General features: G+C 47.2%; 1 protein-coding gene across 1 annotated transcript; it reads left to right on the top strand.

Moving 5' to 3' along the window:
* Positions 1 to 16,974: 16,974 nt before the first annotated feature.
* Positions 16,975 to 46,867, top strand: LOC116969185 (NACHT, LRR and PYD domains-containing protein 3-like). The gene is made up of 5 exons (XM_033016101.1): positions 16,975 to 17,009; positions 37,887 to 37,952; positions 45,223 to 45,791; positions 46,647 to 46,763; positions 46,859 to 46,867. Exons 2-5 carry the CDS (start codon positions 37,907 to 37,909, stop codon positions 46,865 to 46,867), a joined length of 741 nt encoding a protein of 246 aa, XP_032871992.1. The 5' UTR covers positions 16,975 to 17,009; positions 37,887 to 37,906.
* The last annotated feature ends 25,222 nt before the right edge of the window (positions 46,868 to 72,089 follow it).

Raw genomic sequence — 72,089 nt, 5'->3', positions numbered from 1 at the left:
TCTGTGTCTCTCCCTCTGCATCTCCCTCTCTGCATTTCTGTCTCTTTGTCTCTCGCTCTCTCCGTCTCTCTCTCTGTAGGTATGTTGCAAAGCCTACCTGAAGCGTCGCTGAAAATATGTCGCAGCGGGTGTGCGCGATTTTGGCGCCCTTTAGAGGGGGCGGGTTTAAAACGCGATTTTCTCTAGGCTGTTCAAATCGAAGATGTTCAGCCTAGTTAATTATTAACGAAAAATCGCTGGAAGACCCCGTCGCAAAAGCTATTATTAGTTTTAAAGGCGTATAATAGTTATAGTAGTTTAAAAATCAATCTCTAAACCCGCGAACAACGGCAGCTGTCAGGGTCTGAAGGTACTGAAACCACTGAAGGTAGGCTGCATATTTTTACATTAAAAAGGGCTTCTTAAGATCCCTTTATACAAAGTTTAATATTGCGAGTAGCTCATTTTGGGCCCACTATATCCCGCAGTATTTTTCTGGGCATTTGGGGGCACAAATCTACCGCAATGTGAACGTTCTAAACCAGCGCGTTCCACAGGGACCCACTGGAAAGCTGATTTAAATGGGCATTTATTTACAGCAATTAAACACTAAATTCCTTCCATTTGGTCTATAAATTAATGTAAATGAGATTTAAAAATCATGTTTTATTGTGAATTATTTGTGAATATTATTTGGACATTTAGGCTATTTAAAAATGTTAATCATTTATTAAGAAATGGATAGATGTTTAGATCTAGTAATTGAAGTTTGAAATTAGCTACACTTGGGTAACTAACTAATTATATGCTTTAATTTCAGGTCATCCAAGTAAGATTATTTTATATTTGTTTCAGAATGCTTCAATCTACGATAACTGAAAATTTCATTCAGTTCTCTTAATTGTTAAGAAAGTTATGGGCTTTTGACTGTCCATGATCACAGCTTTTTTGTTATGTCCATAGAAAATCAATAGGGAACAAGATGCTCATTTCCCAGTATGAAAATGGCCATAACTTTTTAAATACTTGAGATATGAAAGCGAATTAGGTGTCAAATTAAACTTAATTTTATGCTTTATCTGATGGGATAAATTGCAGACTTGATTTTTAAAATCTCAAAATGTTGTAACATTTGTCTCTCTCTTTCCCTGCATCTCTCCCTCTCTGCATCTCTCTGTCTCTCTATTTCTCTGTCTCTCTCTCTTTTTCTGTCTCTGTCTCCCTCTTTATCTCTCTGTCTTTCCCTCCCTCTCTGTGTCTGTCACGCTCAGTCTCTTTCTCTCTCTATATATCCCTCTGTCTCTCTCTCTCTCCATCTTTCTCTCACCAGGGTCCGGGGTCTCAGCGCCGGGTCATCTCCATCTTGTTCCCGCTCCAACCGCCAACCCCGCGCGCGCACGCGCTCCAACCGCCAACCCCGCTCTCTCTCTCTCTCTCGCGCTCAGGCCCCGCCTCGCTCGGCCTCACCGACCCCCCCCCCCCCCCCCCCGCCTGGAGGACCGGCCTGGAGGACCGGCCCGGCGCTCGGCTCACCCCGCCTGGCCTGGAGGACCATCTGTGATCCGCTCGCCCACCTGGAGGACCGCTGGCTTCCACCTGGGTCTGATATCGCTCAGTATCGTCCTTCACTCTCCCTCTTCCCCCCCCCCCCCCTCCTCCTTCTCTCTCCCAGCTCTGTCCCCTCCTCTCTCTATCTCAAACCTCCCTCTCTCCATCCCAAACCTGTCTCCTCAAACCCTCTCATCCTTCCCCCCACCTGTCCCCTCATGTCCCCTCATTCTCACTCCCTCCCCATCACTCCCCCCTCCCCCTCACTCCCCCCCTCATTTCCCCTCCCCCTCACTCCCCTGATTAAAAGAGGGGGAAGGGGAAGACCTATCACTACTGTAGGAGGGGAGCGGTTTCAGGGTCCAGGCCTGGGTTTGGCCGGGAAGGCAGTGAGGGTGGGAGATGTCCTGGATGTTGTTCTTGCTATTCCAAGTTGTGGCCATTCCAAGTGGGACAGGGGCATAAGGCTCACAAACAACTTATTTGTTTCTTCCACTGACGGCCACGCTGAGTCAGAGCAGTTATCCCCCTTTTAAAAACCTCCAATGATCACATGTTCGTTCCCCGCTTGTAGCTGCTCCTAGGCAGTCTTTATACCCATCAAATGTCCATAATACAGACAGACCTGCCCAATCATTCCTGTACTCCCTCCGGCTCAGGTCTCTCGGCCTTCCGTTGATCCCCTATTCCCTCTCCCCGTGTGTGCTGCAGGTCAGGCAATCTGATCCAGTCACATTGTTGGGACATTTATATCTGACGTAATTCTGCAACACACCATCGTCTGCCCTCATTGTCAAGGCCACTGGATCTCCTCCCTGGTCCGCCCCATCAGCCTTCTGGGTGGTGACTGCCGTTCATGCGTCCCTCTGCTCTGTAATATACAGATTAAAAGCTGGTATTAGACAACAATTCAAAGGAACAGGCCAACACCTTCGGCTGTGACATCACACGCTGTCAACCATGTGGGAAAGAACTGCAGAAGTTGGTTTAAATTACAGGTAGACACAAAATGCCGGAGTAACTCAGCGAGACAGGCAGCATCTCTGGGGAGAAGTTTTTTTTTTAATGGGTGACGTTTCAGGTCAAGACCCTTCTTCAGACTGATTCAGTCCCTCAAATACATGCTTGTCTTATCAATCAATCAATCAAACCCCCAAAATGGCGGAACAAATATACGTTAGAGACAGCGCTAATGGCAAAGTGTGTATCCAGGAAATAAGATGGGATAAAACATAGCCTGGGAAGCTCTGGAAATTAGGTTTATTTGGAACAATGAATGAACATATTAGGAGCAGGAATATGACACTTGGCTTCTTGAGTTTGATTTGCCTTTTTTATAAGGTTGTAAGGGGGGGTGGGAGGAGAGGGGCAGCCTGTGGGGGTTGGGGATTTAACTGGAGTCACTCCCCAAGATCAGACCCGTCCACTCTGGACCGGTGGAAACCTACTCATCAATGGGAATCTGCTGTCGTGGGGCGCACTCTCCCTGGTCCCCCGCCCGGGCCAGCGAGGTCCCACTCCACAGTTCTCCGCCCCATTTCTCCAGTCCTCCGCCCTGGGCGGCGTGGCCCCTCTCAACGGTCCTCCGCCCCTAACAGCGTGGTCTTCACGTTTTAATTTTGTACGTAAAAACCCACTTGAGAACCATGGGTGATTTAAAAAAAATTACAGCCAGATTTATCACTTCTGAAACGTTTTAGATGCCAAAGAAATCAAGAAAAAACACAAATAATGCCTTAGTTGATGAAATGCAGTGAGCAAACGGCCAATGTTCGCTAAGCACTCTGTCTGTTGTTGTCCCTTCAGCTCTCACTTCTATCTACCGTAATTTCTCCTCACTTTTGGATATCTGAAGTAGGCTAAATGTCTCACACGCTCATCCCGATTTCCATAATTATTTGCAGCGCAAAAATTGAAATTTTCGGCGGGTTTTAATGGGCCCGCTACATTGGAAACAATGGTAAGTACCTACCTGCAGTACATCGCGTGTAATCCATTTGGTGTAGCATAGCAACAGTACGGGTCGTGACCCGACTGCCGTGAACCCTCCCTATATGTGTGTGTATATGTGTGCGTGTGTGAATATATGTGTGTGTATGTGTGTGTGAATATATGTGTGTGTGTGTGTGAATATGTATGTGTGTGTGAGTATGTGTGTGTGTGCGTGTGAATATGTATGTGTGTGTGTGTGAATATGTGTGTGTGTGTGTGTGTGTGTATGTGTGTGAATATGTGTGCGTGTGTGTGAAGATGTGTGTGTGTGTGAATATGTATGTGTGTGTGTGAATAGAAACATAGAAAATAGGTGCAGGAGTAGGCCATTCGGCCCCTCGAGCCTGCACCGCCATTCGATATGATCATAGCTGATCATCCAACTCGGTATCCCATCCCTGCCTTCTCTTCATACCCCCTTATCCCTTTAGCCACAAGGGCCACATCCAACTCCCTCTTAAATATAGCAAATGAACTTGCCTCAACTACCTTCTGTGGCAGAGAATATGTGTGTGTGTGTGTGTGTGAATTTGTGTGTGTGAATTTGTATGTGTGAATGTGTGCGTGTGTGTGAATATGAGTGTGTGTGTGTGTGCATATGTGTGTTAATATATGTGTGTGTGAAATAATATAGTCTTTCGTAGTTCAGAGCTTATTTGTTATGTTTAATAGCGTGATGGCTGTCAGGAAGAAGCTGTTCCTCAAAGTAGATGTTACAGTTTTCAGTTTACAAAAGTCGGATGTGACTCCAGAAGTCGGGCATCACAGTCCACAAGCTGTGAGAATCAGTCAGTCCAATGGCCATGAGTTAATCCCAAGGCAGTGAGTGAGTCCAGGTCATCAGTAAGTCACTCACCATCTTCCCCCCCCCCCCCCCCCCCCCTCCACTGCACCCCCCACCTCAAGATGCTTCCCTCCGCCTGGCTATAGGATGCACCTCCTACTGAAGCCGCCCACATCCCCTGCATGAGGCCACTCCCTTTCTCATCAGCTCACGAGAGGCCCCACCTGAAGTTGTGCCCATCCCTTGGCTGCATGACGTTTACCATCCAGAGGGCAGCGTCTTGAGGTGGGGGATGAGTCTTTGTGTGTGTGTGTGAATGAGTCTGTGTGTGAATGAGTCTGTGTGTGAGTGTGTGTCATTGAATTTGTGTGTGCGTGAATGAGTCTCTGTGTGTGTGTGTTAATGTGATGTGTGTGTGTGAATGTGTGTGTGTATGACTCTGTGAATGTGTGTGTGTGTGAATCAGTCTGTATGTGTGTGAATTAGTGTATGTGTGAGAATGTGTGTGCCAATGAGTGAATGTGTGCAAATGAGTGTGAATGTGTGTAAATGAGTATGTGTGTGCGAATGAGTGTGTATGTGTGTGAATGAGTCTGTGTGTGTGTGTGAAAGTCTGTGTGTGTGTGTGTGTGTATGAGTCTGTGTGTGTGTATGCGTGTATGAGTGAGTCTGTGTGGGGTGGAGTGTGTGTGTGATCAACAAATAGTACAAAAAATATAGTCTTTCATAGTTCGGAGCTTATTTGTTATGTTTAATAGCATGATGGCTGTCAGGAAGAAGCTGTTCCTCAATGTAGATGTTACAATTTTCAGTTTACAAAAGTCGGACATGTCGGCATCAGTCAGTCCACAAACCGTGAGAGTCAGTCAGTCCAAAGGCCATTAGTTAATCCCAAGGCAGTGAGTGAGTCCAGAGGTCATGAGTAAATCGCTCACCACCCCCACCTCCCCTCCTCCACTGACATCCCTCACCTCAAGACGCTGTCCTCCACCTGGCTATAGGATGCACCCCCTACTGAAGCCGCCCACATCCCCTGCATGAGGCCACCCCCCCCCCCTTCTCATCAGCTCACGAGAGCCCCCGCCTGAAGCTGTGCCCCTCCCTTGGCAGCATGACATTTGCCACCCCCCACCCCACCCTGATAGCCCCCACCTCAAAAAAATGTTTTACACACATTCCTCACTGTTCATTAACAACTGAAATTGTCTTTAGGCTGTTTTTTCGACATCATGTCAGGAAACGTTAGAGGTCAAGGTGATGTGACTATTGCTGTCGCATCCGCTGGGATAGCAGCTACATTAATGCCTGGTGGAAGAACTACACATTCTCGATACAAGATACCCATCCAAGTGGCCGAGGATACATTGTGCAACATCGAGAAGGACTGAAAGATGGTACGTTTCATGAGGCAAGCGAGTCATTGTTTGGGATGAATGTCCAATGATTAGGAGAGAAAGCTTTGAAGCGGTGGACACAACTCTTCAAGATGTCTTCAGCAACACTAAGCCTTTTGGTGGAAAGATGATGGGGAATGTCAACGTTTTCCTGAAGGATGGAACATCGACCATAGAATGTTATCATTAAAAGCGTGCTTCGTTGAATGATGACTTCTGAGATAAATTCTCAGATTTTCTTAAAATTTGACCGCTGACTTTCTCTATATTAAAATTGTCTCTTTTTCTCAACAGGAAATAGTCATCAAGAGGCAGTGAGCAGCAGAACACAACAAGAGACACAACAAGAGACACAACAAGTAAGAACTTAATAAATCTCATCTTTAAAATTTAAATTGTTCTTATATTTTAAGAGTCACTCACATTTTTAACTTTAATAAAACCTTTTTGCACTTTTAATGCTGTGTGTTCTTCATCACAATGGGAACCTAATAGGCAGGAATGGCTGCTCTGTGGGAGAGCCTCTAAGAGTGCATGGGGGGGGGGAGGTTGTGGGGAGATGCACTGAATGTGTGGGGGAGGGAGGGGAATGACAAGGAGCAGTGTGTGGGGGGGGGGGGGTGAAGGTAGGTGGGGTGATTGAGTGAACTGCCAACATACCAGGCGTGAGTGACTGCACTTCCAGCCCACGACCCGTGAGTTAGTGAACTGCCAGCCCACCAGCCGTAAGTGACTGAAATGCCAGCCCAATAATCCATTCATTCCACCCTCTCCCCCTTCTCTCGCTCACAGTCTGTCACCTGTTTTGGGCAGGATTTCTGGCAGTTTCTCAGCCGCCAGCCTGCCAGGTCCGAGTGATTGTACTGCCAGGCCTCAGTGACTGAGCTGCCAGCCCCAAAATCCATTTGGCCCACAAACTCCATACTAGGCCTCTGGAAACCAGTACCTTCGGCACACAACACTCATACTAGTGCAACAGAACCCCCCCCCCCCCCCCCCCCCCCCCCCCACTGGCCAGCAATATTGGAATTGGTGGAGAGGTGGAATAATGTGTTAGGCGTCCAGCCCTCCCGTGTGATGCTGGGACCCAACGGGTCCCACTTAGTCTAGTAGATACATATAAAGTTCTTGCGGGATTGGACAGTCTAGATGCAGGAAAAAAAATCCCAACTTTGGAGGAATCCAGAACCAGAGGTCACAGTATAAGAACAAGGGGTCGGCCATTTAGGACTGAGATGAGGAAAACCTTTTTCACCCAAAGATTTGTGAATCTGTGGAATTCTCTGCCACAGAAGGCAGGGGGAGACCAATTCAATGGAAGTTTTCTATAGAGTGTTAGATATAGCTCTTTGGACTAACGGAATCAAGGGAGATGGGGGAAAAAGCAGGAACATGGTACTGATTTTGAATGATTTTGATGAACATGCTGGTTCAAAGGGCCGAATGGCCTATTTGCCTATTTTCTATGTTTGTATGTTCCTATTTTGAAAGGGGGAGGTGGGCAACCAGAGCTTATAGTTCATACCCCTGCCTTAAAAATATCCAGTGACAGCCTCCAGAGCCTTCCATGGCAAATAATGTCACAGATTCACCACCCTCTGACTAAATAAATGTATCTTCATTTCATTCCTAAAAGAACATCCATTAATTCTGAGGCTATGACCTCTAGTCCAAGACTCTCCCACTAATGGAAACATCCTCTCCACATCCACCCTATCCAGGTCTTTCAGTATTATGAATGTTTCAACGAGGTCCCCACTTATTCATCTAAACACCAGCGAGTACAGGCCCAGCGCTGGCAAACACCCATTATAGTTTAACCCACTCATTCCTGGGATCATTCTTGTAAACCTCCTCTAGATCCTCTCCAGAGCCAGCACATCCTTCCTTAGATATGGTGCCCAAAATAGGTCACAATATTCCAAATGCGGCCTGACCAGCACCTTATAGACCCTCAACATTATATTCCAGTTTTTTAATACATGCCCTCTTGAAAAAGCATTTAGGTTGGTTGTGTTTACGTATAATGTAACCTAACCTGATTATATAGCATGCAAAGCAAAGCTTTTAACTGCGCAGAGCATTCAATAAGAAAGGTGCATTCATTCTGACCAGATTCTGTAGGTTTCCCAATAGCTAGCTGAGGAACAGAGGAGGGACTGTGACAAGTCTCAGGTGATGCTTTGGTATGTCATGAGCTCAGTAAATGATAAAGTCTAAATGATAGACTCGTTTACATCGGCGAGACCAAACGTAGACTGGGTGATCATTTGGCTGAACACCTTCGCTCAGTCTGCCTGGACCTACCTGATCTCCCGGTTGCTACACAATTTAATTATCCTTCCAATTCCCACAATGACCTTTCTGTCCCTTGTCAGAGTGAGGCTAAACGCAAATTTGAGAAACTAGGTGGCATGAATATTGATTTCCCTAACTTCAAGTAACCCTTGCTTTCCCTCTTTCTCTATCCCTCCCCCACCCAATTCACACCAGCTGCATCCAACATGCAGCTAACAATGACCTGTTTCCTTTATCATTGTTACTTCTTTGCATAACTTTAATTCATTGTTCTTTATCTCTCTACATCATCGTCTATATCTCTCTCTTTTCTCATCCCTAACCAGTCTGAAGAAGGGTCTCGACGCGAAACATCACCCATTCCATCCCTCCCAACATCCGGAACATTTTTCCTGCATCTACAATCCTCAAAGAATTTTATATGTTTCTGTAAGATACCCTCTCATCCTTATAAATTCCAGCGACTACAAGCCCAGTCGACACATTCTTTCATTATATGTCTGTCCCGGCATCCTGGGAATAAACCTGGTGAATCTGCGCTGCACTCCCCCAACAGCAAGAATGTCCTTCCTCAAATTAGGAGACCAAAATTGCACACCATACTCCTGGTGTGGTCTCACCAGGGTCCTATTCAGCCAATCCCTATAGGACCTTCTTGCTCCTAAAGTCAAATCGTCAGTCAGAGTATTGTGTCAAAGTTGGGAGGTCATCTTACAGTTGATGAAAGTACATTTATTGTATTGTGTTCAGTTTTGGTCACAGTGCAAATATGTTGTCAAACTGGAAAGGGTGCAGAGAAGTTTAACGAGGTTGTTGCTAGGATACAAGAGTCTGAGCTATAGAGGGAGATTGTGCAGGCTGGGACATTATTGCTTGGATCGCAGGAGGGTGAGGAGTGAACATGTAGAGACGTACAAAATCATGAGAGGAATAGATCAAGTTAATTCACAGACGAGGGAAATAAATTACGAGTTAGATGAGGGAACTAAGTAAATGGCAATTTAGAAGAGGGAATTTAATGTAACTTATCTAAGTTTGCGGATGATACACACTATAGCTATGAGGCAGTGTGAGCTGCGAGGAGGATGCTATGAGGCTGCAGGGTGACTTGGATATGTTGGGTGATTGGGCTGAAGCATGGTTATATGGTTGAGCTGAAGTATAGGTTATATGGTTATATGGCAGTTGCAGTATAATGTGGATAAATGTGAGGTTATCCACTTTGGTGACAGGATCAGGAAGGCAGATTATTATCTGAATGGTGTCAGATTAGGAGACGGGAGGTGCAAAAAGCCTTGGGTGTGTTTGTACATCAGTCACTGAAACTGCATGCAGGTATCAGCAGACAATAAAGAAAGCTAATGGCATGTTCACCTTCATTGCGAGAGGATTTGAGTTTTGGAACCAGGAGGTCCTACTGCAGTTGTACAGGGCCCTGTTGTAGAAACATAGAAAATAGGTGCAGGAGGAGGCCATTCGGCCCTTCGAGCCAGCACCGCCATTCATTGTGATCATGGCTGATCGTCCCCTATCAATAACCCGTGCCTGCCTTCTCCCCATATCCCTTGACTCCACTAGCCCCTAGAGCTCTATCTAACTCTCTCTTAAATCCATCCAGTGATTTGGCCTCCATGGTGGCAGGGAATTCCATAAATTCACAACTCTCTGGGTGAAAAAGTTTTTTCTCACCTCAATCTTAAATGTCCTCCCCTTTATTCTAAGACTGGCCCCTGGTTCTGGACGCGCCCAACATTGGGAACATTTTTCCTGCATCTAGGTTAATTCCCGGGATGGCGGGACTTGCATGATGAAAGAATGGGTCGACTAGGCTTGTATTCGCTGGAATTTTGAAGGATGAGAGGGTACCTTAAATAAACATATAAAATTCTTGGACGATTTTACAGGGGAGATGCTGGAAATATGTTCCCGATGTTGGGGGAGTCCAGAACCAGGGGTCACAGTTTAAGAATTAAGACTGAGATGAGGAAAAACATTTTTAACCCGGAGCGTTATGAATCTGTGGAATTCTCAGCCACAGAAGGCAGTGGATGTTTTCACAATAGAGTTAGATTTAGCTCTTGGGGCTAAGGGAATCAAGGGATATGGGGAAAAAGCCGGAGCGGGCACTGATTTTGGATGGTCAGCCATGATCATATTGAATGGTCGTGCTGGCTCAAAGGGCCGAATGGTCTACTCCTGCACCTATTTTCTATGATTCTTTGGTTCTACGTTTTTAGTCAGGAAAACTGTTAGGTAAACTGTTGAAACTGAAGGCTGTTAAATCTCCAGCGCCTAATGGCCTGCATCCCACAGTACTCAAGGAGGTAGTCCTAGAAATCGTGGATGCATTGGTGATCATTTTCCAATGTTCTATAGACTCTGGATCAGTTCCCGTGGACTGGAGGCTAGCTAATGTAACGCCACAGTTTATGAAAGGAGGGAAAGAGAAAACAGGGCATCATAGACCGGTTCGGCTGACATCGGTAGTGGGGAAAATGTTTGAGTCTCCCCTCTCCTCTCCCCTCCCTCTTCCCTCTTCCCGTCCCTATCGCCCTCCCTCTCCCACCTCCCTCTCCACTAACTCTGTCCCACATCCACCCCCTTCATCTACCCATCTCCCTCCTTCTCCCAGCTCCCACTCCCCCTTCATCTCCCCCTCCCCTCCCTCTACCCCCTTCTCCTCCCTCTCCCCCTCCATCTCGCCCCTACCCTCTTCCCTCTCCTCCTCCCTCTCCTCCTCCCTCTCCTCCTCCCTCTCCTCCTCCCTCTCCTCCTCCCTCTCCATCTCCCTCTTCATCTCCCTCTCCCCACTCTCTGTCACGCACCCTCCCCCTCTCTCTCTCTCTCTCTCTCCCACTCCTTCCCCTTCTCTCCCGTGCCCCTTCCCCTTCCTCTCCACCCGACCCTCCTCCACCTTCACCTCCTTCCACCTCCCTCCCTGTCTCCCTCCCTCCCTGTCTCCGTACATCCCTGCTCCAACTCCTCTCCCTCTGTCCCCCACTTCCAAACTCTCAACTCCGCCTCGCCCCTTTCCATGGCCCTCCCTGTGACTGTCCCCTCCCACTCAATTCCTCTCCCCTGCTCTCCCACATCCTCTACTCCTCCCTCTCCCTGTTGCCCCCTTCTTCTCCCCCTCCCTCCACCATCTTCTATTAAACTTTCTCCCTCTCCCTCCCTTTTCCCCTCCATTTTCCTCTCCCTCCATCTGCCCCCTCCCCATTCTCTCCCCCTCTTCTCCCCCTCCTGCTCCCCCTCCCCTCCTCCTCTCCCCTCCGCCTGCCTCTCCATTCCGCCTGCCTCTCCCTCAACCCTTCTCCCCCCTCCTGCTACCCCTCCCCTCCCCCATCCCTCACTCTCCCCCTCCCTCTCTCCCCCTGTCCCTCCCCCTCCCCTTCCTCCCTCTCCACCCTACCTTTCTCCACCTTCACCTCCTCCCCCTCTCTCCCACCCAACCTCCCTCCTCCAACTCCTCTCCCTCTGATGCTGCCCCTTCTCCGCTCTCCCCGCCACTTCCGCTCACCCACTGCCGCCCCTCAGGCCCAACATCTGCCCCCCCTGACCCACACTCTGACCACCTCTCTGCCTGTCCGTCTCCCTCTCCCTCTATCCATCCCCTCCCCTTCCCATCTCATCCCACTGTCTCACTCTCCTTCTCGCCTCCCCTGAGTCTACCCCATCCCTCTCACACTCCCTCAACTCTCCCCCTTCCTCTTCCCTCACGCTTCCTGTCCCTCTCCCCGTCCCCATCCGCTCCCCCTCCGTATCCCTACACCTCCCTCTGCCCCTTCACTCTCCCTCTGCCTCCACCAACCCCCCCCCCCCTCCTCTCCCTCCCCCTCTCTATCCCCTCCCCCTCCCTCTCCCTCTTCCCCTCATCCCTCCACCCATTCCTTACTCCATCCCTGTCCCCTCCCTCTCACCTGCCTCCTCCCCCACACCCACTCCCTCCCTCCTCTGCCACCCTCTCCCTTCCTCTCCCCCCCCTCTCCCTGCCTTCTGCACACTATTGGGATGACGGCCCCTCGGAGGAACATTGCAGCAGCAGTCGGGACAGTGAGCCCAATTCTGGCTCTGTTGAACAGCAGAGTGTGGGGATAGAGAGGGGGAGTGGGGAGAGAGAGTGGGGGAGGAGTGAGTGTGGGGATAGAGAGGGGGAGTGGGGAGAGAGAGTGGGAGTGTGGTGGAGTAGTGGGGAAGGTGTGAGGGGGAGTATGGAGATAGAGAGGGGGAGGATTGAGGGGGGAGTGTGGGGAGAGAGAATGTAAGGAGTGTGGGGTGAGAGAGTGGGAGGAGTGTGGGGAGAGAGAATGTGAGGAGCGTGGGGCGAGAGATTGGGAGTTGTGTGGGGAGAAAAGTAGTTTGTGGATAAAGGGTAGGAGCGCCTGGAGAGAGGGGGTGTGTGGGGAAAGAGGGAGTGCAGAGAGAGGGCGGGAGGAGCGTAGGGAGAGGGAGAGGACAAGAAACACAGAAACATAGACAATAGGTGCAGGAGGAGGCCAATCGGACCTTCAAGCCAGCACCGCCATTCACTGTGATGGCTGATCATCCACAATCAGTAAACCCGTGCCTGCCTTCTCCCCATATCCCTTGATTCCACTAGCCCCAAGAGCTCTATCTAACTCTCCATTAAATTCATCCTGTGAAATGGTCTCTACTGCCTGTGGCTGAGAATTCCACAAATTCACAACTCTCTGGGTGAAATTTTTTTTTTTTTCTCATCTCAGTTTTAAATGGCCTCCCCTTTATTCCTGTAGCTCCTGCTTCTGGATTCCCCAAACAGTGGGGACCTTTTTCCAGCTTGACCATCTAGCTTATCCAGTCCTTTTATAAAATGTTATATGTTTCTATAAGATATCCTCTCATCCTTCTAAATTCCAGTGAATGCAAGCCCAGTCTTTCCTCATATGACAGTCCCACCAACCCTGGGATTAACCGTGTGAATCTACGCTACACTGCGTCAATAGCAAGGATGTCCTTCCTTGAATTCGGAGACTAAAACTGCACACAATACTCCAGATGTGGTCTCACCAGGGCCCTGTACAACTGCAGAAGGACATATTTACTCCTCTACTCAAATCCTCTTGTTATGAAGGCCAACTTGTTAGCTTTCTTTACTGCCTGCTTTTACTTTCAGTGACTGTTGTACAAGGACACCCAGGTCTCGTTGCACTATCCTTTTTCCTAATCTGACATAATTGAGATAATAATCTGCCTCCTTGTTCTTGCCGTTAATGTGGATAACCTCACATGTATCTGCATTATTCTGCATCCGCCCACTCACACAGCCTGTCCAAGTCACCCTGCAACCTCCTAGCATCCTCTTCGCAGTTCACACTGCCACACAGCTTTGTGTCATCTGCAATGTTAGTGTTACTTTTAATCCCATCATCTAAACCATTAATATATAATGTAAATAGGTACGGCCCCAGCTCCGAGCCTTGCGGCACTCATCTTGCCACTACCTGCCATTCTGACAGGGACCCGTTTATGCCTACCCTTTGTATCCTGTCTGCCAACTAATTCTCTATCCACATCAATATCCTACCCTCAATACCATGTGCTCTAATTTTTCCCACTAATCTCCTGTGTGGGTCCTTATCAAAGTATTTCTTAAAGTCCAGATACACTGCATCCACTGGCTCTCCGTCATTCATTTTACATGTCACATCGACAAAAAATTCCAAAAGATTAGTCAAGCAGGATTTCCCATTCATGTGTCCATGCTGACTTGGATCCTTTTCTGCTATCCACATTCGCCATTATTACTTCTTTAATAATTGACTCCAGCATCTTCCCCACCACCGAAGTCAGGCTAACTGGTCTATAATCCCCTGTTTTCTCTCACGCTCCTTTCTTGAAAAGTGGGATAATATTAGCTACCCTCCAATCCACAGGAACTGATCCTGATTCTATAGAACATTGGAAAATGATCAACAATGCATCCACAATTTCTAGAGCCACCTCCTTGAGTACTCTGGGATGCAGACCATCAGGCCCTGGGGATTTATCAGCCGTCAGTCCCATCAGTCTACCCAATACTATTTCTTGCTTAATTCTAATTTCTTTCAGTTCCTCTGTCTCCCTAGATCCTCTGTCCTCTAGTACATCGGGAAGATTGTTTGTGTCTTCCTTTGTGAAGATAGAACCAAAGTACCTGTTCAACTCTTCTGCTATTTCCTTGTTCCCCATAATAATTTCAACAGTTTCTGCGTTCAAGGGGCCCACATTTGTCTCTTCTAATCTTTTTATCTTAACATACCTAAAGAAGCTTTTATTATCCTTCTTTATATTCTTGGCCAGCTTTCCCTCGTACTTCATCTTTTCACACCGTATAGCCCTTTTTGTTACCTTTGAAAGTTTCCCAATCCTCTGGCTTCCCGCTACTCTTTGCTATGTTATACACCTTTTCTTTTAGTTTTATTCCATCCCTAACTTCCCTTTGTTCAACTGCAACACTGACACTTCTGATTTAAAATTTGCGCTCTGAAATTGCAGATTAAAATTTATATTATGGTCACTACATCCAAGCGGGTCCTTTACCTTGAGTTCCCTCATTAAATCTGGTTCATAGGACAACACTAAATCCAAAATTGCGTTCCCTCTGGTAGGCTCCAGTACAAGCTGCTCTAAGAATACATCTCGGAGGCACTCCACAAACTCCCTTTCTTGGGGTCCAGAACCAACCTGATTTTCCAAGTCTACCTGCATATTGAAATCTCCCACAAACTCCGTGGCATTACCTTTGTTACATGCCAATTTGAACTCCTGCTGCAACTTGCACCCTATATCCAGGCTACTATTTGGCGGCCTGTAGATAATTCTCATTAGTATCTTCTTACATTTACAACGCCTCAATTCTATCCACAGTGACTCTGCGTCGTCAGTCCCTATGTCACCCCTCGCAAGGGACTGAACTTCATCCCTCACCAACAGAGCTTCTGCACCTCCTCTGCCCACCTGCCTGTCCTTTCTATAGGATGTATAACCCTGAATAATCAGTCCCCAGCCACGATCCTCCTGCAGCCATGTCTCTGTAATCCCCACAATGTCATATCTACCAATCTCTAGCTGAGCCTCAAGCTCATCCGCTTTACTTCTTATACTTTGTGCATTCATATATAATACTTTTAATCCATTATTCAGCTCACCTTTCACATTGATTTATATTTCACTTGGCCATACTCTCCTATCCCTTCGTGAGTTTCTATCCCGTTAATACTGGTGTCTTTCTCCACTTTTCCTATACTCTCTTTCCCTTTCTCTCTCTTTCCTTTCCCACTCTCTCTCTTTATAAACTAAACTTGTCAGCTAAACTATAATAAACCAAACTAAAAGCTAAATCAAACTCTTTCTTCCCCCCTCTCCCCCCCCCCTCCCTCTCTCTCCCACTCTCTCTCCCCCTCTCTCTCTCTCCCCCCCCTCTCTCTCTCTCCCCCTCTCTTTTTCCGTCTCTTTATAAACTAAAGTCAGCTAAACTATAATAAACCAAACAAAAAACTAAATCAAACTCTTTCTCCCCCCTCCCTCTCTCTCCCATTCTCCCCCCCCCCCCTCTCTCTCCCTCTTCATCTCTCTCCCTCCTCTCTCTCTCTCCTCCCCCTCTCTCTCTCTCTCACTCTCTCTCTCCCACGCTATTCTCAAGAGGGAACTCTTTGAAAAGTCCGACGATCTTTCCGGCAAGTCTAATCTTGTTTCCGAGGGATTTGATTTTGAACAAAATAGGGTTTCGCAAACGGTTTTAAACAATGTCCTAACTTGTCCAAACCACAGAGATGGGGAGAGAGAGGGGGTTAAGGGCCGGACGCAACAATAAAGCTTTTCACTGTACCTCGATACACGTGACAATAAACTAAACAACTCACTTCCTCTCTCTCCCTCTTCCTCTCCTTCTCTCTACCTCTGCCCTCTCTCTCTCCCCCTTCTCTCCCTCAATCTCTCTCTCCCTCTCTCTCTCCCTCTCTCTCTCCCTCTCCCACTCTCTCCCTCTCTCCTACTACTTCTAATTAGTTTGTAATATTTTGTAGACTAAACCAATCTCTCTCTCTCTCTCTCTCTCTCTCTCTCCTCTCTCTCCTCTCTCTCCTCACTCTCCTCACTCTCCTCTCTCTCTCTCCTAATACTTCTAAGTAGTTGCTAATCTATGTAACTAAAAGTCTCATCTTGACCACTTCCTGTCTATGTTGTTTTGATTTTAGAAAAAACGCTACTGTATATCGTTATGATATTTGGCCATCTTATTCATCGTACTCCGCCGCTGCAGCAGCCCCAAGGATTTTTCCGACTGCTGAAAAATAAAAAGTTATGAATGTTTAAAAAAATCTTGAGATCAGCTGATTGGTCCTCTCACCTGTCAATCACCACGATGAAGTTAATGTCCCTTCCGGGGGGGGGGGGCAGCAGTATAAAGCCCCGGACGCCTGGACATGAGTCAGTCACTCTGGAAGATCGCGAGGGAGAGGCCTGCCCTGTGCTTGAAACTGCAATAGAAGAGGTCCTTCTGCAGTTGCGCAGGCCCCGAGTGAGACCAGATCTGGGGTATTGTGCGCAGTTTATGTCCCCTAATTGGTCCCACAGCACAGGAGAACGGTGAGTTACCTGGTGAAACATCGTAGCGCAATCGCGTACCATTTGTGCGTAAATTGAAAAACAAGAAAGGAAGGAAGAAAAAAAATATGAGTAGCAAGATGACGCAGACTTTTCCAGGAATGCCGCTGACAAAATTCCTACAGGTTATGTTCAAATCCTTATCCATGTTACTGTATTCCTACCAGTAGAAAGGGTTAACAGGAATTTTAAAAGTACTTTATGCACATTATACAGTAGAAGGTTGTCAAACCGGTTGGTCTTGGGTTCTGCAGCGAGACCACTCCCTGTTCGGAGGAATGTGAGGCTTGAATACACACTGGACAGGCAGCTGCTTGCACGCAGATACTGAGCACTGCATCCACAGAACTACAGCCGCACGTCGCACATCAATATTCACCCGACTAGCTGCAACGAAGCAAGGAAGAAAGGTAATGATACGCTTGTTATGGGAGATTTCAACATGCAGGTAGACTGGAAAAATCGGGTTGGTACTGGACCCCAAGAAAGGGAGTTTGTGGAGTGCCTCCGTAATGGATTCTTAGAGCAGTTTGTATTGGAGCCTTTCAGGGAGAAGGCAATTCTGGATTTACTGTTGTGTAACAAACCGGATTTGATAAAGGAACTGATAATGGAGGTAGTGACCATAATATGGTCAAGTTTAATCTACAATTGGAGAGGGAGAAGGGTAAATCGGAGGTTTCAGTATTACAGTTGAATAAAGGGGACTATGGAGCCATGTGGGAGGAGCTGGCCAAAGTTGACTGGAAAGAGACCCCAGCAGGGATGACAGTGGAACAACATTGGCAGGTATTTCTGGGAATAATACAGAAGGTGCAGGATCAGTTCATTCCAAAGATGAAGAAAGATTCCAAGGGCAGTAAGGGGTGACTGTGGCTGACAAGGGACGTCAGGTAAGCCATTTAGAACGGAGATGAGGAAACACTTTTTTACACAGAGAGTTGTGTGTCTGTGGAATTCTCTGCCTCAGAGGGCAGTGGAGGCCGGATTTCTGGATACTTTCAAGAGAGCTAAATAGGGCTCGTAATGATAGCGGAGTCAGGGGATATGGGGAGAAGGCAGGAACGGGGTACTGATTGTGGATGATCAGCCATGATCACATTGAATGGCAGTGCTGGGTCGAAGGGCCGAATGCCCTACTCCTGCACCTATTAGCTATTGTCTATAGAAACAAATTTAAAACATATCCGTGCGCAGCCAACACATCCTTGTGGAATTAAGGCGAGACTATCGCAGCTCAGATATATGCCTGGTCTTTGTTTCCAATCAATATTTAAAACGTAAAATGACTTTCATATCAGCGGCTCAGCCAGGAATCAGTAGTGTGAGGTTATAATTGTGCTTGCACTGGTGACATGCGTGTTGCTGCTGGTGTCTGTTACAACGGTATGGATCCCCGCACCTTTACTCTGGATTAAGGACACGGCACTGTGGCTGGGAAAGGAGAGAGGTTTACGTGGATAGGTCAGTGGCAGTAAAGCATATGGTGTTTGTAGCAAAGTGGGAACATTGCAAAATGTTTTGGGAGTCCCGATTCAATGATGATCATATACTCCGTCAGTTAATAATTTATCCAAAGTGGATGCAGAACTCACTTCATTTTTCCACTTCTGAAGACATCCTATAATTAAATTATTTTGCCACTTCCTTACAGTAACTTCCCGCTCCAGACTAAAACCTGGATCTCTCTAACATCACGTAAAGCAGACAGACAATGAAGAGTTTAAAAAGCTCCGTGACTATCATTAATCACACTTTACTGGAATTAGCTTACACTGAATGCCACTCCCATTATCTTGTTATGTGCCTTGTGGCCTGACTAGATTGTAATGCATAAGAAGGAACTGCAGATGCTGGAAAATGGAAGGTAGACAATGGGGCTGGGGCTAGGGTTACCTACCCCCAATTTGCAGCTCCAGCCCTTGTCTCCCCCCCCCCCTCCCACCCCCACCCCCAAAACGGGGACCAAGGGGTGAAGAGGGCCGGGCGTGGGGTGGAACATCGGGTCACGGGAAGATGCGACGTCTTTGTGTCTAGCTGGAGATGGAGGTGGAGATTGTGGTAAGTAACCCTAGCCCAGCCCCAACCCTAGCCCCAACCCCAACCCTAACCCTAGCATCAACCCCAGCCCTAACCCTAACCCCAGCCCTAACCCTAACCCAGTCCTAGCCCCAACCCCAGCTCTAGCCCAAACCCTAGCCCTAAAGATAGTTTTAGTCATTTCCATCACATGATGCTCCCCAACTTGATAATCTCCACCATGCCTAGTCATATCTGTCACATGAGTATTTTATGCTCATAATGTGTAAAATAATACAGCAATGACCATAATTATCCATTTTAGCAATGTTACAAAATTTTGAGATTTTAACAAATCAAGCCTGCAATTTAGCCCATCAGATAAAGCATAAAAAGAAGTTTAATTTGACACCTAATTCACTTTCATATCTTCAGTATTAAAAAAAGTTATGGCCATTTTCATACTCGGAAATTAGCATCTTGTTCCCTATTGCTTTTCCATTGACTGAACACAAAAGCTGTGATCGAGGACAGTCAAAAGCCCATAACTTTCTTAAAAATTAAGAGAACTGAAATAAATGTTCAGTAATTATAGATTGAAGCATTCTGAAACAAATATGAAACAATCTTACTTGGATGACCTGAAATTAAAGCATATAATTAGTTAGTTACCCAATTGTAGCTGATTACAAAATTCAATTACTAGATTGTATTGTATTGTATTGTATTCAAATTTATTGTCATTGTCTCAATTAGAGACAACGAAATGAATTTCCCTTTACAGTCAGTATCATAAAAATAAATAAATAAAAACTAAATAGTAAAACATATTAAAAATAAAATAGAATACTTTTTTTTTTTAAAAAGCACAAACACAAAGTGCATGACACAACATAACACAATGGCACCAAGGTGAGGAAGGCACCATAGTCCTAAACATCTATCCATTTCTTAAGAAAAGATTAACATTTTTAAATAGCCTAAGTGTCCAAATAACATTCACACAAGAATTCACAATATACCATGATTTTTAAATCTCATTGTCATGGATTTATAGGCCAAATGGAAGGAATTTAGTGTTTAATTCCCATAAATTAATGACCTTTTTAATCATCTTGCGAGTGGGTTTTTGAGGAACGCGATCGTTTGGAACGTTGCGGTTACGGTGAATTTAAACCCCATATCGGCAGGAAAAATACTGCCGTTTCGTATGGGTCCTAAATCACCTTTTTGCAACGAAAATGTGGATTAAAGGCATCTTAAGAAGCACGTTTATATATAAAATAAACGGCTTTCCTTTACCTGTCCCGTACGTGAAATCCGTCCCCGTTGTCGGCGTTGACGGCTTTAGAAACTGATTTTTAAATTACTCCAGCATTGAACTTGTCGGGCGATTTAAAAAATAAAATTCGCAGAACGGCCGTCGGAACAATTCTTCAGCAAAAGCTTGCACTCGGAGAAAATATATTCAGGACAGGTAGGAGAAAAAATGCATTTTAACCCCCCCCCCCCCCCTCAAAGGCGCAAAAGACGTGCACATGGCCAGTGGCAGAACTGCAGCGCCGCTAAAGGTACGTTTTGTAACATACCTACAAAATGCCTCTGCCTATTCATCTGAAGTTAATATTTTTAGAGGAAGTAGGTGAAAAGTTATGTGAAGGTTACCATTCTTGCTGAAGTCAACACTTTTTCGGCAGTAAACTGTTACGAAGGTTTAAAATTAATGCGATATTAATGAATGAAAAAAAAAATTTTGGTGGTTTGTTTGATTATACACTATATTTACACTATACACTATAATTAATTTGATATTATATTCTTAAATCAGTTATATTTTGCAGTGTTGTTCGTCATAAAAATGTGACGGATATGACTGAATGCAATGGGCAACCTGGAAGAGGAAAAAATAAATTAAATTCTCTAAAAGATTGCGCCAAACATATCTTTCCCATAGTAGAGATGTTCATCTATGTGAAACAACATTTTCAAAAGTTGCAAAAATTTAAGTTTTATAATAGGGTATCCAGAAACTTCAAAGAAGACACTTCTGAAGAATCACCCTGCCATTACTGCACAGGCAGGTAGGAGTGATCTTGCGCAGATTAAAATAACGAATCTTCCAGTTGTTATTTCCAGTTCATATCGTGGAAACAGGCCCTTCTGCCCAGCTTGCCCAAACCGGCCAACATGTCCCAGCTGCACTAGTCCCACCGCGTTTGGCCCATTTCCATCCAAACCTGCCCTATCTCCTGCTCCCGTGGATTTTGAAGAAACAGGAACAAAGAGAAGCAGGAAAAAGCACTGGTTGGCTCTAGCCCGAGTGGGAGGAGAGTTAGAAGTGAGTCAGAGGGGGTAAACGGTTTAAAACTGAGGAATTTGGTTTGTAAATTGGTAAATTAGGCAATTTAGCAGTCAATATAAGCAAGACGGCTCTTAGGGAACGGCAGTGAGGGAGCGGCCTTGTGAAGGAAGTGCCCTGTGAGTAAAGTGTGAGTCTTTGGCTCGAGAGTCTTAGGAGAGGAGGCTTCGCAAAATGCTGGAGAGGGAGAGACGAAAGAAGGAGATGTCAAGCAAGCTGATTCAGTGTGATGCCTGCAGTATGTGGGAGGTAAAGGACAGCTGGTGCCTCTGGCTGCTACAAATGTGAGAAGTGCATCCAGGTAGAGCTTCTGAAGGACCGTGTTGGGGAACTGGAAAAGCAAGTGGATGACCTCAGGTTCGTACGAGAAACAGAGTCGTTCCTCGACAAGTCCTACAGTAAGATTGTTACACCTAAGGTACTGGAAGAGAGAAGGTGGGTGACGGTGAGAAAGGGAGGGAAATATGGAATGCAAACGTCCCCGGGTGTTGTACCTCTTGTGAACAGGTTCACCCACTTAGAAGCTGTCGGAACAGAAGACGTTATCACTGAGTGGCGGACTGGCTTGCGAAGCAAAAAGGGCTATTGAGCCAAAACCAAAGAGGCCAACGTCAGGCAACGCCATTGTAGTTGGAGACTCCATTGTGAGAGGTACGGACAGGGGTGTCTGCGGGAACAGACGGGATTCGAGGATGGTGTGCTGCCTTCCTGGTGCCAGGATCCAGGATGTCACGGACAGAGTGCAGAAACCCATCAAGGGCGAAGGTGAACAGCCGGAAGTGGTAGTGCATGTCGGCACAAACGATGTCGGAAAGAAGGGGATGAATATTCTGCAGCGTGAATTCAGAGAGCTCGGAAAAATGCTGAAAAGCAGGACCTTCAGGGTTGTTATCTCCGGTTCGCTTCCAGTTCCTCATGCTGGCGAGAGCAGGAACAGGGAGATACGGGACCTGAATGTGTGGCTGAGGAACTGGTGCAGGGGGCAGGGATTTATATTCTTAGATCACTAGGATCTGTTTTGGAGTATGGGGGAACTGTACAAAAGTGACGGATTGCATCTTAACAGGTGGGGTCCAGCATTCTGGCAGGCAGGTTTGCCACTGCTACACGGGTGGTTTTAAAGTGAATAAGGAGGGGGGGGGGGGGTCAAATGGGATAGTCGAGGACGGAGTTAAAGGGAAAGAGAGCAAAGGGATGGTTAATGACCCCTGAATTAACGGGAAAGAAAGCTCACAAAAGGATAGGAGCGTATGGTCAAGTGTAATAGGGATCGATGTGAAAGGTGAGATGCGTAAGGAATTAAAAGTATTGTATATGAATGCGTGAAGTATAAGAAGTAAAGTAGATGAGCTTGAGGCTCAGTTAGAGGTTGGTAGATATGACATTGTGGGGATTACTGAGACGTGGCTGTAGGAGGATCGGGCCTGGAAACTTAATATTCAGGGTTACACATCCTATAGAAAGGACAGGCAGGTGGGCAGAGGAGGGGGGTAGCTCTGCTGGTGAGGGATGGAATTCAGTCCCTTGTGAGGGAAGACATAGGGACTGACGAGGTAGAGTCACTGTGGATTGAGTTGAGGAATTGTAAAGGCAAGAAGACACTAATTGGTGTTATCGACAGACCGCCAAATAGTTGCCCGGATGTAGGGTATAAGTTGCAGCAGGAGTTAAAACTGGCATGTAACAAAGGTAATGCCACTGTGGTGATGGGGGATTTCAATATGCAGGTAGACTGGGAAAATCAGGTTGGTTCAGGACCCCAAGAAAGAGTTTGTAGAATGCCACCGAGATGGATTCTTAGAGCAGCTTGTAATGGAGTCGACCAGAGAAAAGGCAATTCTGGATTTAGTGTTGTCCAATGAACCAGATATGATAAGAGAACTCGAGGTAAAGGAACCGCTTGGAGGTAGTGATCATAATATGATTAGTTTTAATCTGCAATTTGAGAAGGAGAAGGTTAAATTGGAAGTGTCAGTGATGCAGTTGAACAAAGGGGACTATGAAGGCATGAGAGGGGAGCTAACCAAGGTAGACTGGGAAGGGATCCTAGCAGGATTGATGGTGGAAAAGCAATGGCAGGAATTTCTGCGCATAATCCGGAAGATGCAGGATCATCTCATTCCAAAAAGGAAGAGAGATTCTAAGAGGAGTAGGAGGCAACCGTTGCTGACAAGAGAAGTTAGGGAAAGAAAAGATGTATAACACAGCAAAGAGTAGCCGGAAGCCAGAGGATTGGGAAACTTTCATAGGACAACAGAAGGAAACAAAACAGGCAATACTTGCTGAAAAGATGAAGTACGCAGGGAAGCTGGCCAGGAATATAAAGAAGGACAGTAAAAGCTTATTTCGATATGTTAAGGGAAAAAGAGTAGCAAGGTCAAATGTGGGTCCCGTAAAGGCAGATGCGGGTGAAATTATTATGGGCACCAAGGAAATGGCAGAAGAGTTGAATAGGTACTTCGGATCTGTCTTCACTAAAGAAGACACAAACAATCTCCCAGATGTATTGGAGGACAGAGGGTCTAAGAGGGTAGAGGAACCGAATGAAATTTTCATTAGGCGAGAAATAGTATTGGGTAGGCTAATGGGACTGAAGGATGATAAATCCCCTGGACCTGATGGTCTGCATCCAGGGTCCTCAGGGCGGTGGCTCTAAAAATAGTGGACGCATTGGTGATCATTTTCTAATGTTCAATAGATTCAGGATCAGTTCCTGTGGATTGGAGGATAGCTAATGTTATCCCACTTTTCAAGAAAGGAGCGAGAGAGAAAACGTGGAATTACAGACCAGTCAGCCTGACTTCGGTGGTGGGAAAGATGCTGGGGTTAATTATTAGGTAATAATGGGGCATTTGGATAGCAGTAAAATGGTTAGTCCAAGTCAACATGGATTTATGAAAGGGAAATCATGCTTGACTAATCTTCTGCAATTTTTTGAGGATGTGACAAGTAAAATGGATGAAGGGGGTCCAGTGGATGTAGCGTATCTAGACTTTCACAAAGCCATTGATAAGGTCCTGCACGGGAGACTGGTGACTAAAATTGGAGCACATGGTATTGGGGGTACGGTGTTGACGTGGATAGAAAATTGGTTGGCAGACCGGAAGCAAAGAGTAGGAGTGAACTGGTCCTTTTCAGAATGGCAAGCAGTGGCAAGTGGAGTGCCGCAAGGCTCGGTGTTGGGGCCGCAACTGTTTACCATATATATTAATGATTTGGAAGAGGGAATTAGGAGCAACACTAACAAGTTTGCAGATGACACAAAGCAGGGTGGCAGTGTGAACTGTGAAGAGGATGTTAGGAGGTTGCAGGGTGACTGGACAGGTTGAGTGAGTGGGCAGATATATGGCAGATGCAGTATAATATAGATAAATGTGAGGTTATCCATTTTGGTGGCAAAAACAAGGGGGCAGATTATTATTGCAATGGGGTTAGGTTAGGTAAGGGAGAGGTGCAGCGAGACATGGGCGTCCTTGTAACACCGGTCACTGAAAGCTGGCTTACACGTACAGCAGGCAGTGAAGGAAGCTAATGGAATGTTGGCCTTCATAACAAGAGGATTTCAGTATAGGTGTAAAGAGGTTCTTCTGCAGTTGTATAGGGCTCTGGTGAGACCACATCTGGAGTATTGTGTACAGTTTTGTTCTCCCAATTTGAGGAAGGACATCCTTGTGATTGAGGCAGTGCAGCGTAGGTTCACGATATTGATCCCTGGGATGGCGGGACTGCCATATGAGGAAAGATTGAAAAGATATAACATATAAAATTATAAAAGCACTGGACAAGCTAGATGCTGGAAACATTTTCCCAATGTTGGGCAAGTCCACAGTCTTAGAATAAAAGGGAGGTCATTTAATCCTGAGGTGAGAAAAAAATTGTTCACCCAGAGAGTTGTGAATTCATGGAATTCCCTGCCACAGAGGGCAGTGGAGGCCAAGTCACTGGATGGATTTAAGAGAGAGTTAGATAGAGCTCTAGGGGCTAGTGGAGTCAAGGGATATGGGGAGAAGGCAGGCACGGGTCATTGATAGGGGACGATCAGCCATGATCACAATGAATGGCGGTGCTGGCTCAAAGGGCTGAATGGCCTCCTCCTACACCTATTTTCTATGTTTCTATCCATCAACCTGTCTAACTTTCTTACACTTTGGGATAGTCCCAGCCTCATCCACCTCCTCCGGCAGATTGTTCCATACACCCACCACTCTTTGAGTGAAAGTTACCCCTCAGATTCCTATTAAATCTTTTCCCCAAAAGACAGATTGGTTTAGAGAGATTATGTTCAAACCATGGACTGATGGGACTGGCTTAGATGGGGGCATTTTGGTTATGTTGGGCTGAAGAACCTGTTTTCTTGCTCTGTTGCTAAGACCAACTTCCACTTGCCCCAGAATGTCAGCACAGATTGCTGCCGGCTATTCCAAACCTGTGGTTTTCTCAATTCTGTTTTCTCTGCAATCTGCAATTAATATTTTTTTCAGGTGGGAAATTTACTCGTGTGCGTAAATTTTACAAAAGACTTTGGCCAGGCACCTCATCAAAGGAAGTTGGTCAGAACACAGGAACAATGACAGAAAAGCAAAGTGGGATTGAGAGCGAAGCATCAATGGAATGTGAAGCCACCGAAGAGGAAGGGGAACAATGTCAGTCCCGAGGGAGAGGAATAGGAGACGTGGTTCACGGCCCTGGAACTGACCCAAGTGTCGAAATCCATCATGACCGAGATTCACCAAACAATGAATCATCGAGTCTCATCCAAGGAGCAGGTGAGTGAAATGGGAGGGGAGTGGACGCTGCAGAATGGTGAAGACTGGAGGGACAGGGAAGGGAGAAAAAACAAGGGGCTTAGAGCGAGGGGAAACAGGAGAGAGGAATAGTGGTGGAGAAGTGTTATACTGACTAGGTTCGTGACCAATAGTATTCTGCAAGGATCAGTTCTGGAACCACTGCAATTTATAAACATGTCCACGATTTGGACAAAAACGTAGGTGATCGAGTTAGTAAGTACAAAAACAACAGAACTATTTGCAGAATTGTGGATCATGGGGAAAGCTGTCAAATGATCCACTAGAATACATATCACTAGGAAATATAATCTGAGTTAAGGTAGACAAAGCTAACAAACTGTTGATGTTCCCTTTCCAATAACATAAGTGAGATAACAAGCACAGCTTCATGAATGTCTCCTCTATAATATAAACATTAGAGAGCAAAACGTCAATGGAATGTGAACCCGCCGAAGAGGAAAGGGAACAATGCCAGTCCAGAGGGAGAGGATTAGGAGACGTGGTTCTTGGCCCTGGCACTGACCCAAGTGACGAAATCCATCATGACCGAGATCCATCAAACTTTTTTTTGCTGTGATTTGTTCTCTGTCTGCACGCTGGCTATGGAGATGATCACACTCCCCAAGTGTCCACCCTTCCCGGGTGACACGCTGTCCCATCCCCTGGGGCCCATGCTCCCTGGGTCACACCATCACATCCGCCCCGGGTCAGACGCTATCCAACCCTCCCCTGCTCACGCTCTGCCTCAGCCTCCACGATCCATCAGACTGATTGTAGAGTGCAGCCGTAAGCTGGCAGAGAGGAGCAGTATCACTAGCAAGTGAGATGGATATTATTGAGGAGGGTTTTTTGATAGGTAGGTGGTTGAACAAAGGCTAGAGATGAAAAATCAAGGTGTTAGGCAGGATTGGGTGTTGGAGATCGTGAAAATAAAGAAAGGAATATAGGAGGCAGTGTGGAATTTAAAAAAAAATTTAAACTTACAAAATGGATTCAGCTGAAACTAAGACAAGCTTTAACCTTCTCCTATTAAATTGCAAAGCCAGCAAAACGCACTAACCTTTGCTCTCAGTAACAAAACTAACAAACTGTTGATGTTCCCTTTCCAATAACATAAGCGAGATAACAAGCACAACTTCATGAATGTCTCCTCTATCATATAAACATTAGAGAGCAAAACGTCAATGGAATGTGAAGCCGCCGAAGAGGAAAGGGAACAATGTCAGTCCAGAGGGAGAGGAATAGGAGACGTGGTTCACGGCCCTGGAACTGCCCCAAGTGACAAAATCCATCATGACCGAGATTCATCAAACAAGGAATCATCGAGTCTCATTCAAGGAGCAGGTGAGTGAAATGGGAGGGTAGTGGATGCTGCAGAATGGTGAAGACTGTATGGACTGGGAAGAGAACAAAAACAAAGGGCTTAGAGCAAGTGCAAACAGGAGAGAGGAATAGTTGCCTATTTCCTTCGCTCCATAGATGCTGCCTCACCCGCTGAGTTTCTCCAGCATTTTTGTCTACCTCTGAAGAATAGTGGTGGAGGAGTGTTATACTGACTAGGATTGTGACCAATAGTATTCTGCAAGGATCAGATTCAGATTCAGATTCAGATTCAGATTCAATTTTAATTGTCATTGTCAGTGTACAGTACAGAGACAACGAAATGCATTTAGCATCTCCCTGGAAGAGCGACATAGCAAATGATTTGAATAAATAATAATAAGTGATAATAAGTGTCCGGGGGGTGGGGGGGTGATTGGCAGTCACCGAGGTACGTTGTTGAGTAGAGTGACAGCCGCCGGGAAGAAGCTGTTCCTGGACCTGCTGGTTCGGCAACGGAGAGACCTGTAGCGCCTCCCGGATGGTAGGAGGGTAAACAGTCCATGGTTGGGGTGAGAGCAGTCCTTGGCGATGCTGAGCGCCATCCGCAGACAACGCTTGCTTTGGACAGACTCAATGGAGGGGAGCGAGGAACCGGTGATGCGTTGGGCAATTTTCACCACCCTCTGCAATGCCTTCCGGTCGGAGACAGAGCAGTTGCCATAACATACTGTGATGCAGTTGGTAAGGATGCTCTCGATGGTGCAGCGGTAGAAGTTCACCAGGATCTGAGGAGACAGATGGACCTTCTTCAGTCTCCTCAGGAAGAAGAGACGCTGGTGAGCCTTCTTGATCAGAGTTGAGGTATTGTGGGTCCAAGAGAGGTCATCGGAGATGTTGACTCCCAGGAACCTGAAGCTAGAAACACGTTCCACTTCCGTCCCGTTAATGTGGATGGGGGTGTGCGTGCCGCCCCTGGACTTCCTGAAGTCTACAATGAGCTCCTTGGTCTTCTTGGAGTTAAGGGCCAGGTTGTTGTCAGCGCACCATGCTGCTAAGTGCTGGACCTCCTCCCTGTAGGCCGACTCATCGTTGTTGCTGATGAGGCCAATCACCGTTGTATCATCTGCATACTTGATGATGGTGTTAGTACCATGTACAGGTGTGCAGTCATAGGTGAAGAGGGAGTAGAGGAGGGGGCTCAGCACACGGCCCTGTGGAACGCCGGTGTTCAGGGTGAGGGTTGAAGAGGTGTGCTTGTCTAACCTAACAGACTGGGGTCTGTTGGTTAGAAAGTCCAGTATCCAGTTGCAGAGGGAGGGGTCGATGCCCAGGTTACCGAGTTTGGTGATCAGTTTTGATGGTATAATGGTTCTGGAACCTCTGCAATTTCTAAATATGTCCATGATTTTGGACAAAAATGTAGGTTGTCGAGTTAGTAAATTAAAAAATAATAGAACTATTTGCAGAATTGTGGATCATGGGGAAAGCTGTCAAATGATCCACTAGAATGCACATCAGTTGGAAATATGGTCTGTTAAGGCAGACCATATTTACTGGATAGTTTTATCTGAGTAATGAAGGCTGAGTGGAGGCCTATTAGAAGTATAGAATATAAGGGGCATAGATATTATCAGTCTTGTTCCCAGGGTGGGGATGTCTCTGACTGGAGAGAGGAATGTTTAATGGGGACAGGCTGGACTAGATTTTTACGCAGACTTTGGTCTGGAAGGTCCTGCCTGGGGAGGTGGTGGAATCGCTGTTTAGACTGACACATGACTGACAGTCAGGGAACAGAGGATCCAGTCCATGAGCAGGTAGATGGGATTAGATCAAATTGGCACAATATTGTTGGTGCAGATATGGGGCATCGATGGGCCAGTTCCCGTGCTGCGCTATTCTATGTTCTATGTATCATCTCCAGGTTTTGCTTCATTAATCCAAATCATAAAGTCATAGACTCGTACAACAAGGAAACAGGCTCCTCGGCCCAAGATGCCCCATCTGCACTGGTCCCACCTGCCTGCATTTGACCCATACCCTTCTAAAGCTTCCTGATCTGTGAACTTGCAGGCAATAGTTGAAAGGACAGAGGGAGTGATCGTAGAGGTGATGAATCATCCTCATTGAAGATTCAGATGTGCATTAATGCAGTGAGGGAGAGACTTTCTGAGAAATTTAAGAGTATAAGATGGCGCATAAAACGTGGTGACTCTTGTGTTTGGTCTCCGTGTATTCTGCACTGTTGGAGTTATTATGGTCCAAGTTGTGCCTCAGAGTCATAGAGGAACACGGCACGGAACAAGGCTCTTCGGCCCACCTTGGACATATCAATCAACATAGCCGATCTACTATAGTTCCACAAGCCTGCGTAAGGCTCATGTCCCTCTAAACCTATCCTATCCATGTACCGATTTCACCATCAAATCCCCGACCCCATCTGAAACCTGTGTTTCTTGATTTTCCTCCTCTGGGTAAAAGACTGTGCATTAATCTATTTTCTATAATAGATAGTGTATCCATTCCTCTCCTGATCCTCGTGTATAGGAGGATGATCACTGAACTTGTGTACACATGACAAAGTATACATTGAAGCCAGGGAGCATGAGGCCACAGAGAGTGGAGCGATGGTGATGGGTGGGACAGACTTGGTTGAAGGAGAGTAATTACAAAACGTTTCCATTATCCATGAGTAAACAGGGTGGTTCGTGCATGTGGAAGATAATCCTAGGAAGATTAGCTGGCATCAACTACAGTGTTGCCTCAGGTGCACATGCACCTCTTCATCAGTGCATTCGTTTACTGTTTTTCTGCTGTAATTTGTTCTCTGTCTGAACACCGGCTATGGAGATGATCACATTCCCCCAGTGCCCACCCTTCCCAGGTCACATGCTGTCCCATCCCCCTGGGTCGCACCGTCACATCCTCCCCGGGTCAGATGCTATCCAACCCTCCCCTTTTCACAGGCTGCCTCAGCCTCCACGATTCTTCAGACAGTAGAGAGCATGCTGATCGGCTGCATCGTGGCTTGGTTCATCAACTTGAACGCCCAGGAGCGGAAAAGGTTGCAAAAAGTTGCAAACACATCTCAGTCCATCATCGGCTCTGACCTCCCTACCATCGAAGGGATTTATCACAGTCGCTGCCTCAAAAAAGTCTGCCAACATCATCAAGGACCCACACCATCCTGGCCACACACTCATCTCTCCACTGCCATCAGGTAGAAGGTACAAGAGCCTGAAATCTGGTACATCCAGGTTCAGGAATAGCTACTTCCCCACAGCCATCAGGCTATCAAACACAACTCAAACTCTGAACTATAACAGCCTATTGCACTTTATCTATTTATTTATTTGTGTGTGTATATATATATATATATATATATATATATAATGGGATATATTCTATGCTATATGGACACACTGATCTGATATGTATTTATGCCTACAATATTCTGTTGTGCTGCAGCAAGCAAGAATTTCATTGTCCTATCTGGGACACATGACAAAGTCTCTTGACTTGACTTGACTTGATTGTAGGGGGCCATCAGGGCTTTCGCTTAACTTTTTTCCCCCTGTTGCCAGCCAGTAGGTTGCCAAATGACAGTTTAGGTGGTCATTTAAGACGGCTTGCATGACACGTGCGATAATGTGCTCGGACGAAGTGCGTAGTTACCAGCCAGAATTATGGTCAATGAAGCATTCACATATTATTTCTGCTTCAAATAAAGTCACAAACTTAATAATTTTCACCAATCAAGACATGATATATACCACAATGACATGCAGAAATATTACAATACAGTATCTCTTCTCCTTTTATACGTTGCAAATAATGCAATTTCTATTATTTCTTTCCACTTCCAAACAAAATTCTGGTTGGATTATTCAACGTATGACCAACCTCAGTGAGACCAAGTGCAGGCTTGGCGAGGGCTCCGCACAACACCTACACTCAGTTCGCAATAACCAACCTGATCTCCCGGTGGCTTAGCACATCAACTCCTCCTCCCATTCTGAATCCGACCTTTCTGTCCTGGGCCTCCTCCATGGCCAGAGTGAGGCCCACCGCAAATTGGAGGAGCAGCACCTCATATTTTGCTTGGGTACTTTACACCCCAGCGGTATGAACATTGACTTCTCCATTTTCAGGTAGTCCTTTCTTTCTCCCTTCTTCCCCTCCCATACCCAGCTCTCCCACACCTACTGTCTCCGCCTCTTCCTTTCTTTTTCCCGACCCCCCCGACATCAGTCTGCAGAAGGGTCTCAACCCGAAACGTCGCTTATTCCTTCGCTCCATAGATGCTGCCTCACCCGCTGATTTTCTCCAGCTTTGTCTGTCAACGGGATCCCACCACTGGCCACATCTTCCCATCTCCGCCCCTGTCGGCTTTCCGCAGAGACCGCTCCTTCTGTAACTCCCTGGTCAATTTGTCCCTTCCCACCCAAACCACATCCTCTCCTGGCACTTTCCCTTGCAACCGCAAGAAATGCTACACTTGTCGCTTTACCTCCCCCCTTGACTCCATTCAAAGACCCAAGCAGTCGTTCTAGGTGCGGCAGAGGTTCACGTGCACCTTCTCCAACCTCATCTAATGCATCCGCTGCTCTAGGCGTCAGCTGCTCTACATCGGTGAGACCAAGCATAGGCTTGGCGATCGCTTCGCCCAACACCTCCGCTCGAATTGCAATAACCAACCTGATCTCCCGGTGCCTCAGCACTTCAACTCCCCCTCCCATTCCGAATCAGACTTTTCTGTCCTGGGCCTCCTCCATGGCCAGAGTGAGGCCCACCATAAATTGGAGGAGCAGCACCTCATATTTTGCTTGGGCAGTTTACACCCCAGCGGTATGAAAAGTGACCTCCAATTTCAGGTAGTCCCTGCTTTCTCCTCTGCTTCCGCCTCTTCCTTTCTTCTTCCCACCCCCCTGCACCCTCACATCAGTCTGAAGAAGGGTCTCGCCCCAAAACCTCGCTTATTTCCTTCGCTCCATAGATGCTGCCTTACCCGCTGAGTTTTTCCAGCATTTTTGTCTCACCATTCACACAAGTTCTGTTATCCCACATTCCTCACCCATTCCCTACACATTAGGGGAAATTTTACAGAGACAAGTTAACCTACAAAGCCAATGCATCTTTGGGATGTGGGACGAAACCCACACGCTTCCAGGGAGAATGTGAAAATTCAACACAGACTGTGCCCGAGGACAGGATTGAACACAGATCCCTGGCGTAAGGCAGCAAGTCCACTAGCTGTGCCACTATATTTTATTTTCCAACACACAAAAAATTATATGTTGATAACTTTGGTTACTTAAAAAAAAAGAAACTATCCATCTTCAGTCTTAAATCTCTAAGTGACGCTATGTCCCCCTTTACACCTACTGTAGGTTTTAATTCAGTTCAAGACAATGGGGCAGTACATTGGCCATAAAGTTGCTGCCTAAAATTGCCAGAGACCCAGAATTGATCCTGAATATGGGTGCTGTCTGTATGGAGTTTGCTCCTTTTCCCTTTGATCGTATGGATTTTCTCCGAGTGCTCTTGTTTCCTTCCACATTCCAAAGGTGTGCAGGAACCTTTCTCAGACCCAACCCAAAACGTAATATTTTCCTTTTGTCCAGAGATTCGGTCTGACCTGTTGAGTTACTCCAGCTTTTTGTGTCTATCTTCAGTTTGAACCAGCATCTGCAGTTCCTTCCTACACAGATGATACTATATGATAGAACGTTATTAATCCCAGGAGGGAAATTTTGTGTGTGTGTGTGTGTGTATAATTATATATTCATATATAAATATACACTGTTTTGTTTTCTTGTTTATAACATTGTTTATAGAGCACTATGTTTATATATTCTGTTGTGCTGCTGCAAGTAAGGATTTCATTGTTCTAACTGGGACGCGAGAGAATAAAACACTCTTGACTCTTGACTTGCGTCGCTGATGTGTGGGAAAGAACTAGTGTACGGGTGATCAGTGGTCGGCGTGGACTCGGTGGGCAGAAGGGCCTGTTTCCACACTGTATCTTTAAATTAAACTAAAGACACTAAAACCAGAGGAAACCTAAAGAAGGGTCTCTACCCGAAACGTCACCCAATTTCTTCTATCCAGAGATGCTGGCTGCTTCATGGAGTTCCCCCGCACAATTAAAGCATGGAATAGTCTTCACCTAACCATAGTTACCCAACCAGACGCAACTAAATTTAAGGTGGCTCTTTTGTTCCCCAAGGACCCTTTTTTGTTTAAGTCCAAGTCAAGAGTCAAGAGTTTTATTGTCATGTGTCCTAGATAGGGCAATTAAATTCTTGCTTGCTGCAGCACAACAGAATATGTAAACATAATACAGAACAGGAGATAAAAGTTCAGTGTGTCTATATACTATAGACCATATATATACACAGTTAATAAACAGATAAAATGCAATAGGCTGTTATTTTTCAGAGTTTGGTGGTGGTGTTTCAATTCTGTTTAAATTCCATTTCGAATATTTTTGGAGGACCAGGAATCCAAGATCAAGAGTTACTCCAGCTCAAGCGAGTGAGTCTGCATTGGTTTTCAGCGGTCGCGGCGAGTGGACAGCAATGGCAGCCGCGGCCGATGATGTGCTGGCCAAAGATCCACGCTATAGGATCTTTGGTGCTGGCCGTGGTTGTGTGCATGTGTAAGGCGGCCGGCCGTACTGACGGACGAGGAGCGGGCGGAGACCCGAGATATGGACACGGATAGCGGGCGTAGACGGAGAGTGACAGAGAGAGAAGGGGGCCGCTCAGAATTAAACGAGAGGCGTCCCGGGTGCTTGCCAAGCCGGGCAAAATGGCTTTTAGGTTGCCACGCGGGTCTGTGGGTTTCCATTGGCAATCGGGCAACCGCTAATTTTGAGTCCTGGATGGAAATGGTCACACTCGCAGTGTTCACCCTTCCCAGCTCACACGCTGTCCCGTCGCCCTGGGGCCCACTGACACATCCACCCCGGGTCAGACGCTGTGCAACCCTCCCCTGCTCACACGCTGCCTCAGCCTCCCCAATCCGTCAGACTGATTGTAGTGCGCAGCCGTAAACTGGCAGAGAGGAGCGGCATCACAAAGCCTGGCAAATGAGATGGATATTATTGAGGTTTTTTTTGATAGGTAGGTGGTTGAACAAAGGCTAGAGATGAAAAATCAAGGTGTTAGGCAGAAGGATTGAGTGTTGGAGATTGTGAAAATAAAGAAATGAATTAGGAGGTAGGAAATGTGGAGGGGAGAAATCGGTGTGAGACAGCGGAGAGGAGGGGGGAGGGGGGGAAATAATGCGGGTGTGCGTTATTGTTACGTAAAATTGGAGAATTCACCAATAGTTCTCCAATAGAACCATTGGAATATAGGCAAGCCAAGCAAAATTTGAGGTGCTGTTCCTTCAGTGAGCATGTGTCCAAGGACAGAGAGGTTGCTATGGGAATGGGAAGAGAGTTATAATGGTTGTCCATTGGCGAGACAAAGCATAGACTCGGCGACTGTTTTGCCGAACACTTACGCTTTTTCCGGTTGCTAACCATTTTTTCTCCCTTCCCTCCTCCCTTTCCACATATATTAATTCATCACGTTTCACAATTTGCAACTCTTCGCACCTGTCTTTTCATCTCTGGCTTTTCTCCAATTATCAGCCTATCAACAACTCCGCTCGCCTGTATCCAACTTACTTACCAGGCTTTGATCTGTCCCTCCTCTTGTCCACATTTCTTCCCACTCACCGCCACCACAAGCAGCCTAAATAAAGGTCCAGACTTGAAACATCGCCTATCTCTGTCCTCCAGAGATGGTGGTTGACCCACTGAGTTCCTCCAGCACATTGTCTTATTCCGATATTCTGTTTGAGCATTCTAATTAGGGGGCAGGAACAGTCAGGATGAGGGTTGCTGTTCTGGTTCTGGTTGATTGTTGCGCAAACAGCTCATCAGTAGTTATCTGCCGCAGGTTGGAGTGAGCAGAGTAGTGATTACATTTTGAAGTGGGCCTTTTTCACCAAATTGAGGAGATCTAGTTGCTCAATCCCCTTTTTAAATGAATTCACATCGGGAGCAGCAGGCTATTTTAGACTGGGTATTGAGTAATGAGGAAGGGTTAGTTAGCAGTCTTGTTGTGCGTGCCCCCTTGGGCAAGAGTGACCATAATATGGTTGAGTTCTTCATTAGGATGGAGAGTGACATTGTTAATTCAGAAACAATGGTTCTGAACTTAAAGAAAGGTAACTTTGAGGGTATGAGACGTGAAATGGCCAAGATTGACTGGCAATTAATTCTAAAAGGGTTGACGGTGGATATGCAATGGAAGACATTTAAAGACTGCATGGATGAACTACAAAAATTGTTCATCCCAGTTTGGCAAAAGAATAAATCAGGGAAGGTAGTGCATCCGTGGATAACAAGGGAAATCAGGGATAGTATCAAAGCGAAGGATGATGCGTACAAATTAGCCAGAAAAAGCAGCATACCGGAGGACTGGGAGAAATTCAGAGACCAGCAGAGGAGGACAAAGGGCTTAATTAGGAAAGGAAAAATAGATTATGAAAGAAAACTGGCAGGGAACATAAAAACTGACTGCAAAAGTTTTTATAGATATGTGAAAAGAAAGAGATTAGTTAAAACAAATGTAGGTCCCTTGCAGTCAGAAACGGGTGAGTTGATCATGGGGAACAAGGATATGGCGGACCAATTGAATAACTACTTTGGTTCCGTCTTCACTAAGGAAGACATAAATAATCTGCCGGATGGAGGAATTGAGTGAAATCCAGGTTAGCCGGGAAGTGGTGTTGGGTAAATTAAATGGATTAAAGGCCGATAAATCCCCAGGGCCAGATAGGCTGCATCCCAGAGTACTTAAGGAAGTAGCTCCAGAAATAGTGGATGCATTAGTAATAATCTTTCAAAACTCTTTAGATTCTGGAGTAGTTCCTGAGGATTGGCGGGTAGCAAACGTAACCCCACTTTTTAAGAAGGGAGGGAGAGAGAAAACGGGGAATTACAGACCAGTTAGTCTAACATCGGTAGTGGGGAAACTGCTAGAGTCAGTTATTAAAGATGGGATAGCAGCACATTTGGAAAGTGGTGAAATCATTGGACAAAGTCAGCATGGATTTACAAAAGGTAAATCATGTCTGACGAATCTTATAGAATTTTTCGAGTATGTAACTAGTAGCGTGGATAGGGGAGAATCAGTGGATGTGGTGTATCTGGACTTCCAGAAGGCTTTCGACAAGGTCCCACATAAGAGATTAGTTTACAAACTTAAAGCACACGGCATTGGGGGTTCAGTATTGATGTGGATAGAGAACTGGCTGGCAAACAGGAAGCAAAGAGTAGGAGTAAACGGGTCCTTTTCACAATGGCAGGTAGTGACTAGTGGGGTACCGCAAGGCTCAGTGCTGGGACCCCAGCTATTTACAATATATATTAATGATCTGGATGAGGGAATTGAAGGCAATATCTCCAAGTTTGCGGATGACACGAAGCTGGGGGGCAGTGTTAGCTGTGAGGAGGATGCTAGGAGACTGCAAGGTGACTTGGATAGGCTGGGTGAGTGGGCAAATGTTTGGCAGATGCAGTATAATGTGGACAAATGTGAGGTTATCCATTTTGGTGGCAAAAACAGGAAAGCAGACTATTATCTAAATGGTTGCCGACTAGGAAAAGGGGAGATGCAGCGAGACCTGGGTGTCATGGTACACCAGTCATTGAAAGTGGGCATGCAGGTGCAGCAGGCAGTGAAGAAAGCGAATGGTATGTTAGCTTTCATAGCAAAAGGATTTGAGTATAGGAGCAGGGAGGTTCTACTGCAGTTGTACAGGGTCTTGGTGAGACCACACCTGGAGTATTGCGTACAGTTTTGGTCTCCAAATCTGAGGAAGGACATTATTGCCATAGAGGGAGTGCAGAGAAGGTTCACCAGACTGATTCCTGGGATGTCAGGACTGTCTTATGAAGAAAGACTGGATAGACTTGGTTTATACTCTCTAGAATTTAGGAGATTGAGAGGGGATCTTATAGAAACTTACAAAATTCTTAAGGGGTTGGACAGGCTAGATGCAGGAAGATTGCTCCCGATGTTGGGGAAGTCCAGGACAAGGGGTCACAGCTTAAGGATAAGGGGGAAATCCTTTAAAACCGAGATGAGAAGAACTTTTTTCACACAGAGAGTGGTGAATCTCTGGAACTCCCTGCCACAGAGGGTAGTCGAGGCCAGTTCATTGGCTATATTTAAGAGGGAGTTAGATGTGGCCCTTGTGGCTAAGGGGATCAGAGGGTATGGAGAGAAGGCAGGTACGGGATACTGAGTTGGATGATCAGCCATGATCATATTGAATGGCGGTGCAGGCTCGAAGGGCCGAATGGCCTACTCCTGCACCTAATTTCTATGTTTCTATGTTTCTATGTGTTGGGTGGTAATCTATTTCATTCCCTTATCGGGTAAAGGGAATAGTAGTCGCAAAGATTATTGATATTTAGCGAGTTGATGATGTAGGGACCGTTATTTGGTCTTGTTTAATGGCAGTTGGTGCTCTGGGATGACGGGAGATTTAATGGTTTGGTTTTGTGAATATCCTTGATTGCCTCAGTCTGGTGATGGGGAATGGCAACCGTGCCCGGCAGGTGATGTGGGAATCCTTTGTGAAAATGCAGAATGAATTACCAAAGCTGGACAAAATACTGAAAGAAATCTAGGAGCTCGGTACGGTAAATCAACACTGAACTGAATATCACATTGAAACACATGGAGTTAACATTGTTATTCAAGTCTGGTTTAATGAATGCTCGTTGATTTGAACAGGTCCTGATCCTCAAGAATACATGAACATCACCAGAGGTTTAACTGAATTACCCTCTCATATGAAAGGTAAGAGTTGAAATGTACAGTTCACAACAATGACTTGTTAGAATTGATGTAATACCGAAACTGTTCATAGCTTTGCAGAATGGGAAATCAGAAGATTAAAGGCTAAGCAATTAGAAACATAGAAACATAGAAAATAGGTGCAGGAGGAGGCCACTCGGCCCTTCGATCTAGCACCGCCATTCATTGTGATCATGGTTGATCATCCCCTATCAATAACCCGTGCCTGCCTTCTCCACATACCCCTTGACTCCACTAGCCCCTAGAGTTCTATCGAACTCTCTCTTAAATCCATCTAATGACTTGGCCTCCACTGCTCTCTGTGGCAGGGAATTCCACAAATTCACAACTCTCTGGGTGAAAACGTTTTTTCTCACCTCAGTCCTAAAATACCTCCCCTTCATTCTAAGAATCGCTCAACATTTTTCCTGCATCTAGCTTGTCCAGTCCTTTTTAATTTTATATGTTTCTATAAGATCGCCCCCTCATCCTTCTAAACTCCAGTGAATAGAAGCCTAGACTGTTCAATCTTTCCTCATATGACAGTCCCGCCATCTCAGGGATCAGTCTCGTGAACCTACACTGTACTTCACATCCTCGAAAAATTCCAGAAGTTTAGTCAAGCATGATTTCCCTTTCATAAATCCATGTTGAGTTGGACTAATCATTTTACTGCTATCCAAATGCCCCATTATTACCTCTTTAATAATTGACTCCAGCATCTTTCCCACCACCGAAGTCAGGCTAACTGGTCTGTAATTCCTCGTTTTCTCTCTCGCTCCTTTCTTGAAAAGTGGGATAACATTAGCTATCCTCCAATCCACAGGAACTGATCCTGAATCTATTGAACATTGGAAAATGATCACCAATGCGTCCACTAGTTCTAGAGCCACCTCCCAGAGGACCCTGGGATGCAGACCTTCAGGCCCAGGGGATTTATCATCCTTCAGTCCCATTAGCCTACCCAATATTATTTCTCGCCTAATGAATATTTCTTTCAGTTCCTCTACCCCCTTAGATCCTCTGTCCTCCAGTACATCTGGGAGATTGTTTGTGTCTTCCTTAGTGAAGACAGATCCGAAGTACCTATTCAACTTTTCTGCCATTTCCTTGTTGCCCATAATAATTTCACCCGTGTCTGCCTTCAAGGGACCCACATAGAAACATAGAAACATAGAAAGTAGGTGCGAGAGTAGACCACCAGGTCCGTCGAGCCCGCACCGCCATTCGCTCATGGCTGAACACTAAACAGACACACTTACCCACAAACAGTAGACACAAGACACAGAACACAAGACACTACCCTCCCCTTTATACCGCTATCACCCCTCTCCACCCCAAGAACCGCGTGATCTCCTGGGGGAGGCAAAAAAACGGATAAAAACCCAGGTCCAATTCGGGAAAAAAAATCCGGGAAATTCCTCTCCGACCCCAATCCAGGCGATCGACACTTGTCCAGGAGATCACTCAGGTCTTACTATACTAACCATACCTAGGTCCATATCCCTGCCCTCTCCCCGTAGCCCCTTATCCCCTTGGCAGCTAAAAAACCATCTATTTTAGACTTAAATATATTTAACGTTTCTGCTTCCACTGCTCCCTGGGGCAGTGAATTCCATAAATTAACCACCCTCTGGGTGAAGAAGTTCTTCCTCATCTCAGTTTTAAAAGAGCCCCCCCTTATTCTGCAACTATGTCCCCTAGTTCTAGTTTCCCCGATCATTGGGAACATCCTCGGTGCATCCACCCGATCAAGGCCCCTCACGATCTTATATGTTTCAATGAGATCGCCTCTCATTCTTCTAAACTCCAAAGAGTAGAGTTCCAGCCTACTTAACCTTTCCTCATATGTCAATCCCCTCATTGCAGGAATTAATCTTGTAAACCTTCGCTGCACTGCCTCCAGGGCTAGTACATCCTTTCTTAAGTATGGACCCCAGAACTGTACACAGTATTCCAAATGTGGTCTCACTAATACTGTGTACAGCTGCAGCAAGACCTCCGTGTTTTTATACTCAATCCCCCTAGCAATAAAGGCCAAAACTCCATTGGCCTTCCTGATTGCTTGCTGCACCTGCATACTAACTTTTAGTGATTCATGTACTAATACCCCTAGATCCCTTTGCGTTGCATTACAACGCAGCTCCTCCTCATTTAGAAAATAACTTGCCCTATCATTTTTTTTCCCAAAGTGAATGACTTCACATTTATTAGTATTAAATTTCATCTGCCAAGTTGTTGCCCACTCACCTAGCTTATCTATATCCTTTTGCAGACTCTTCCTATCCTCCTCATCCCCTACTTTTCCTCCCATTTTTGTATCGTCCGCAAATTTTGATATATTACACTTGGTTCCCTCCTCCAAATCATTTATATAAATTGTGAACAACTGGGGTCCCAGCACCGACCCTTGCGGAACCCCGCTAGTTACCGGTTGCCATCCCGAGTATGAACCATTTATCCCCACTCTCTGCTTCCTATTTGTTAGCCAATCCTCTACCCATGCTAATATATTACCCCCAATCCCATAATTTTTTATTTTTAGCAATAGTCTCTTATGTGGCACCTTGTCAAAAGCCTTTTGGAAGTCCAAGTATACCACATCCACAGGTTCCCCTTTATCCACCCGGGTTGTTACTTCCTCAAAGAATTCGAGCAGATTCGTTAAACAGGACTTCCCCTTCACAAAACCATGCTGGTTCTGTCCGATGAAGTCATGTTTATCCAAGTGCCCCGTTAGTGTTTCTTTAATAATTGTCTCTAACATTTTACCCACCACCGATGTTAGACTAACCGGTCTATAGTTACCCGCCTTCTGTTTACTTCCTTTTTTAAATATAGGTGTTACATTGGCCATTTTCCAATCCACTGGGACCGTTCCTGCCTCCAGGGAGTTTTGGAAAATTATCACCAATGCATCCACAATCCCCACCGCTATCTCCCTCAAGACCCTTGGATGTAATCCATCAGGCCCAGGGGATTTATCCTCCTTCAGTCTCATTAATTTCCCTAATACCACCTCCTTGGTGATCTTAATAGTATTTAGCTCCTCCATTCCTACCGCCCCCTGTTTATCCAGCGTTGGAATATTTGTTGTGTCTTCTATGGTGAAGACTGATACAAAATACTCGTTTAATGCCTTTGCCATTTCCATGTTCCCCACCAACAACTCTCCAGTCTCACCCTCCAATGGACCAACGTTTACCTTAGCCACCCTTTGTCTTTTTATATAGCTATAAAAACTCTTACTATTAGTTTTTATGTTGTTCGCTAAATTCCTTTCATAGTCTATTTTCCCCGTCTTAATTAATCTCTTAGTTATTTTTTGCTGACCTTTAAATGCTTCCCAATCCTCTACCCTCCCACTATCTCTGGCTACCTTATATGCCCTTGCCTTCAGCCGAATACTATCCTTTATAGTTTTACTGAGCCATGGCTGACTGTTCTTACCCTTACCCCTTTTTTTCTTCATAGGAATAAATTTTTCTTGAAGGTTATACAGTAGATCCTTAAACGTACACCACTGCTCATGTACCGTCTTATTCTTGAGTCTGCTATCCCAGTCAACTTTGATCAGCTCAGTCCTCATACCTTCATAATCCCCCTTATTTAGACTAAGCACCCTAGCCTGAGTTTCAACCTGCTCCCCTTCTATTTGAATATGGAATTCGACCATATTGTGGTCACTTGTTCCCAACGAGTCCCTAACTATGACATTTTTAATTAATCCTGCTTCATTACACAGGACCAGATCCAAGATTGCCTCCCCCCTTGTCGGTTCTGTGACATACTGTTCTAGGAACCCGTCTCTAATACATTCTATAAACTCTTCCTCTAGTCTACCCTGCCCAGTTTGGTTTGCCCAATTAATATGAAAATTGAAGTCCCCCATGATTACAGCAGTTCCCTTTTTACATGCGTCAACTATTTGCAGATTTATGTTCTGACTAACAGCGTCACAGCTATTTGGAGGTCTATAAATTACACCCACTAGTGTTTTTTCCCCCTTGTTATTCTCTATCTGTACCCAAGCTGTTTCACTATCCTGATCCTTCAACGCAATATCCTTCCTCTCTATTGCCGTTATTCCCTCCTTTATTAAAAGGGCCACCCCTCCTCCCTTTCTTTCCTGTCTATCTTTTCTAATTGTCGAGTACCCCTCTATATTTAACTCCCAGTCCTGATCCCCTTGCAGCCATGTCTCCGTAATGGCCACGATATCATAACTATATATACTTAATTGCACCGTTAATTCATTTATCTTATTTCGAATACTCCGTGCATTTAGATAAAGCACTTTCAGATGATTTTTACTACCCTTCCTTTCCGTTTTTGCCCCTTTTACATCTAGAGCTTTATCTTCACACATTCTGGATCCTCCTGTCACATTTTGATTTTCCGCTTCCCCACTGATACCCTGCTCTATTTCCTCTACCCCTGCCGTTATTACCCCCCTTGATACCTCCCCCCCGCTACTTAGTTTAAAGACCTCTCTACTGCCCTAGTTATATGATTTGCCAGGACCCCAGTCCCAGCACCGTTCAGGTGAAGTCCGTCCTTACAGAACAGATCCCCCCTGTCCCAGTACTGGTGCCAGTGGCCCAAGAAACCAAACCCATTTTTCCCATACCAGTCTTTGAGCCACGCATTCAGCTTTTTAATTTTACGTACCCTCGCCGATTTGGCCCGTGGCTCAGGTAGCAATCTGGAGATCAGTACCCTCGAGGTTCTGCTTTTTAATTTATTCCCTAACTGCTCAAACTCCTTCAGCAGATCCTCCTTCCTCGTCCTTCCTATGTCATTGGTCCCCACATGGACCACGACCACTGGATCCTCCCCCTCCCTCTGCAAATTTCTCTCCAGCATCGCAGAGATATCCTTAACCCTAGCACCGGGTAGGCAACACAGCCTTCGGGACAAGTTCTGCTGGCCGCAGAGAACCTTATCTACCCCCCGAATAATACTATCCCCTATCACAACGGCATTTCTTCTAACTCCCCCCTCTTGAATGGCCCCCTGATCCACGGTGCTGCAGCCAGGTTGCTCATCCCTCCCACAGCCCCTGATCCCGTCCTCACATTGAGTAAGAGCCTCGGTCATGCTCGTCAGGGACAAGGGCTGTGGCTCCTGCCGCATCTCCTCCTGGTTCCCCCTACCTGCCTCGCTTATGGCCACACCTTCCTTTCCTTGCTCACTAACTACTGAATTAGTTAAACTGGTCGGTGTGACCATCCCCTGGCACAAAACATCCAGGTAATACTCCCCCTCCCTGATGTACCGCAGCGTATGAAGTTGGGTCTCCAGCTCATCAATGCGGAGCTCGAGTTCCGCTAGCCTCAAACACTTACTGCAGCTGTAGGGATCATCTACATCAATGGTGTCGACAAATTCCCACATCTCACAGTATTGGCACATCTCCTGGCCGCCCATCTTATATAAGTAATTAACTGGTCCTATTTAAGAATCCCCTACCCGGATTACTGTATTGATACACCCCTTATTTATATAATCCTACCTCCTATAAATGGGAAAGTACTCACCCCAGCCGTAAATTACCTACTGGTTTGGCTGTCTAGTGGTAATTCCGTCCGCTCTTCCTGTCTGGTCCACTGCTCCCTTGCAGTGCGTGGCAAACCTCTTGGTCTCTGTTAGCCTCTCGAGCCGCGGCTCCGTCCGTCCTCCCTCGGCGACAGCCCGGGCCGCACCTGTGTCACTGCGGTCGTGACGTCCCTTCCGTTCCTGCAGAGCCTTCCTGTCCTGGGCGGAGTCTGCTGGAGCTGTCTGACCCACATTTGACTTTGCTACTCTTTTTCCCTTAACATATCGAAAGAAGGTTTTACTGTCCTTCTTTATATTCCTGGCCAGCTTCCCTTTGTACGTCATCTTTTCAGCCCGTATTGCCTGTTTTGTTTCCTTCTGTTGTCCTATGAAATTTCCAAATCCTCTGGTTTCTGGCTACTCTTTGCTGTGTTGTACATCTTTTCTTTTAGTTTTATTCTATCCCTAACTTCTCTTGTCAGCCACGGTTGCCTCCTACTCCCCTTAGAATCTTTCTTCTTTTTTGGAATTAAATGATCCTGCGTCTTCCGGATTATGGCATTAAATTCCTGCCATTGCTGTTCCACCGTCATTCCTGCTAGGATCCATTTCCAGTCTACCTTGGCCAGCTTCCCTCTCATGCCTTCATAGTCTCCTTTGTTCAACTGCATCACTGCCACTTCCGATTAACGTTCTCCTTCTCAAATTGCAGATAAAAACTAATCATATTATGATCACTACCTCCAAGCGGTTCCTTTTCCTCGAGTTCTCTTATCATATCTGGCTCATTGGATAACACTAATCCTGAATTGCCTTTTCTCTGGCCGGCTCCATTACAAGCTGCTCTAAGAATCCATCTCGGAGGCATTCTACAAACTCTCTTTCTTGGGGTCTTGAACCAACCTGATTATCCCAGTCTACCTGCATATTGAAATCCCCCATCACCACAGTGGCATTACCTTTGTTACATGCCAGTTTTAACTCCTGCTGCAACTTACACCCTACATCCGGGCTACTATTTGGGGGTCTGTACATAACACCAATTAATGTCTTCTTGCCTTTACAATTCCTCAACTCAATCCACAGTGACTCTACCTCGTCAGTCCCTATGTCTTCCCTCGCAAGGGACTGAATTCCATCCCTCACCAGCAGAGCTACCCCCCCTCCTCTGCCCACCTGCCTGTCCTTTGTATAACCCTGAATATTAAGTTTCCTGGCCCGATCCTTCCACAGCCACATCTCAGTAATCCCCACAATGCCATATCTACCGACCTCTAACTGAGCCTCAAGCTCATCTACTTTACTTCTTATACTTCGCGCTTTCATATACAATACTTTTAATTCATTACGCATCTCAATTTTTAGAGTGACGGGGATTCACTATGGATTGCTTTTTTGTCTGTAGATTCAGGTTTAGCTTACTTTAGTGTATTGTCACAGGTAATGTGGTACGGTGAAAAGCTTTTGTTGCATGTTTTCCAGTCAGCAGAAAGACAATACATGACTATAATCGAGCCATTTACAGTATAAACTATGGGGGAATAATGTTTAGTGCAAGGTAAAACGAGGAAAGTCTGATCAGGATAGTCCGAATGTAACAAAAGAGGTAGATAACCAAAGAGTCAGTGAATTGATTTAATTGAAGGGTATTGAACTAATTCTTGTAGTTTTTAATGTTGAGTTTTGAGTTGAGTCATCTAACATTATGTCCATTATCTGCCTGTTCCCGTGCAAGATGTTCAACAGAAACACAAGGAGACTCTGCGAGAACAGACTGAAACACTGAGCGTAAACACCATCCTGATGAAAGAGAAGGTTAAGGATGTCCAGCTACTTGATCAATACGCTGAGCTCACAATCATCTCCACTGTTCGAGATCGGACACTGGTGGAACATGAGCTGCTGGCAAGAGGCCGGGACCATGAAGAGTGGAGAGAGGAATGTCTCCGGGGAAAACTGGAAAAAGTCAGGACAGATCAATTGTTCCACAGCAGCTTTTCCCGGAATAAATCCGGATCTGGGAGTACAGCATCAGTGGCCGGATTCCCGGGGATTGGAAAAACAACAATGGTGCAAAAAATTGTTCATGACTGGGCCACGGGGAAAATATACCCACACTTCCAGTTTGTCTTCAGTTTCAAATTCCGGGATTTGAACAAGATTAAAGACAGAATAACCCTGAGGGAACTGATTCTGCATCAGTATCCTTACTTTGGGAATATACTAGGAGAGGTCTGGAAGAACCCAGAGGGATTGTTGTTTATATTCGACGGTCTGGATGAATTCAAGGGTAGAATCGATTTTGCTGACATTCGGAGAGACACAGAACCTCAGCACCAGTGCCCAGATCCTGAATCCCGGTGTGAAGTGTCTGACATTGTGTACAGTTTAATCCAGCACAAACTGCTCCCAGGGTGTTCAGTGCTAGTGACCACCCGCCCCACTGCGTTACATTTGCTGGAAAAGGCAGAGATCAGTGTCTCAGCTGAAATCCTGGGATTTGATGGTGAGGAACGGAAGGAATATTTCACCAGGTATTTTCAAGATCAGTCAGTGGCAGCAGCTGTTTTCAAACATGTGAAGGAGAACGAGATCCTGTACACCATGAGCTACAACCCCTCCTACTGCTGGATCCTCGGCCAGACACTGGGCCCCTTCTTCACACAAACACACCGGAGCTCGCAGCGAGTTCCCAAGACCATCACACAACTATATTGCTACTTTATTTACAACATCCTGAAAAACCACGGCCGTGAGATTGAGAACCCCCGTGAGGTGTTACTGAGCCTTGGTCAGATGGCCTTCACTGGAGTGGCTGAGAAGAACATTGTGTTCACAGATGGAGATTTGATCAAATACAATCTGCAGCGTTCCCAGTTCCTGTCTGGGTTCCTGATGGAACTTTTGGAGAGAGAGGATTCAACCCGGAGCGTGGTGTACACCTTCCCGCACCTCACCATCCAAGAGTTTGTAGCCGCACTCGCACAATTCATGACTCCAAATCGTGGGAATATCAAGACACTCCTCACTGAAGCCCTTGGCATGACAGACGGGCGATTTGAAATATTTCTCCGTTTTGTCGCTGGTCTCTCCTCCCAACGGTCAGCTTGGATCCTGAAGGAGTTTCTGGGTCCATTTCCCTATGACGCAATGTTGCAGGTGATTGACTGGGTGAAGGAAGAGGTTAAACGCCAGGCTGGAAACACAGGGCGTGAAGCTGATAAACGGAGCTTCCTGAAAACGCTGCACTACCTGTTTGAGTCTCAGAATCCTGCAGTGGCTGAGCAGACACTGGGATCTGTGGAAACACTTTCATTCAGTGGGCTGGGACTGACCCCGATTGACTGTGCGGTCCTGTCTCATGTCATCAGGCACTGTGATACAATCAAATGCCTCGATCTGGAGAGCTGCCGCATTCAGTGTGAAGGTTTCCAGCGGCTGGGACCAGCTCTGCACAAGTGTCAGTGCTTGGGGTAACTGTTTGTTTGACGCTAACACTGAACTGTAAAATTGGTTCACTATTTTGTTATTCTGTCCAGCACCCAGAGATGCTGTCTGACCCACTGAGTTACTCCAACATTTTGTGTCGACTGTCTATGGGGCTGGCACTCACTGTGCACGGCACCTCTCCTATTTTACCCTCCCCCCCTCGGCTTGCCGGTGGTCGATTCTGCTGTCCTCTTGCCCTTACCCTGGGTCGCCGGTGGTCGACATCGTCCAACCCTCCCCCGGGTCACAGGTGGTCGAATCCGTCCCCTGGGTCGCCGGTGGTCAACACTGTCCCCCCCTCCCCCGGGTCACAGGTGGTCGAGTCCGTCCCCCGGTTCACCGGTGGTCGAGTCCGTCCCCCGGGTCACCGGTGGTCGCGCGTGTTGCCTGCCGCCGTTCTCTGCATGGAAACATTTCCCGGTAGTTGGGGTAAGAAAATATAGAGACTGGTAAGTCCCAGACTGAGAGAGATCGTATTTACACTCACTGGGTGTCTGACACTGAACATTTTTATGATCAGTAATTGTGTCACTGATAAACATTGGATATTTGCACCGTCTCCTGTCTCTCTGTGTCCCTCACCCTCACTCTCTCTCATCTCCAGGCTGAACAGTGTCGGTCTCACAGATTCTGGAGCCGAGGGTCTCGCCTCCGCTCTCAGTACAAACCCATCACTGACGGAGCTGAACCAGAATAATAATAAACTGGGAGATTCTGGAGTGAATGTGGTGTCTGCGGCTCTGAGGAACCCGGACTGTAAAATACAGAGGCTATGGTAAGTCCCAGACTGTGAGAGATTGTGTTTGTAGTCACTGGGTGTCTGACACTGAACATTAATATGATCAGTAATTGTGTCACTGATAAACACTGGGGATTTGCACCGTCTCCTGTCTCTCTGTGTTCCTCACCCTCACTCTCTCTCATCTCCAGGCTGTACAATGTCGGTCTCACAGATTCTGGAGCCGAGGATCTCGCCTCCGCTCTCAGTACAAACACCTCACTGACAGAGCTGATCCTGGTGGACAACTCTCTCACAGACCGATCTGTCCCCGCTCTCTGCGACCTCATACTGAACAACCTGAGTCTGGAGCGGATCTTGTGAGTGTTTGTGTTAATGTTTAATGTGATAAAATATCAGGCTTCTCCTGTGATTTTGTTCTGTAAGTGTTGTTGAAATATTAACCCCAGTCCCTGTTATTGACACTGTTGTTTCATCTGTTTATTTCCTCTTTATTCCTCAACTGTTTCAGGCTGGGAGAGAATAAGTTCAGTGCGACCAGGAGGAAGGAACTGAGGTCGCTGCAGAAATCCAGACCCAGACTGAGAGTGGTCGTGTGAACATCTCGGGATGTAAACGTCACCGCCCTGGGGACCGGAATTTTGTTGGCCGATTCCCCACCCTCCCCTTTAAATGGCCGCCCTCCCCTTTAAATGGCCGCCCTCTGCTTTAAACGGCCGCCCTCCCCTTTAAACGGCCGCCTTCCCCTTTAAACCCCAACGCTTCCCGGGCCGGCCGGGTTGTGACATCAGAGGCGGCCCTGCCTGCTGTCACGTGACCCGGGTACACGGCGCTGCTGCTGATGCTGATGCCAGATATCCGGTGCTGCCCCCCAGTGGGAGATGGGGGAATTGCAGCTGGACCTGCAGGATCCCGGATGTCACTTTATCATCAGCGGCCCCCGCACTTGCTGCGGGTTGATGGAGACAACAGTATCCATTTGGCAGAGAAGGATTCCAGACCAGGGCAGCGGAGATGTCCTCATTCTTCAGGGAATGGGGGTTCCCCTCTTTTACTATAGATGAAGCTCTCACCAGGGTCTCTTCTATCCCCCGTAACTCTGCAATCACTCCCCATTCCCCACTCATAACAAGGACAGAGTGCCCCTTGGCCTCGCATTCCACCCTACCAGCTGTCACACACAACAGATAATAGACAATAGGTGCAGGAGTAGGCCATTCGCCCCTTCGAGCCAGCACCACCATTCAATGTGATCATGGCTGATCATCCCCAATCAGTACCCCGTTCCTGCCTTCTCCCCATATCCCCTGACTCTGCTATTCTTAAGAGCCCTATCGAGCTCTCTCTTGAAAGCATCCAGAGAACCTGCCTCCACCGACCTCTGAGGCAGAGAATTCAACAGACTCACCACTCTCTGTGAGAAAAAGTGTTTCCTCGTCTCCGTTCTAAATGGCTTACTCCTTATTCTTAAACTGTGGCCCCTGGTTCTCGACTCCCCCAACATCGGGAACATGTTTACTGCCTCTAGCGTGTCCAAACCCATAACAATCTTATATGTTTCAATGAGATATCCTCTCATCCTTCTAAACTTCAGAGTGTACAAGCCCAGCTGTTCCATTCTCTCAGCATATGACAGTCCCGCCATCCCGGGAATTAACCTTGTAAACCTACGCTGCACTCCCTCAATAACAATAATGTCCTTCCTCAAATTAGGGGACCAAAACTACACACAATACTCCAGGTGTGGTCTCACTAGGGCTCTGTACAACTGCAGAAGGACCTCTTTGCTCCTATATTCGATTCCTCTTGTTATAAAGGCCATTACTATACTCCTCCGACATTTTTGCCACCTCCAACGGGATCCCACCACTGGCCACTTCTTCCCATCTCCCCCCCTGTCAGCTTTCCGCAGAGATTGCTCCCTCCGCAACACCCCGGTCAATTCGGCCTTCCCCACCCAAACCACCCCCTCCTCTGGCACTTTCCCTTGCAACCAGTGGCGGAAATCCCGGGGGGCTCTGTTTTGAGAGGTGGGGGACGATCCCCCCCCCCCCCCCCCCCCCCAATTTTATTGTAATCCGGATTTTAAAACGCGGTGAAATCTCTGCTTTCCGCGAGACTGGGGGTGGGACTGCTGATTGAGGGCGCCAATTGGACAAGAGAGACGTCGGTCAGCAGGCAATGGGGGCGTGACAGGATGATTGAGTGCGATGATTGGAGGGGGGAGGTGTCGGTCAGATGCAAAAGTATGGCTGTGGGACTGAGGATAGAGCGCGGTGATTGGAGGAGGGAGACGTGCCCAGGTCATAGGTCACAACGGCAGCCCTGGACAAAGATCATAGCTTTGGCCTCATCTGCAGCCAGGGTCGATCCCAGCTGTCTGGTGCTACAATCGCTGCCGAACCTCCACTGAACCATCCCTGTCCCCACCCGAGTGCCCCACGCACGGGGGTGGCCAGAGACGCCGGGAGTCAGACGGGCGCGGTGCCCCCAGGCCCACAGCCGGCACAGAGAAGCAGCACTAAACCCAGCTCAACTCTGCCTGTCCCGCCGGGTTAACCTACAGCCCTGCCTGGAATTAAGGGAAATATGGCCCAGGCTTACAGCCAGCGCGGAAAAGCAGCGCTGGCTCCACGGCTCTGGACTGGTATCTCATCAGTCCAGGCAGGGCTGTACGTTAACCCGGCGAGACAGGCAGAGTTAAAGTGGGTTTAGCGCTGGATTGAGCTGTAATTACCGTTCACAGGGCCCACAGAAGCCTTCGAAGCCTCGCGTGTGTGTGTGAGTGTGCGCATGCGCGCGCGGCCGCCAAGAAATTGTGTCCCCCGGTCACCTCCATATTTTGATAGCGATTTCCGTCACCCCTTACAACCACAGGAAATGCTACACTTGTCGCTTTACCTCCCCCCTCGACTCCATCCAAGGACCAAAGCAGTCTTTCCAGGTGCGGCAGAGGTTCGCCTGCACCTCCTCCAACCTCATCTATTGCATCCACTGCTCAAGGTGTCAGCTGCATACATCGGTGAGACGATGCGTAGGCTTGGCGATCGCTTCGCCCAAACCTGCGCTCGGTTCGCAACAACCAACCTGATCTCCCGGTGGCTCAGTACTTCAACTCCCCCTCGCATTCCCAATCCGACCTTTCTGTCTTGGGCCTCCTCCATGGCCAGAGTGAGTCCCTCCGCAAATTGGAGGAGCAGCACCTCATATTTCGCTTGGGCAGTTTACACCCCAGCGGTATGAACATTGACTTCTCCAATATCAGGTAGTCCCTGCTTTCTCCTCCCTTTCCCAGCTCTCCCTCAGCCCACTGTCTCCGCCTCTTCCTTTCTTCTTATCGCCGCACCCCTCCACCCTCACATCAGTCTGAAGAAGGGTTTCCGCCCGAAAGGTCACCTATTTCCTTCGCTCCATAAATGCTGCCGCGCCCGCTGAGTTTCTCCAGCATTTTTGTCTACCTGGTGGAAAGCAAGGATGTAAGACTGCAAAGAGAAGTTGATCGCTTATTAATTATGCCAAAAATGTAAAATGCACATATAACTATTGTGCCGCGAATGTTTGGAAATTTGCTTGCGATGTGAATCATTGAAACTCTTTGAGTTGTGTCAGTGTATTACACCACATCCTGAATATAATGGCGTGTTTGTGAAACTCACCACCACTGTACGAGATATTCTTTGTGACTGCGCTGTAATTATAGAGAGCAGTGTAGATTGGTTGCTTTTTAATAATTAATTTTAGTGCTTGTTAGTAGAAGCTCCGCCTACTATACGGTTTATATTATCAGAAGTTTGCTTAAGTAATTAGCAAAGATACTAGAGCGGAGCAAGATGGACCACTCCTGTAAAATCCAATGGACTGACGTGTAGTACGCAACGGAGCATAACTTCCGCCATTTCAGTAAACCTGATCCGACTTCAATTATGCCTCTCGCAGTGTAATCAGCGTTGCGGGGGAACAATCTGTGTTTACTATGTTTATAGTATGTGTATAGTATCTTTGCTTGAACACTATGTAATATTATGTTTATTGGTAATTAGTGTTACTAGTTATTGTAACACCATGCAGATGAATACTGTGAGTAAGTGGACTTTAATAAACGTGTTGTACCTTGACGTGCATACGACTCGACTCATTACAAGCAGTACAGCACAAGAATGGACCCTTCGGCCCACAATATTTGTGCATGAAAACATTTGAGTATCAGCTGAAGTTACCCACTCATCCATTCCTCTCCCTACCTTGTGCTCTTGCTCACTGAAATATCTCTCGTATGCTAGAACGAAGATGACATTCTTCACCGTCTCGTGAATCGCCTCTTCTAGCCTCTGGCGGTTATGATTTGTCAAATCCAGCAGCTGCGAATCATCCCACCTTTCCAGGAGCTCCGTCATCGAAGACATTGGAGGAGGTGTGATGAGTAAAAATAATGAAATTATCAAGGGTTGTCTGTTTTCCTCCACGGATAGCTGCACTTGGAGTGTCTCCACTCCACTCTGCAAAAATACAGACCACATGACGGAGATGAGGCGCGCCGATCAGTGGGTTGCTATCAGGCCACGTGCCGGATCTACCCGCACCCTGCACGGAGGGAGACCCGGCTGAGATCCTCGGCTTGCCCTGACAATAGTCCCCAGGCTGTTGCTGTAACTTATTCCCTGCGGCATCTAAACAATGCGCTAACTCACAACAATTGTTCCTCTCCCACTGTTCAATCCCACGTGTGCATTCTCTACTTGATTCTGGATGGACACAAAGTCAACACCTTTTGACAGAATACACCGTTGCAAAATTAAACTCGACTTATTCTCGCACTTTAGCTTTAGGTTTAGCATTCAGAGTTCAGAGGCACAGTATGCAAACAGGCCCTTCGGCCCAGCGAGTCCACGCCAATCATCAATCGATCACCCGTTCACACTAGTTTTATGTTATCTCGCGTTTTGCATATTAGGGACACATTTACAGAGGGCCAGCATGTTCATGCCAGCATGCCACAGGCATGTGGGAGGAAACACACGCAGTCATAAGAAAAACATGCAAACTCCACACAAACAGTGGCCGTGATTAGAATCAAACCAGTCTATGGCGCCGTGAGGCAGCGGTTCTACCAGCTGCTCCACTGTGCTGACATTTATTATTGTCACATGTACTGAGAAACAGTGATAATATTTTGTTTGCATGCTATCCAATCTAATCAGGTAACACTATACATAAATGCAACCAAGCCAAGCACAAGTACAGCAGGTAGAGTGAAGAGAGTGCTGAATATAGTTTTCTCACCATGTAGCGATACCGTTTCAGAGAAAACGTCCAACGTCCGCAATGAAATAGTTTGTAAAAATAAGGACTGCGTCCCCCCACAGGCCGCAACTCACCAATGGAAGGATCTTTCAGTAGTCTGATAACATCATAATAAGAATGCACAAGATTCACAGCAACGTGGTTCTATACATTCAGAACTGGTTACTGAGAAGACAGAGGGTTGTTCTTCTGGCTGGGGGTCTGTGGCTTAGGAAGTTGCAGGGAGACCTGGACAGGTTGAGTGAGTGGGCAGATGCAGTATAATATAGATATATGTGAGGTTATCCACTTTGGTGGCAAAAACAAGGGGGCAGATTATTATCTCAATGGGGTTAGGTAAGGTAAGGGGGAAGTACAGCGAGATCTGGGTGTCCTTGTACTGAAAGTTGGCTTGCAGGTACCGCAGGCAGTGAAGAAAGCTAATGGAATGTTGGCCTTCATAACAAGAGTATTTCAGTATAGGAGTAGAGAGGTTCTTCTGCAGTTGTGTAGGGCTCTGGTTAGACCACATGTGGAGTATTGCGTACAGTTTTGGTCTCCTAATTTGAGGAAGGACATCCTTGTGATTGAGGCAGTGCAGCGTAGGTTCACAAGATTGACCCCTGGGATGGTGGGACTGTCATATGAGGAAAGATTGAAAAGACTAGGCTTGTATTCACTGGAGTGTAGAAGGATGAGGGGGATCTTATAGAAACATATAAAATTATAAAAGGACTGGACATGCTAGATGCAGGAAAAATGTTCCCAATGTTGGGCGAGTCCAGAACCAGGGGCCACACTTAGAATAAAGGGGAGGCCATTTAATACTGAGGTGAGAAAAAAACGTTTTCACCCAGAGAGTCGTGAATTTGTGGAATTCCCTGCCACAGGCCAAATCAGAGAGAGTAAGATAGAGCTCTAGGGGCTAGTGGGATCCAGGGATATGGGGAGAAGGCAGGCACGGGTTATTGATTGGGGATGATCAGCCATGATCACAATGAATGACGTTGCTGGCTCGAAGGGACGAATGTTTCTATGTAACACTGGGGTGCACAGCTTTAAGCTGAAAGGGGTGGAATTCAAAGGAGATGTGCAGGTGAAGTTATTTTATACGCAGAAGACGGTGGGTGCCTGGAACACGCTGCCAGGTGTGGCGGTTGGGGCATATACCATAGTGGCATTTAAGAAGCTTTTTGAGATGCAGATGGATATGCAGGGAATGGAGAAATGTGGATTGTGTGGAGGAAGCGGAGATGAGTTTCATTTGGTATTGGTCCACATGGCACATTGTGGACTGCAAATAATTTCAAATATGTCTCTTGCATCCCGTAATCCTTATGATAAAATGAAATTTTATTTAATTGGCTTGTTTTCATCTTTTTCATCAGCAACGTCATTCATGGCAGACAAAACCAGGGCAAAAATCAAAAAGGGCCACTTTTCAACATAATTGTATAAGGGGTCAGAGCGTTGTAAAAACAAGCCTGAAGGCTTTGTGTCTCAATGCAAGGAGTATTCGTAATAAGGTGGATGAGTTGAACGTGCAGATAGCCATTAATGATTATGATATAGTTGGGATCACGGAGACATGGCTCCAGGGTGACCAAGGCTGGGAGCTGAACATCCAGGGATATTCAATATTCAGGAGGGATAGAGAGAATGGAAAAGGAGGTGGGGTAGCGTTGCTGGTTAGAGAGGAGATTAACGCAATGGAAAGGAAGGACATTAGTTTGGAGGATGTGGAATCGGTATGGGTAGAGCTGCGAAACACAAAGGGGCAGAAAACGCTGGTGGGTGTTGTGTACAGGCCACCTAACAGTAGTAGTGACGTTGGTATCAAACAGGAAATTAGAAATGCGCGCGACAAAGGCAAAACAGTTATAATGGGTGACTTCAATCTACATATAGATTGGGTGAATCAAATTGGCAGGGGTGCTGAGGAAGAGGATTTCTTGGAATGTATGCGGGATAGTTATCTAAATCAACATATAACCATATAACCATACAACAATTACAGCATGGAAACAGGCCATCTCGGCCCTACAAGTCCGTGCCGACAACTTATTTCCCTTAGTCCCACCTGCCTGCACTCATACCATAACCCTCCATTCCGCTCTCATCCATATGCCTATCCAATTTATTTTTAAATGATACCAACGAACCTGCCTCCACCACTTCCACTGGAAGCTCATTCCACACCGCTATCACTCTATGAGTAAAGAAGTAGAGGAACCAACGACAGAGCAGGCTATTTTAGGCTGGGTATTGAGTAATGAGGAAGGGTTAGTTAGCAGTCTTGTTGTACGTGCCCCCCTGGGCAAGAGTGACCTTAATATGGTTGAGTTCTTCATTAGGATGGAGAGTGACATTGTTAATTCAGAAACAATGGTTCTGAACTTAAAGAAACGTAACTTTGAGGGTATGAGACGTGAATTGGCCAAGTATTGATTGGCAATTAATTCTCAAAGGGTTAACGGTGGATATGCAATGGAAGACATTTAAAGACTGCATGGATGAACTACAAAAAATGTTCATCCCAGTTTGGCAAAAGAATAAATCAGGGAAGGTAGTGCATCCGTGGATAATAAGGGAAATCAGGGATAGTATCAAAGCGAAGGATGATGCGTACAAATTAGCCAGAAAAAGCAGCATACCAGAGGACTGGGAGAAATTCAGAGACCAGCAGAGGAGGACAAAGGGCTTAATTAGGAAAGGAAAAATAGATTATGAAAGAAAACTGGCAGGGAACATAAAAACTGACTGCAAAAGTTTTTATAGATATGTGAAAAGAAAGAGATTAGTTAAAACAAATGTAGGTCCCTTGCAGTCAGAAACAGTTGAGTTGATCATGGGGAACAAGGATATGGCGGACCAATTGAATAACTACTTTGGTTCCGTCTTCACTAAGGAAGACATAAATAATCTGCCGGAAATAGCAGGGGACCGCGGGTCAAAGGAGTTGGAGGAATTGAGTGAAATCCAGGTTAGTCGGGAAGTTGTGTTGGGTAAATTGAATGGGTTAAAGGCCGATAAATCCCCTGGGCCAGATAGGCTGCATCCCAGAGTACTTAAGGAAGTAGCTCCAGAAATAGTGGATGCATTAGTAATAATCATTCAAAACTCTTTAGATTCTGGAGTAGTTCCTGATGATTGGCGGGTAGCAAACGTAACCCCACTTTTTAAGAAGGGAGGGAGAGAGAAAACGGGGAATTACAGACCAGTTAGTCTAACATCGGTAGTGGGGAAACTGCTAGAGTCAGTTATTAAAGGTGGGATAGCAGCACATTTGGAAAGTGGTGAAATCATTGGACAAAGTCAGCATGGATTTACGAAAGGTAAATCATGTCTGACGAATCTCATAGAATTTTTCGAGGATGTAACTAGTAGCGTGGATAGGGGAGAACCAGTGGATGTGGTGTATCTGAACTTCCAGAAGGCTTTCGACAAGGTCCCACATAATAGATTAGTATACAAACTTAAAGCACACGGCATTGGGGGTTCAGTATTGATGTGGATAGAGAACTGGCTGGCAAACGGGAAGCAAAGAGCAGGAGTAAACGGGTCCTTTTCACAATGGCGGGCAGTGACTAGTGGGGTACAGCAAGGCTCAGTGCTGGGACCCCAGCCATTTACAATATATATTAATGATCTGGATGAGGGAATTGAAGGCAATATCTCCAAATTTGCGGATGACACTAAGCTGGGGGGCAGTGTTAGCTGTGAGGAGGATGCTAGGAGACTGCAAGGTGACTTGGATAGGCTGGGTGAGTGGGCAAATGTCTGGCAGATGCAGTATAATGTGGATAAATGTGAGGTTGTCCATTTTGGTGGCAAAAACAGGAAAGCAGAATATTATCTAAATGGTGGCCGATTAGGAAAATGGGAGATGCAGCGAGACCTGGGTGTCATGGTACACCAGTCATTGAAAGTAGGTATGCAGGTGCAGCAGGCAGTGAAGAAAGCGAATGGTATGTTAGCTTTCATAGCAAAAGGATTTGAGTATAGGAACAGGGAGGTTCTACTGCAGTTGTACAAGGTCTTGGTGAGACCACACCTGGAGTATTGCGTACAGTTTTGATCTCCAAATCTGAGGAAGGACATTATTGCCATAGATGGAGTGCAGAGAAGGTTCACCAGACTGATTCCTGGGATGTCAGGACTGTCTTATGAAGAAAAACTGGATAGACTTGGTTTATACTCTCTATAATTTAGGAGATTGAGAGGGGATCTTATAGAAACTTGCAAAATTCTTAAGGGGTTGGACAGGCTAGATGCAGGAAGATTGTTCCCGATGTTGGGGAAGTCCAGGACAAGGGGTCACAGCTTAAGGATAAGGGGGAAATCCTTTAAAACCGAGATGAGAAAAACTTTTTTCACACAGAGAGTGGTGAATCTCTGGAACTCTCTGCCACAGAGGGTAGTTGAGGCCAGTTCATTGGCTATATTTAAGAGGGAGTTAGATGTGGCCCTTGTGGCTAAGAGGATCAGAGGGTATGGAGAGATGGCAGTTACGGGATACTGAGTTGGATGATCAGCCATGATCATATTGAATGGCGGTGCAGGTTCGAAGGGCCGAAGGGCCTACTCCTGCACCTAATTTCTATGTTTAATATAATAAAAGGACATCAGCGCCTCTACTTCCTGAGAAGATTACAGAGAGTCAATATGTCAAAGACTCTTGAACTTCTACAGGTGCATAGTAGAGAGCATGCTGACCGGTTGCATCGTGGCTTGGTTCGGCAACTTGCGCGTCCAGGTGCGGAAAATACTGCAAAAATCGTGGCCACTGCCCAGTCGATCATCGGCTCTGACCTCCCTACCATCGAGGGGGTCTATCGCAGTCGCTGCCTCAAAAAGGCTGGCAGCATCATCAAGGACCCACACCATCCTGGCCACACACTCATCTCTCCGCTGCCATCAGGTAGAAGGTACGGGAGCCTGAAATCTGTTAATCCAGGTTCAGGAACAGCTACTTCCCCACAGCCATCATGCTATTAAACTCGCCAACAAACTCTGAACTGTAACAGCCTATTGCACTTTATTTGCTTATTTATGTGTATATTGAACTGAACTGTTCTATATTTTTGCTTACAATATTCTGTTGTGCTGCAGCAAGCAAGAATTTCATTGTCCTAACTGGGTCACATGACAATAAACTCTCTTGACTTGTCTTGACTTCACAGTATTTCTCTCTCGCTACTTGACAGGATCACAAAGTCACACCGCCCAGACAGAGGTGCTTCTGCCAGACGCAGACGTGTCGACCAACCTGCCCTATCTGAGCAAGCCCTATTTGTCCATGTTTGCCATTATCACTCCAAACATTTCTTGCCCATGTACCTGCCCAAATGTCACTAAAATCATGTTATTGTACACACCTCAACTGGCAACTCATTCCATATTTCCACCTCCCTCTGTGCCCAAAGTATTTTTTAAAGGGGAATGGAACCAAGAACTAGACGGCAGATTTAAGATGAGAGCGGAAGAACTTTGCAGAATCCGAATGGCATCTCCCCGTCATGGCTGGTGGTGGATGCTGGAATGGCATTGTAGAGCTTTAAGATAGGGCCGTGGATGTACAGGGAATCGGGGAATATTGATTTGAAAGATACACAATAGAAACAGGGTATTCAATCGTCAATAGACAATAGGTGCAGGAGTAGGCCATTTGGCCCTTCGAGCCAGCACCGCCATTCAATGTGATCATGGCTGATCATCCCCAATCAGTACCCCGTTCCTGCCTTCTCCCCATATAGAGTGTTCCAGAGTGTACAAGCCCAGTTGCTCCATTCTCTCAGCATCCCCTGACTCCGCTATTTTAAGAGCCCTATCTAGCTCCCTCTTGAAAGCATCCAGAGAACCTGCCTCCACCGCCCACTGAGGCAAATAATTCCACACCCACCACTCTCTGTGAGAACAAATGTTTCCTCGTCTCCGTTCTAAATGGCTTCCTCCTTATTCTTAAACTGTGGCCCCTGGTTCTGGACTCCCCCAACATCGGGAACATGTTTCCTGCCTCTAGCGTGTCCAAGCCCGTAACAATCTTATATGTTTCAAAGAGATATCCTCTCATCCTTCTAAATTCCAGAGTGTACAAGCCCAGTTGCTCCATTCTCTCAGCATATGACAGTCCCGTCATGCCGGGAATTAACCTTGTAACCCTACGCTGCACCCCCTCAATAGCAAGAACAATAGCAAGGTCCTTCCTCATATTAGGGGCCCAAAACTGTACACAATATTGCAGGTGTGGTCTCACTAGGGCTCTGTACAACTGCAGAAGGACCTCTTTGCTCCTATATTCGATTCTTCTTGGTGTAAAGGCCAACATGCCATTTGCTTTCTTCACTGTCTGCTGTACCTGCATGCTTACTTTCATAGACTGATGTACAAGGACCCCCAGATCCCGTTATTCTTCCCCTTTTCCCAATTTGACGCCATTTAGATAGTAATCTTCCTTCTTGTTTTTGCTACCAAAGTGGATAACCTCACATTTATCCGCATTAAACTTCATCTGCCATGCATCTGCCCACTCCCCCAACCTGTCCAAGTCACCCTGCATTCTCATAGCATCCTCCTCTCAGTTCACACTGCCACCCAGCTTTGTGTCATCTGCAAATTTGCTAATGTTACTTTGAATCCCTTCATCCAAATCATTGATGTATATTGTAAATAGCTGCGGTCCCAGCACCGAGCCGTGCGGTACTCCACTAGTCACTGCCTGCCATTCTGAAAGGAACCCATTAATCCCTACTCTTTGTTTCCTGTCTACCAACAACTTCTCTATCCATGTCAGCACTCTAGCCCCAACACCATTTCCTGCCTTATGTGGATTTCCTTCTGTTCCTCTGTCACCCAGGGCGGGATTTACGTATAAGCTGGACAAGCTTCAGCTAAGGGCCTCGATTTACCGGCGAAGATGGCGGCGCGTTCAGACGCAGTGGCTTTGCGCTCCCAAGTCCGAGTCAATTCGGAGCAGACGGTACCAAACGCGGCTGTGAAAATATGGTATTTAACAAACCTCTGAACCCCGAAAACCCCTAGAAACCCCAGAAATCATAGAAAGAAACTCACCTCCAGGATGCGGAAATCCAGGACCCGCATCACAATCCCGACGGGTCGCACATGGAGCCGCACGGAACTGCTCAATATCGGACGTGGCTGCGAGAAACTGGCTTGTGAGTACTACAGTACCCTTACCAAAATCCCGATGGAGCTGGGCAGAACAGCCCCCTGGATCACCACTCCGGAGGGTAGGAGACGGAGCAAGCGCCGGGAGCGAAAGCAGAAGCGTGGAAAGCGAGCGGGGGTGCAGGACAGGTTACGGAGGTCTCCACAAAGACCATCGCTCCCAAGCGTCTTTCTCGCGAATATCCGGTCACTCACCAACAAGCTGGATGAAGTAAGGCTCTGGATCAACACCCAGCGACGAAAGACTGCTGCGTGCTGATCTTCACAGAGACCTGGCTCAGCGCGCTGGTTCCCGATGGGGCTGTGGACCTAACCAACCGGTCACTGCATGGTGCTGATAGAACAAAGGACTCCGGTAAGAGCAAGGGTGGCGGGCTCTGCATCTACATCAACAATGACTGGTGCACCAAGCACACTGCAGTAGAGAGCTACTGTTCCCCAGACCTGGAATACCTAGTGATTAAATGTAGGCCATTTTACCTGACTCGGGAATTTACTGTGGTTATCATCATGGACATATACATCCCACCACAGGCTAATGCTAACCTAGCGTTAACACGGCTGCACTCGGCCATCAGTAAGCAGCAGGATGCTCACCCCGACAGTGCCTTCATTGTTGCAGGGGACTTTAATCAGTTCGATCTAAGAGCTGGACTGCGCAAATTCCACCAGCATGTGCAGTGCCCTACCAGGGGCTCAAACACGCTGGATAAAGTGTACACCAACATCAAGGACGCTTACAGAGCTCTCATCTGCCCATCCCTGGGACAATCCGATCACCTCTCACTGTTTCTACTGCCTGCAAACCCCTCATCCGCAAGACCAAACCTGCAATAAGGACAGTCAAAATATGGCACGAGGACACCACCCTACAACTCCAGGGCTGCTTTGATAGCACCGACTGGGACCTGTTTGCACGACAGGCAATCAGTGGTACAGAGGTAGACTTGAAGGAGTACACATCCACTGTGCTCTCCTACATCAACTGCTGTGTGGAGACTGTCACAGTGGACAAGCAAATAAAGATGTTCCCAAACCGGAAACCCTGGATGAACAAGGAGGTTCAGGATCTGCTAAGGGCACGCAACAACGCCTTTAAATCCAGGGACACTTCTGCCTACAGTGCGGCCAGGTCGAACCTGAACAAAGGCATAAAAAGGGCCAAGGACATCCACAGGCAAAGGGTGGAAGACCACTTCAATACCGCGGACACCAGAAGCATGTGGCAGGGTGTCAGGGACATCACTGACTACAAGAGCAGCCCCGCCTGCCCCCACGGTGATATCACACTGGTCAACGAACTAAACACCTTCTCTGCCCGCTTCGAAACTGGCAACACCACCAGGAGTGGAATAACCACGGCCATGGCGGAGGGACAGGCCTTATCACTGAGCACTCAGGAGGTACAGTGCGCTCTGCGTAGGATCAATCCACGCAAGGCTGCAGGCCCGGATGAAGTCCAGGGAAGGGTACTAAAGGACTGTGCTGTACAGCTTGCGGAGGTATTCACGAGAATCTTTAATCTGTCTCTATCTCTGGCAACAGTCCCCAAGTGCCTGAAAACAGCCACCATAGTGCCGGTGCCGTAAAAGTCTAAAGGCACCAACCTGAACGACTACCGCCCAGATGCCCCAACTCCAATCCCAATGAAGTGTTTCGAAAGGCTGGTCCTCTCCCACATCAAATCCAGCATCCCTGCCTCACTGGACTCTCATCAATTTGCATACAGGGAAAATAGATCAACAGAGGATGTCATCTCTCTGGCTCTTCACACTGTCCTGACTCACCTGGACAGACAGGGCACGTACGTGAGGATGCTCTTCGTTGATTATAGCTCTGCATTCAATACGGTCATCCCCACCAAGCTCACCACCAAACTCCACCAGCTAGGCCTCAGCTCGCCGATATGCGATTGGATCCTGAATTTTCAGACGGAGCGACCGCAGGCAGTGAGACTGGGCCCGCACCTGTCCTCAACTATCACCTTGAGCACCGGCACACCACTGGGCAATGTACTAAGCCCCATGCTCTACTCCCTCTTCATACACGAATGTGTTCCTGCATTCGACACCAACACCATCGTGAAGTTTGCAGACGACACAACAGTGATTGGGCTGATCACCAACGATGATGAAACAAAATACAGAGCGGAGGTGCAGAACCTGGCGGACTGGTGCGCACGTAACAACTTGTCACTAAACACCTCCAAGACCAGGGACTGATTATTGACTTCAGGAGGTCACATAATGGAGAATACGCCCCAATCTCCAACTACGGGGACAGTGTGGAGAGAGTGTCCAGCTTTAAATTTCTGGGCACTCACATTTCAGAGGACCTCACATGGTCCACCAACACCGCTGCGTTGGTCAAGAAGGCACAGCAATGACTGTTCTTCCTGAGAACATTAAAAAAGACTGGTCTGCCCCAACAACTGCTGACAACTTTCTACCGCTGCACCACAGAGAGCATATTAACGTATGGCATATCTGTGTGGTATCTCAGCTGCACGGAGGCGGAGAGGGGAGCTCTTCAGCGCGTCGTCCACAGAGCGCAGAAGTTATTGGGCCACCGCTACCAGCCTTGGAGGGCATCTACCTCACACGGTGCCTCAGGAAGGCTGTCAGCATCCATAAAGTCTCCTCACACCCTTGTAACGGACTGTTCGAACTATTTCCCTCCGGCAGACGTTACAAGGCCTTCTACGCCCGAACGTCCAGACACAGGAACAGCTTCATTCCCAGAGCTATAGCGGCTCTGAACCGGCCCTGCTGAGTGTCCCCCACCCCCACGGACTGTCTCCCTCGGATGGTCACGTCGCACAGACACATTTGCACTTTATTCTGTTTGAACTGTTTTGACTATTTTACTGTTGTAATGTTCTTTTTACAAACCTTATTCTCGGGGTATCTAAATCTAAATTGTATTGGTTATTTAAGTTATGACAACGGATGGAAGCTGCATACCAAATCTCGTTGCGCTTATGTGCAATGACAATAAAATATATTATTAATATTATTATGATAATGCCTATATTGATAGTTTACAAAGTTCATCAGATTAATATAGCCAGAAGGGTTAGTATAGGAGCAAAGAGGTCCTTCTGCAGTCATACAGGACCCTAGTGAGACCACACCTGGACTATTGTGTGCAGTTTTCGTCTCCTAATTTGAGGAAAAACATTCTTGCTATTGAGGGAGTGCAGCGTAGGGTTTACTTCCAGGGTGACGGGACTGTCATATGCTGAGAGAATGGATTGGCTGGGCTTGTATACTCTGGAGTTTAGAAGGATGAGAGGGTATTCTATTGAAACATATAAGATGATTATGGGATTGAACATGCTAGAGACAGGAAACATGTTCCCAATGTTGGGGGAGTCCAGAACCTGGGGCCACAGTTTAAGAATAAGGGATAGGCCATTTAGAACAGAGATGAGGAAACACATTTTCACCCAAAGAGTTGTGTGTCTGTGGAATTCTCTGCCTCAAAGGGCGGTGGAGGCCGGTTCTCTGGATACTTTCAAGATAGAGCAAGAGAGGGCTCTTAAAGATAGCCACGTCAGGGGACACGGGAAGAAGGCAGGAACGGGGTACTGTTTGGGGATGATAAGCCGTGATCATATTGAATGGTGGTGCTGGCTCGAATGGCCGAATGGCCTACTCCTGCACCTATTGTCTATTGGCTCTGGCAGAGCCAGAATCTCCACATGCTGGCATTGAAACTCTCAACTCCAGTACCAAGTCTGTTGCACTTCACCTGTGGAATTCTCTGCCTCAGAGGGCGGTGGAGGCCGGTTCTCTGGATACCCCCATACCCCCTGATCCCTTGAGCCACAAGGGCCACATATAACTCCCTCTTAAATATAGCCAATTAACTGGCCTTAACTACCTTCTGTGGCAGAGAGTTCCAGAGATTCACCACTCTCTGTGTGAAAAATGTTTTTATCATCTCGGTCCTAAAGGATTTCCCCTTTATCCTTCAACCGTGACCCCTTGTCCTGGACTTCCCCAACATCGGGAACAATCTTCCTGCATCCCCTTAAGAATTTTGTAAGTTTCTATAAGATCCCCCCTCAATCTCCTAAATTCTAACGAGTACAAGCCGAGTCTATCCAATCTTTCTTCATATGAAAGTCCTGACATCCCAGGAATCAGTCTGGTGAACCTTCTCTGTACACCCCCTATGGCAAGAATGCATTTCCTCAGATTTGGAGACCAAAACTGTACGCAATACTCCAGGTGTGGTCTCACCAAGACCCTGTACAACTGCAGTAGAACCTACCTGCTCCTATACTCAAATCCTTTTGCTATGAATGCTAACATACCATTCGCTTTCTTCACTGCCTGCTGCACCTGCATGCCTACTTTCAATGACTGGTGTACCATGACACCCAGGTCTCGTTGCATCTCCCCTTTTCCTAATCGGCCACCATTCAGATAATAGTCTACTTTCCTGTTTTTGCCACCAAAGTGGAACTCACATTTATCCACATTATACTGCATCTGCCATGCATTTGCCCACTCACCCAACCTATCCAAGTCACCTTGCAGCCTCCTAGCATCCTCCTCACAGCTAACACTGCCCCCCAGCTTCGTGTCATCCGCAAACTTGGAGATGTTGCATTCAATTCCCTCGTCCAAATCATTAATAACTGGTGAAGTGGAGAACTGGTTTTATCTGGTGAAGAGATGTAGCTGTGTAATGGAGATGAGGTTTACCTTCCACTCCTGTGACAACTATCCAGTGTGCTTTTGTCTCAGTTGGCTGGATGGAGGCTAGGAGTTGTTTTCCATGTGGAGCAAAGGGGTGACGGGAGAGAGCGGGGGGGGGGGGGGGGGGGGGGGAGAGACAGAGAGAGAGGGGGGGGAGAGATTGGGGGAGAGAGAGCGTGGGGGTGAGATGGGGAGAGAGAGAAGAAAAAGGAAATCTAGAGGGGGAGAGAGAGAGGGGTGAGAGAGAATGGGGGAGAGAGAGGGGGGGAGAGAAATATGGTGAATGAGAGGGGGTGAGAGAGAGAGATAGGGGTGGAGAGAGAGAGTGGGGAGAGAGTGAGGGAGAGGAGAGAATGAGGTGGGAGACGGGCGGAGGGGGGGTCTCTGCCCTGTGCTGATAGCCTGATGGGGGGAGTGATCAGACAGCCCTCAGAGCCTATAATACAGTCTTGTGGCCCAGAATTTAGGCCAAAGCCCAGAATTTAGGCCCGGAGCCTACACCACAGGCCCAGAGCTTACAACACAGGCCCGGAGCCTATGCCACAGGCCTGGAGCCTATGACACAGGCCTGGGGCCTATGACACAGGCCTGGAGCATATGACATATTTGATACCGTCGACCACATCATCTGGTACGGGGTTGGTATTGATGGCACTGCCCTAAGCTGGTTCATCTCCTACCTCAAAGGTAGGAGTTTCTCTACTAACATAGGCAACTCTTTCTCCTCCCCAGCTAGCCTCTGCTGTGGGGTTCCACAAGGTTCCATCCTTGGCCCCATTCTCTTCTCCCTGTATATGCTCCCCTTAGGCCAAGTCATTCAAAGGCACGGCATTTCCTTCCATTGCTACGCAGACGATACATTACTCTATCTCCCCCTGAAGCCCAAAAACCAATCAAATCTGCTTAACCTTACCCGCTGTCTCGAGGATATAAAGTGCTGGATGGCCCAGAACTTCCTCCAACTAAACGAGAGTGAGTCTGAGGTCATCCTTCTCGGTCCCTCGGGCTCAATCAAAATGATAGCAGGCAGCTTTGGAAGCCTTACCCCATTACTCAAACCTCACGTCAAAAACCTTGGTGTAATATTTGACTCCGCATTGAAATTTGACAAACAAGTCAATGCCGTGGTAAAAGCTAGATTCTTTCAGCTTTGGACGATAGCTAAAATAAAACAATTCCTCCAGTTTGATGACCTCGAAAAGATCATCCACACATTTACCTCCTCCCGCCTAGATTAGTGCAACTCCCTCTACAGTGGCATCAGCCAATCTTCCCTGTCCCGCCTGCAACTGGTCCAAACAACCGCAGCGAGACTCCTTGACGGGCACCCGAAAAAGGGACCACATCACCCCGATCCTGACCTATCTCCACTGGCTCCCTTTGCGGTTCTGAATAAATTTCAAGATCCTTCTTTATGTCTACAAAGCCGTTAATGGGTTTTTCCCCACCTACATCAAACGTCTGCTTACCCACCACACCACCTCCAGGTCCCTCAGATCGGCCGACATGGGGTTACTGAACATCCCGCGGTCCAGGCATAAGCTCAGGGGCAACCGCGCCTTTGAGGTTGCAGCTCCTAGACTGTGGAACAGCATCCCTCTTCCCATCAGAACTGCCCCCTCCATCGACTCTTTTAAGTCGAGACTTAAAATTCATCTTTACTCTCAAGCCTTTCTTGATGTCCTCTGAGGGAGGGCTATATTAGGATCAAGTTAGGGCTTTATTCTTTGGAGCGCAGAAGGTTAAGGGGGGACTTGATAGAGGTTTTTAAAATGATGAGAGGGATAGACAGAGTTGACGTGGAAAAGCTTTTCCCACTGAGAGTAGGGAAGTTTCAAACAAGGGGACATGACTTGAGAATTAAGGGACTGAAGTTTAGGGGTAACATGAGGGGGAACTTCTTTACTCAGAGAGTGGTAGCTGTGTGGAATGAGCTTCCAGTGAAGGTGGTGGAGGCAGGTTCGTTTTTATCATTTAAAAATAAATTGGATAGTTATATGGATGGGAAAGGAATGGAGGGTTATGGTCTGAGCGCAGGTATATGGGACTAGGGGAGATTATGTGTTCGGCACGGACTAGAAGGGTCGAGATGGCCTGTTTCCGTGCTGTAATTGTTATATGGTTATATGGTTATATGGTTATATGTATGTGTTTATGTATGTACTTAATCTACGAACCAATGTTGTATAACGTCAGTACCTCCACCAATGTAAAGCATTTTGGTCAACGAGAGTTGTTTTTAAAATGTGCTATAGAAATAAAAGTGACGACTTGACTTCTTAAAGGGGACAGGTCTTCACAGAGGTCACCACATTTCTTAAAGAGTGCAGTCCTTTGGGGTACAATCCTTAAACATGACTTCTTAAAGGGACCGTCCTTTTTAAAGGGGCAGTCCTTAAAGATGCAGTCCTCACCTCTGCTGACACTGGTTCCCTCAACATCCTCATCCTCCTCGACCTGAGTGCAGCCTTCGATACAGTGAACCATAACATCCTGCTTACCAGACTTGGGGACCTTGGCATTGCAGGTTCTGCACTCAGCTGGCTCTGTTCCTACCTTTCCAACAGATCCCACTTCATCTCTCTCCATAACCACACCTGTGCTACAGCCACAGTCACTCAAGGCATTCCCCAAGGCTCCGTACTCGGCCCCCTCCTCTTCATCATCTACATCAACCCCCTTGGTCAGATACTCCGCCACTTCAACCTGGACTTCCACTGTTACGCCGATGACACCCCTCTCCCATATCAACTCCTGTTTGTCAGCTATAAAAACCTGAAAGCAACATAACTTCCTCAAACTCAACAGCGATAAAACAGAATTCCTCCTCATAGGCTCCAAATCCACACTCAGCAAAATCAATAACCCCACTCTCACCATCGACGGCACCACTGTCTCCCCATCTCCCCATCTCCCCAGGCCCGCAACCTTGGCGTGATCTTTGATTCCACCCTCTCCCTTGAGCCTCACATCCACAATGTCATTAAAACCTCCTTCTTTCACCTCCGCAACGTCGCCAAAATCAGACCCTCTCTCACACCTCCCGTTGCTGAAAGACTCATCCATGCCTTCATCTCCTCCCGACTGGACTACTGCAACTCACTTCTCCTTGGCATCAGCTCCACCTACATCAACCGACTCCAACTGGTCCAGAACGCAGCCGCCCGACTCATCACCCGGCATCACATCACTCCAGTCCTCAAACAACTTCACTGGCTTCCCATCTCCCACCGGATCACCTACAAAATCCTGGTCCTCACCTACAAAGCCCTCCACCATCTGGCCCCCCAATATCTCACTGACCTTCTCTCCCCCTACCAACCCTCGCGGTCCCTCAGATCCACATCAGCCGGTCTCCTCTCCATCCACAAGTCCAACCTCCGCTGTTTTGGGGACAGAGCCTTCTCCAGGGCAGCTCCCATGCTCTGGAACTCCCTCCCCCAACTGATTAACAATTCCATGTCCCTCACCATCTTCCAGTCCCGCCTCAAGACCCATCTCTTCACCTCTGCCTATCCTTAGCCCCACGTCCTCCTCCCTTTTCATCTGTGCTTGAATTGCCTCATATTGTGTTTTGAATTGAATTCTGTCTTTAATTTGTGTACTAGTCATGTCTCTACTATTTATTTCATTCCACTTACATGTTTTTCCTCCACTTGCTAAATTTTTGTAAGGTGTCCTTGAGACTCTTGAAAGGCGCCCATAAATAAAATGTATTATTATTATTACTATTTTTAAAGGATAGTCCTTGAGTGTAACCTTTTTCTTAAAACGACAGTGTATTTTAAAGATGCAGTCCTTAAAGGTACATACCTTAAAGGTATATTCCTTTTTAAAGGGACTGCATCTTGAAGGTGTTTTCCCCCTTAAAGTGATAGTCTTTCATAAACGGACAGCCCTTTCTGAAAAGGACAGTCCTTCGTAATGGGACAGCACTCTCTTACAGGTAAAGTCGGTATAAAAGGGACAGTTCTGAAGCTTCAGATTCAGATTCAACTTTAATTGTCATTGTGCAGTGTACAGTACAGAGACAACGAAATGCATTTAGCATCTCCCTGGAAGAGCGACATAGAATATGAGCAATAAATAGATCTATTTACATGCATACAGTCATAGTGTTTTTCCTGGTGGGAGGAGTGTCCGCGGGGGAGGGGGGGGGGGGCGTGATTGGCAGTCATCGAGGTACAGTGTTGAGTAGTGTAACAGCCGCAGGGAAGAAGCTGTTCCTGGACCTGCTGGTCCAGCAACAGATAGAGATCTGTATCGCCTCCTGGATGGTAGGAGGGTAAACAGTCCATGGTTGGGGTGAGAGCAGTCCTTGGTGATGCTGAGCGCCCTTCGCAGACAACGCTTGCTTTGGACATACTCAATGGAGGGGAGCGAGGAACCGGTGATGCGTTGGGCAATTTTCACCACCCTCTGCAGTGCTTTCCAGTCGGATGCAGAGCAGTTGCCATACCATACTGTGATGCAGTTGGTAAGGATGCTCTCGATGGTGCAGCGGTAGAAGTTCACCAGAATCTGAGGAGACAGATGGACCTTCTTCAGTCTCCTCAGGAAGTAGAGACGCGGGTGAGCCTTCTTGATCAGAGTTGATGTATCGTGGGTCCAAGAGAGGTCATCGGAGATGTTGAGCCCCAGGAACCTGAAGCTGGAAACACATTCCACCTCCGTCCCGTTGATGTGGATGGGGGTGTGCGTGCCGCCCCTAGACTTCCTGAAGTCTACAATGAGCTCCTTCGTCTTCTTGGAGTTAAGGGCCAGGTTGTTGTCAGCTCACCATGCTGCTAGGAGCTGGACCTCCTCCCTATAGGCCGACTCATCGTTGTTGCTGATGAGGCCAATCACCGTTGTATCATCTGCATACTTGATGATGGTGTTAGTACCATGTACAGGTGTGCAGTCATAGGTGAAGAGGGAGTAGAGGAGGGGGCTCAGCACACAGCCTTGTGGAACGCCGGTGTTCAGGGTGAGGGTTGAAGAGATGTGCTTGTCTAACCTAACAGACTGGGGTATGTTGGTTAGAAAGTCCAATATCCAGTTGCAGAGGGAGGGGTCGATGCCCAGATCACCGTGTTTGGTGATCGGTTTAGAGGGTATAATGGTACAGTCCTCAAGAGGGTATAAAGGTACAGTCCTCAAGAGTATTTTCCTACTGAAAGGGACATTCTCTCTTAAAGGCACCGTCTTTCTTTGGACAGCCCTTCTCGACAGAACATCTTCCTTAAGGGACAGTCTCGGGAGACGGGGTGGAACGAGGAAAGGGAGGGGGAAGGGGAGGGGAGAGGGGAGGGCGGTAGAGGAATACTGTGGGGAGAAGGGGACGGGGACGGGGACGGGGTGAGAAGGGAAGAGGAGGGGGGGGGGGGGGGGGGGGTGTGCTCTCCTCTCCCCATTAGAGTTTCCGGAAGAGGGAGAGGAGGCCGGGGAGATTGGGAAGGGGAAGGTGTGTCGACTCTATCCCCTCCCCTCGAACTCTCCCCCCCGCCTCTCCTGTCCATGCTGAGTCTGTAGCTGCTGTTGTAGAATAGTCTGTACATCCTCCTGTGGAACAGAGAGTGGAGGGAGAGAGTTTGGAGCGAAGAGGAGGGGGAGGGGATGGGGGAGAGAGAGAGAGAGAGGGGGGGGGGAAGAGAGTGAGGGGGCAGAGAGAGGGGGAGAGAGAAGGGGGAGAGGGGAGAGAGAAGGGGGAGAGGGGGAGAGGGAGACAGAGGGGGTAGAGAGCGAGGGTGAGAGAAAAAGGAGTGGAGAGTGAGAGGGGGGGTCAGTGATGGGATAGAGAGGGGGAGAACGAAGGGGAGTGTGAAGGGGAGAGGAGGAGGGGGGAGAGAGAAAGGGGGAGGGAGAGAGAAAGGGGGGTGGGAGAGAAAGGGGGAGTGAGAGAGGAGGGAGCGAGAGGGGGAAGAGGGAGAGGGGAAGAATGAGGGGTGATGAGAGGGAGGGTGAAGAGAGGAGGAAGAGGGAAAGCAGGAGAGAGCGGGAGAAAGGGGGTTGGAGAGAAATTGATTTTAAAGGGTCCTTTATCGCCCTCAATCCAAAGTGATCCCCCCCCCCCCCCCCCCCCCCCCGCCCCCACTACAAAAGGGCAGCACGGTGGTGGAGCGGTATAGTTGCTGCCTCACATCGCCAGAGAACCGGGTGTGATCCTGACTACGTGTGATGTCTGTACAAAGTTTATACCGCCTCCCCGTAACCTCCGTGGGATTTCTCCGGGTGCTCCGGTTTCCACCCACAGTCCAAAGACACCCAGGTTTGTAGGTTAATTGGCTTGGGTAAAATTGTAAAATGTAAAATGTCCCCAGTGTGTAGGATAGTGTTAGGGTGCGGGGGTCGCTGGTCGGCGCGGACTCGGTGGGCCAAAGGGCCAGTTTCCGCACTGTACCTCTAAACTAAACCGGTGTGAACAAGTGAACAAGTAGTAAACACTGCCCAGTCCATCATCGGCTCTGACCTTCCTTCCATCAAGGGGATTTATTGCAGTCGCTGCCTCAAAAAGGCTGGCAGTATCATCAAAGACCCACACCATCCTAGCCACGCACTCATCTCCCTGCTACCTTCAGGTAGAAGGTACTCTGAAGACTGCAACGACCAGGTTCAGGAATAGTTACTTCCCCACAGCCACCAGGCTATTAAACCTGGCTCGGACAAAACAATGGATTATTAATAACCCATTATCTGTTATATGCACTATATCAGTTTATTTATTCATGTGTGTATATATTTATATCATGGACACACTGATCTGATTTGTAGTCAATGCCTACTATGTTCTGTGTGCTGAAGCAAAGCAAGAATTTCATTGTCCTATCAGGCACACATGACAATACACTCACTTGACTTGACTTGATCGCTGGTCGGCGCGGACTCGGGAGGGAGGGAGGGAGGGAGGGAGAGATGGAGAGGGGGAGGGAGAGAGGAAGGGGGGAGGGAGAGAAGTAGGGGCTCACCTGCCAGTCCTCTAGTTCTTGACTAAGTCGAACCTTGTGACGAATGGTGGTGATAAGTTGCCGGCTTAGAGAATCTCTTTCGTCCCAAACTTGTTCCAGCTCTCGCTCCAACTCTCGCTTCCTAACACAGAGAGAGAGGATCAGAGAGGAGAGAGAGGGAGGGAGGGAGGGCAGAGCGGGAGGAGGGATGAGAGAGTGGGGGAAGTGAGGCAGGAGAGAGTGAGGCGAGTGCGAGGGGGGGAGAGGAAGA

The sequence above is a fragment of the Amblyraja radiata genome, unplaced genomic scaffold (assembly GCF_010909765.2).
Source record: "Amblyraja radiata isolate CabotCenter1 unplaced genomic scaffold, sAmbRad1.1.pri S118, whole genome shotgun sequence".
NCBI classification, from domain to species: domain Eukaryota; kingdom Metazoa; phylum Chordata; class Chondrichthyes; order Rajiformes; family Rajidae; genus Amblyraja; species Amblyraja radiata.
The sequence above is the reverse complement of the archived record's forward strand: the minus strand, read 5'-3'. Positions and strand labels throughout refer to the sequence as shown.

Excerpts from the sequence above, each read along its gene's own strand:
- LOC116969185 (XM_033016101.1), top strand. The coding sequence starts at position 37,907 with ATGAACATCACCAGAGGTTTAACTGAATTACCCTCTCATATGAAAG. Across the intron at positions 37,953-45,222 it reads ATTACCCTCTCATATGAAAG|ATGTTCAACAGAAACACAAG; the intron begins GTAAGAGTTGAA and ends TTCCCGTGCAAG. Across the intron at positions 45,792-46,646 it reads TCAAGGGTAGAATCGATTTT|GTGATTGACTGGGTGAAGGA; the intron begins GCTGACATTCGG and ends GCAATGTTGCAG.